We start from the raw sequence: 72,089 nt of genomic DNA, 5'->3' as shown, positions 1-72,089 counted from the left end.
CTCACTCCTTCACTGAAAAGCTTCCCATAACAAATCTGTACTTCCTAATGCCAGATTCTCTATTTTTCTGCTCATTACTATTTTCTTCCTATAATGTTTAATTAGCTGCATTCTTACTACCTGTCATTAATTGTACAGGAGATCAGCAAACGCAAAAGATTGCCCTTGAGTCCAAGTACAACGAACAGTGCCATGGGGGATGATCCCATCAAGCGGATTTTAATATACATATAGTGACTGATAACTTTTTTAATGCGAACTCTAAGATCCTAACACCTCCAGATTACCCTGTATTGAGAATGGGGCATTCAGTTGCTAAAAATAATATCCTAATTATTGATATTTTTAACATATCCGCTTTACCCGGCACTCATTAGAACAGTATAGAGTCCTTGCCTGCATCCCCCAGCTCTCACCTGCAAGGAGCTGCTGCAGGTCTTCCAGCTCCTTCTCCTTGGCCCTAAGCTCCTGGATAACAGGGACGACACGATGCAGTTCCCACCTCTTCATCCTGTCAGAGCCCGGAGCCTCCGCTAAGAACATTAGGTCTCCATTGGCGGCACCCCGCTTCTCCAGGCGCCTCAGATAATTCGTCCATGACTCGCTACAAGTTACTTTCTCCAAGCTCGACGCGCGACGTGTTTCACTGACTGGGCCCACATGGCTACTCAAGGGCCTGCGCCCTGCTATAACCAAACGCAAACCATCTGAATTCAGTTTCCCCGCAAAGTTTCGGGGAGACCTTAGGGCACTACAGAACACACACCGTACAGCGGTCACCAGCATGACAGCTCACATCTCGCGAGATCGCACCCAACCTACTAAAAACGCTACAAGCGTGGCGCCATATTGAGAAGGTCAAAACATTTGCAGCACAGCGACGGGCAATGACACAAACTTACTGTGATTGGCTGATGGTTCTCTGGTAGTCCTGAGCGGCGTTTAAGAAAACAGACTGTCGAGAAGAAGATACGCTCCTTGTGGTTTACCCACACCGGGTATACCTTGTGACAAACTGTCAATATGTCTTGCTCTGGCTCTTTCTTTACTTCCTGGAGGTTAGGTTTTCATGGCGACTGGTTATGCCTACTGAGGATGTTTAAAGGTGCTGTAAAAGAAACCTGCATGTCGTTTTCTCTTTAATGCTCATACCTAGGAACTTTTGGGCTCCAGCTACCTGGAGCCTACCCTTGTGGAACAGAATTCAGACACATTTTTCGGTTCCTTTTTGGCCCATTCACTTTCAGGCAATGAATTTCGTTCCCTGCCTATTTCGTTTGCCCAACATTTCAGGGGCATATTTTATTTGGGAATGAGATAAGCTGCCCGGTGCCCACATTCACTGTCATTCACTCACACTGTCACTCACTCTCTCACATAGTTTCCCTACCGTCTTTGCTGAGCATTTTCTTCCATATTCTCCGATGACATAACCTGGCAACTTCCGCCAAAATCGAATCGGTGAAGAGGATGTCACCGAAAGTGCCAACCAAGGGCAATATCGTGGCGCTTGTGCCCCAAAAATTTGCTATGCTCAGTGTAATGGTATTCGGATATAATCTCTATAGATAACCAAGTGTGGTTACTCAGTAAACCTAAGCTTCCTCAAGAGCAGATTTGCTGTTAAAGAGTGGCAGGCTTGGGATCCAGTGAGAGAGTAATGTCAGCTAAAGTAGGAAAATACCCTCTTAAAACCTAGACAGGTGTTTCACTGTCCAAAGAATGAAGGCTGATGGTTGCAAGGAAAAAAAAGTTTTCATAGAACTTCATAGAACAATCGTACATTTGATGGTACAAATCCTGCCTTTACAGCTATCCAATAAGGTGCATAGTGTGTACAAGCAGTTTGGCTAACCTCCACTGGACCTGACCAAAGTAAATGTAGACACCATACAATTGCCAAGTACTGTAAAATCTCGGGTATAATACGCACAATTTGCTCCTTTTTCAAGAGTCCTGAAACGGGTGGTGTGTATTATACCTGAGTATATTGAGTGTGAGTGTGTGAGATTGTAGAAAAAACATTTGAAACTATTACTAAATTCAGTCAGGTCCATTGAGTTGACACTTAAGGATGTATGTCCTTTTCAATGGGGATCGCCCTCACAAGTGTTTGGGGACAAAGATGGCACTATGGGACATGTTTCTGTAATGTCAGGGGGCAATTTTCACACCAAGCCCCTGTGTTTTTTTTATCAACGCCGCTGTGTAAAATGGTATGAATTAATGAAAAGTATTGTTAAATATAGTATGGATATGAAGGGGGGCGGTTAAGGGAAGGTATTTAGATGATAGGGAAATAAAGAATGGGTATAAAGATGATGACAAGTTATGTTAAAGAGCATGAAGATGGAGGATGATTGTGGCTCAATATGGGTTGATAATGTAAGGGTATAGAAATGGTGAGGAGGAATATGATGTTAGGTGATATGAAAATGATGATGGCCAGGGTCAGCTCTAGATTAACACATAAACATACATACAGCCACTCTAACACCATAAACATACATACATACATACATACATATACACATACCCACAAACACATACCTGCATACACACACAGTTTTACATAAAATTACAGATATATACACTTACATAAACATACACATACAGCTCTTAATTAAATGCTCTTATTTTTTTACCTTTAAAATTTCGTGTTGTCCAGGTTAAGTAGCTCATAAGGTGACCACAAGTTCTTATTGGCATTCCACAACCAATTATTTTGGGTTGGGCAGTTGGGTCGTTCACTGTGTTTGGTCGTCGATATTTCTGTAGGTGAACGACCAATAAAGTCGCTTGTACGGACATTTAACTGATAGAACAGGGAGACCAGTAGAATCTGCCGGGTAAGTTACAGCACCAGGAGCCTAAAAGTCTGTACGAGCGACCAACAGAGTCGCTCGTACAGACTTTTAAAACCCCAATGCTGCAACTTATCCGGCAGATCCCACTGGTCTCCCTGTTCTATCAGTTAAATGTCCGTACAAGCGACTTTATTGGTCGTTCGTACGGACATTTAACTGATAGAACAGGGAGACCAATGGCATCTGCCGGACAAGTTATGGCACCAGGAGCCTAAAAGTCTGTACGAGCGACCAACAGAGTCGCTTGTACAGACTTTTAAAACCCCAATGCAGCAACTTACCCGGCAGATCCCACTGGTCTCCCTGTTCTATCAGTTAATAAATGATAGAACAGGGAGACCAATGGTATCTGCCGGACAAGTTACGGCACCAGGAGTTTAACAGTCTGTACGAGCGACCCTATTGGTGGCCAGCAGGGGGCTCGTCTGCCATCAACCATTGGCAGACGAGCCCCCTGCTGACGACCAATAGAGTTGCTCATACGGACATTTAAACTCCTGGCGCCAGAGCTGCTGCAGTACGCGTTAACTCCGTATTACAAATAAACCAATCCCGTTCCCGGGATCAAAAAATACCCTTATTATAACCCCACCCTAAAACATGACTTTTATTAATATGTTTATTAAAAGGTATAACCAAAAACTCCGTATTAACCCCTTAACCGGAAAAAACGAACACGAAGAATGTCCAAGAATATTTGCCCGAAGAGAAGACAGAAACAGGCGAATATTTGCGGAATACGAAGATTGTTTTTTTTCACGAAGACGAACACGAAGAGCCCCCTCGTGCCCAAGTCTAGTTTCTATGATGTGACCCACCAATGTAAGTTTAATAATTATAAAGAAGGTTGGAAACCCCTGTGTGGATGAGGTATTGGCAAGAGTAGGGAGAGATTGAGGCGAGGTATAGTTCCGTCTGGGTGGGATTTAATGTAGGTAGGGCTACAGGTAAACCACGCCCACTAGCTTAGCATATTTCCCATTATGCAAAATATCTCAACTTTCCCACAAGATTTCCAAAACAGTAGAAGAAAAACCAATAGATTTGATGTCATTTTGTATCCCATCTTCATGACAATGACGGGAGGAAATGTTGGTCTCATTTACAAAGACACTTGGAGAATAATAAGCATTTTTTATTAGGTGAAGAACCAGATACAGAGGTTTTTTGTGGCTGTTGCAAAATTGCACGTGGTGCCCTCCGCAGCCTCTTCCTCCGAGTCCACGGCCTCCTCTGTGTCCTGCGGGCTCAAGACCTCAAGCCGTTCTTCCTTAGAAAAAACAGTCTGAAAATGGAAAGAAATGTGTCTTTTCTGCTTATCCAGGGAAAATATTCTGTATATCACCTTATTTTTTTAAAATGATATGAAATAATTATATAAACTAACAAGATCCCATTAAATGTGTTGACCTCAGAAAAGCGTACTCACCTTGTCTGACCCTGTCAGGGATATGATGTCATCGGATATGCACGTGGTGCCCTCCGCAGCCTTTACCTCTGAGTCCACGGCCTCCTGCAGGCTCAAGACCTTCAGCCATTCTTCCTTACAGAAAACAATCTGAAATGGAAAGAAATGTGACTTTTCTGCTTATTCTGGGAAAATATTCTGTATATCACCTTATTTTTTTAAATTATATAAAATAATGATATAAACTAACAATATCTCATTAAACGTGGTGACCTCAGAACAGCGTTCTCACCTCGTCTGGGATATGATGTCATTGGATATTTAAATAAAAAAATAAAATGGTTATTTTTAAGTATATAGTTATAAAAAAACCTCATCACATTGTGGAAGGGCTGAGAGGTGAGTAACCGGGTTTCAGCGGCTTCTAATCTGAACAATTACCTGGGAGACGAAAAACAAAACAAAAAAGTTTTTTTCCAAATATATAGAATAACAAAAATCTGATATCCTACGAGGAAGGGCTGAGAGGGGAGATTGTTCTCTTTCAACAAAAATCGTAACCGATAACCGGGAAACCTTTTAGAGGTTTCTAATCTGAACTCACCTCTTCCTCCGGCTCGGGGGGAACAGTTTTCTCGTTTGATCCAGATAACTGGGGAGAAAACAAAAGAAAATGTTGAATAAATATATTATTTGTCAGAAAACTTAACAAATATGTATATATTAGGAGGGGGAATTAAAGTATTAGCAGAGAACGAATCAGATCATAGCGGGCGGTGGATAAAGCGGCTTAATAACTAAATAATTCACTTACCCCGTAATTGCAGCTGCACCACGACTCGCACGGGGGAAACCAATTCCCCAAATCCATCCAAAACTGGAAACACAAAGTAATTTATCTAATTTACAATTTACTGACTTTTTTTGCCCAAACCCTCTTCTATCCCATGTCTGCCCCACTAATGTCCAAGACAATTCCACGTAAATGAAAACATTCAACGAGAGACCCAAATCTATATAAAATATTTTAACTTCCCTGGAGATACTCAGTGATGTGTAATGTATTTAATGCAAATATAAATGTTTTAACCTCTAGTAACCATTTTATATTATTAATTCACAGTAAATTAAGTTACCTTGCCAAAAGGCATCTTTCTTTTGCAGAAAAAGATATAAATTCAAGTGAATTCCCTGCTGTCGCAGAAAAGCCCAACAAACTCTCTGAAAATCCAACAGAGGTTCGTGCAGCAGACGGAACACTAAGTGTTCTCTGACATCATCAGGACATAGTGACATCACTGAGGCAAGCAGGCAGAAAACTGTCCTGTTGCCATGGGTGACACATAAACATATGGCTATAAACTGTAAAATGTAATTATTACAACCCAAACTACCCCCAATGCATATATAAATCTGTATAATTCTATGGATGATTTGTTGATAGGATTACATTTTATTCACAAACTAATAAAACAATGTATAATTAAGTGGAACTGTATTTGTCTCATATTTCTATTAATAACAAAAGGTAAGGAGTGAAAAAAAAAAATATTTTTCAGTTAAAATCAAGGATTTTGTCTTAAAATACCAAGGTTTTATTTGAAAGTATTTAATATTAACAAGAAAACAAAAAATAACAATGGATTTTTATACCAGTGGCGTTGGCAGGGGGGCATGGCCCTCTACATCATGGTGTGCCTGCCCCGTGTGCCCTAGTGTGACCACATGTCCCGGATGGCCCTTGATCCGTGGCGTCGGTAGCGGGCATCATGCTGTACCACCCGTGCTCTCCCCAGATGAAACGCCATCCTTTATTTGACACGGAGGAGAAAGAGGTACACCAAGTGGTCGCTCATGAATACGTTTTCAGCAACCACTCGGCGTCCGCAGGGCCGGCCTTTGGGGTGTGCGACCGCACAGGGCGCCACACTCCAGGGGGCGCCGCCGCCACCGTAGCGTACCGCACCCGGCACCCCTCCAGAGACGGACAGTAATGTCCGCCGCTGGAGGAGCAGGCTCGCAACAGAGCGGTATCGGAGGTCTTTAACAGACCTCCGGCTCCCTTGCGTGATTTTAAGCCGGTTCAAGGATCTCCCTTGAACCCGGCTTAACATCACTCAAGGGAGCCGGAGGTCTGTTAAAGACCTCTGATACCGCTCCCTTGTGATCCGCGCGGCAACAGCTGCTGTGCGCCGGGGTTTGTTGTCAGATCCCGGCGCACAACACTGAAGCCGCGCCCACCGCTGTCCGTGCCCTCTGACCCGGAAGAAGACAGAAGAACTGAAGAAGAAGAACGAAGAGGAGGAAAAGGAGCTGTAAGGAGAAAAGAGGAAAGGTAGGAAAGCTTTCAGTGAGAGTGGATAGGTATATGTGTGTGGATTAGTGTATATGTGTGGATTGGTATATATGTGTGGATTGGTATATATGTGTGGATTAGTGTATATGTGTGGATTGGTATATATGTGTGGATTGGTATATATGTGTGGATTGGTATACGTGTGGATTGGTATACGCGTGGATTGGTATACGTCTGGATTGGTATGTGTGTGTGGATTGGTATATATGTGTGGATTAGTATGTGTGGATTGGTAAGTGTGGATTGGTATATATGTGTGGATTAGTGTATACGTGTGGATTGGTATATACGTGTGGATTGGTATATACGTGTGGATTGGTATACGTGTGGATTGGTATACGTGTGGATTGGTATGCGTGTGGATTAGTATATGTGTGGATTGGTAAGTGTGTGAGAGTGATGGGTGTTATGCTGTACCATTTCCAATGTCTTTTTCATGATCTAATTATGCTCTAAAAGTACATCATAACTCCCATCATTCTATACTGTTCCATACAGTGGCAGAGCTGGGAGGCAGAGGCCTTGCACCCCCACCGCAGGACTCCTGAAAGGTAAGTGAACTTCAAAGAGGGAAAGGGTAGATAGTTAGGAGGGCGTATATAGGGAGAAGGGAGTGAGACAGGGGAAAGGGGGTAGATAGGGAGAAGGGAGTGAGAAGGGGTAGATACGGCAGAAGAGAGTGAGAAGGGGTAGATAGGGCAATCATACTCCTATCATGCCAAGTCTGCAAGTAAATCCTGTAATCTGGGTATGCCTGAGCATGATAGGAATGTGATTGCTGTTAATCATATATATATATGATATATATAGACTTGAAAACCGCAGTTGTTTGTGTGGTTATTTGGAAAGTCCCTGGAGTGCCGGTAACTATTTTTGGACTTTATATATATATATATATATATATATATACCGTATTTTTCGCTCTATAAGACGCACCTGCTGATAAGACGCACCTAGATTTTAGAGGAGAAAAAAAAGGAAAAAATATTTTGAGCTAAAAAATGGGCTAAAATATTTATTACAATAACTGAATAAGCTATGAACACAGTAAGACACACACAGTAAGACACACACAGACACAGTAAGACACACACAGACACAGTGAGACACACACACACACACAGTAAGACACACACACACACAGTAAGACACACACACACAAACACAGTAAGACACACACAGTAAGACCTCCCTCCCTAACCCCCCTTCTCAGTATCTCCCCTCTAACTCCCTAACCCCCCCTTCTCAGGATCTCCCCTCTAACTCCCTAACCCCCCCTTCTCAGGATCTCCCCCCCCCCGCCCCGGTCACTTACCTTAAACTCCTGTGTTGGAAGCGTGAGGCGTTTGTCTCGGGTGCCGGCGCTTCACTGCTGAGCGCCGGCGTCTGACGTCATATGCCGTCGCCCAGCGTAAAGCGCCGGCACCCGAGACAAACGCTTCCAACACAGGAGTTGAGGCGCTGAGGCAGGCGGCAGTGGCGGCGGCGGCGGCCGCCGCCAGCAAAGGATTCCTGTATATCTGTCAGGCAGGGGGGCCCGAGAGTTGCCGAGCGGTTGTCTTCAGCAACCGCTCGGCACCCCTTGGGCCCCCCTGACTGGCAGAAATCCAGGACTCCTCTGCTGGCGGCCGCCGCCGCCTGCCTCAGTTGCGACCCCGGATTTATCGGCGTATAACACGCAGGTAGGGTTTAAGCTCCGGATTTTAGTTAAAAAAGTGCGTGTTATACGCCGATAAATACGGTATATCGTTGCCCCCTCCCTCCCTGCCTGCATCTTCGCTCCATAAGACGCGGCTGATTTTTCATCCTACTTTGGGAGGAAAAAAACTGCGTCTTATGGAGCGAAAAATACGGTATATATATATATATATATATATATATATATATATATATAATATTATTTAATTGTTTTCTCCTATTTTGGTGTGTTACTTACTTTAAATAAAAGTGTTAGATTTTTTATGGTGTTGGGGGGGTCATATTCGGTTTTGGCCAGGTAAATGCTGCACTTTCGGTTTCAGTCCAGAATTCGTTTCGGTGCATCCCTACTACTAAGCCAGACAATTAAGTGGTAGGCCTAGACCTATGGCATAGTATATAGTGATTGGGGTTTTGTTACAAGTTTTGTTACAAGTTTTTATTCCTTTCTTTTTTTGGGATGGGGGGGCGCCAGAGGAGTAGTCCGCACAGGGCGCCAGAACACCTAAGGCCGGCTCTGGGCGTCCGTCACTCTCTTACGCGAGGCCTCTAGCATGGTCGCCGTGCCGGCACTCCCACCACAGGAGTTCTCCAAGATAAGTGAACTACAAAGATGTAGATAGTGAGAAGAGGGGGTGGAGAGGGTAGATAGAGAGAAGGGGTGTAAGTAAAGTTACTGGAAAATACAGCACCCCTGATGTCACCATTTTTTTATTTAATTTATATAAGAAAGATGTGAAGGGTGCATTATAGATTAAGTGTTTTTATTGTATACTGGGTATCCCAATCTTAAAACAACCATTAAGGTTCTGCACTTGTTTTAAATCAAAATGTAAAGGAATTGATTAATTCTGGGGTGAAAATGTGCAGAAGACCCTTTTCCAGCATATATTAGGCAAAGCTTTTAAGATGCCGTTACGATGATGTTACGAAGAATCCAGTTTAAATTCTGATGTATAATACTGTTTATATATATATATATATATATATAATATAGGTATATATATATAATATAGATATATATATATATACTTTTGAAAAGTTACTTGTTAATCTGGATGAAGCCTTTTTTTATTAGGAATAGTGTTTAAAGATCATAATTTATGTCGCTCCAATTTGTAACATTTCAAATTTGTAACGGATTGTTACTGTAGTTAGAAAAATGAGTTTGCAGTGTAAATTAAAAGGTCTTAAGTTGTGCAAATAAATTCATGCAAGTTTACCCTGTCATCAAGTAGGGCATTTTAATTGTAGAAACTATCAAAAGACATTAAATGGGTACAAAAGCCCCGCCAGGCTTATCCCTAGAAAATGTGGGCATCATAGTCCTATTCCACTTGTGATCCTCAGAAGAACTAACAAGTGAGATTATCTTCCAGCAGGTATGACAGGAAATCATTCCTGCCCCCTCACTTATTTCCTGCCATACTTCAAGTAGGAGCTTCATTCCTTAATTCCTCTTTTTTTTTTTCTTAGCTCCATAGGCAGACCCGTATCCCTACCTCCCCGCATGCTCTTGGTAGAACACTTGGGGGGGGGGGGGACAGCCATGTAGTGCCTTAACCAGTCTCCTGAGAGCTACCTAGACTCTGGGCGGTCTCCTACTTCCCACAGTCTGTCTTTGTGCTGAAATCTTTGGATGGGCTTTTAGGCCTTGGGAGTGTGCAGGCCTGCCTGTGGCTTGTTTTTCCCATCATCAGTTTTTGGATTGTCTGGAGGCCATGCATGCGCCCTGGAGATATCCAAATGCCATTTGAAGGGGAAGGAATTGTTTTACATATGTAAAGTATGTGAAGTTTCTTTAACCCCTTGATGACTATTGATGGTACGGGCATGTCATGCACTAACATCCAATTAGCGACAATTGATGTGCCAGGACCGCCACGGATTTCAACGTGTGCAGAAAGCGATCTACAATTGTCTTTGTATCACTGGAACTAAGGAGCTAAATCCCAACCTCTAAAAAACAGCACCACGCCCATAGCCCTCCTCCACCTATGCATTCCAAAATTCTGACATCCTCCAAATCCAGATTCATCCATCAGACTTCCAGATAATGAAGTGTGATTCATCACCCCGGAGACCAGTATCAATATGCTTTAGATATCTCTAGCTTGGCATTGTGTATAGTGATCTTAATTTTGCGTGCAGCTACTTGTGCCATGGTAAGCCGTTTCATGAAGCTCCTGATGCACAGTGCTTGTGCAGATGTTGCTTCCAGAGGCAGTTTGGAACTCTGTGGCATTTCACATCACAATAATAGCACTTACAGTGGACAGGGACAAGGATGGTATGCCATGACTTTTTAAGTCAGTGAGCTCTCAGTACAACCCATTCTACGGGTAATGTTTGTCTATGGAGATGGCAGCCTGTTGACATCCACCTGCTGCCCCCACTAGACACCAGTGAGTCTGGAGCACAGGGGACAAGTAGGGGGGGAGTGGCATATCAGGGGGTATAAGGCATATTTGGTGGGCAGAGTAGCATATCAGGTGTGAGGACGGAGGAATGGTGACATCCGATATGCAGAGAAGAAACCACAGGAGAGAGTCTGTTAGCTAAATGCAGCTAGTACAAGATGCAACATAGTAGCGGTGGTCAGGAATGTAGCCAAGGTCAGGATAACAGAGAGCAGCGAAGTCAAAATTAGAAGCCAGAGTCAGGAAATCGGAAATGCCAAGGGTCGGGTAACGGAGGGCAGCGGAGTCAAGGTATAAGCTAGGCTCGGTACACATGATAATAGTAAGAGGTAATACATGCACAGGGTAGATCAAACAGGAACAATCACTGAGCACTGAGCATAGCTGGATTTTTAAACTTGCCGCCTGGAAGAAGCCTCGCCCCCAACCGTGAAGTCATCCGCGCTTGTTCCGCGGCGTCTCCATTCGGGGAAGCATAAAGTTTGTTGAGAGCGCGCGCGCCTAGCGGCAGACATGCTGGCAGAGGTTTTTTAGGTAATAAAACTTAGTTTGAGAAATATTATGTTTGGGTTCTTGTAAAATATAGCTTTTATTATTATGTCAGTAAAATAGGAAGGTGTTTAGAGAAATGTCATTGTGATACAATGACACATGTTAATGTCAATTTTATGGGTTTTTTCTGCTGTTTACCCTGAATAAACAAACTAAATGCAGCAGGGACATGGGCACTCTAATAGGGGCTCAGGCTGTAGGGCACAGGGACCCAGCAATAGACAATCAGACAGGGGCTCACCCTGTAAGCAGATTCTCACAGGAAGGAGGAATAAAGTAGCAGCAATGCTGGATGAAAAACATGTCTAACAGAGAAAACTCTGGTAATTACAGAACCAAAATGGCATCCAAATCACAAAAATCGCAAGATCCGAATGCCCCAACCAAGATGTCCGCCTCTAGCTGAAAAAATGCTAGCGAAGGGACACCAAGATGGCTGTCTTAAGAATCAGCTATAGAGAAACCAAGATGGCGGCCCAACCAATATGACCGCTGTGAGATTCAAGATGGCAGCAACTCTTGTGAGATGCAAGACTTCAGCCGCAACCAAGATGGCGGCCGGAGAAAGAAGAAACGTGCCGCTGCCGCTCAGAAGCGAAGGGAAGTCCCGGGGAAGAAACAACAAAGAAGTAGGAGGCCAAAAGTACTGAAACAAAGGGGAAAAAGGCGAAACAGGGAGGGAGGGGGAGAGGAAGGTAGGGCACAAAGACCCACGGGGATGAAAGCAGGGAGCAACAAACCCACCGATGGTAAATAGGGGAACGATTATAAAGTCAATATCAATACGAATATATAATATATATATATCAGAGGAGATATATGAATAGAAAAAGGTCTGACCTGTAGCTACGATGAGCAGCAAAGAAAGAGGAACAGGGTGAATGTCTGAGGGTTTATATACCACTGGTTTCTTGTTTTTATTGGTTGTTTCTGCACTCTACGTTAACTTTTTTGCTGCTGTTGGTGAAAATAAAGGGAGATATGCAAAATAGGAAGCCTCCTGTCTTGCCTTAAAATTGCTTTGCTATTTGCGGTACAACCAACTCCACCACTAACAACATACACAAACACTATTCCACTTTTCCTGTACCAATACTTGCCAAAATGCTTGCCTGGTGCCTACATGGTGCATGAAGATGAGTCTTTGGGTGCAAACAGGTGGTAGTTGTAAGGGCAGGCTATTAATTAGTCCACGGCCAATAGACCATGCCGGGTGGGAAAAGTCTCTACTATTGTACAGAAGGTGTATAGGTCCTGGTAAATAATTCAGCAATTTTCCCAAGTTTGTTTCTGCACCCCCTTGCATGAAGTCACAATTATAGCATCAAAGGGTGAAATGGCATGCCTGTAGCAACATAATCTCACTTTTTGCCCAGCTCTAGTAAAACAGGGACATTTATATAATTTCAGATCAAATCAGTACCTCTTTATTATAGTTTATTTGCATTACATTTTCATCAATGTGTGACGGGAAGGACTAAGTATTAAGCATACTCTATGCTAAATTTGCATATATATATTTGTTATAAATATGTACATATTTCTTTACTTTCCATTATATAAGTTTAAAAATAAAATTACATTTTTATGTTTTGGTTGAAGAAATGGCTTATTTTATTCATTGTTTTTAAACTCGTTAAATTCTTCTTTCATTTCAGTCGTAATATGCAAAATTACATTTCCTTTTATCTCTAAATATCTTTCCTGTATTGCTCTTCTTATTGCTTTATTGGTTTTTCATGCCTGGTTATAATAACACAGTTACTTTGGTTTTAGTTTAAGCAAATCTCTATTCTCTTTATATCTTTTCCTCTGTTATTGCCATATGTCCTTATTTTTTTCGTTTGAATTCTTTTTCTGTTTCAGTGCTCTTCTTAATTACTTGAATTATTCTTCTGGGTCTATTTATACTTCTGCTTGGTTTGGTTTGTCTATAGCAAGAGTATCCCAGAAAAAAGACATTGACAGCAGATATCGGCCAGGTTAGGCCAGGGAGACCACCAGGAGGATAATAAGCCCTTGGGAGAGACATGGACCCCACCATATTGCAGTCAATGTTGGGTCTATCTCAGTACAGTAGATAATGGGCACAAACTATTTATGTAAATAAATCACTAAAAGAGTGACTAGCTTGCACATTTTACACAGTATCTCTTTGTTCTTATGGGTAATTTGTCTATATATATATATATAGGTTCAACAACGAGTTCCATAAAAAACTATGATGGTAGATAAAGGGCTAAGTGCACCCTAGAAGATCCCCAGATCCTCGAAAAAGTGGACATGGGAAGATAATAATGAGACTTTTAAGAGAGGTACAGAGTTCAGTCAATGTTTTTTTATTATTATTATTATTTTATACAACACTATTCATAATGCATAGGTCCTTTAACTCCCTTTGCACAAGACTTCTTTGTGCACAAGTGGAACCTAGCGAAGTAAAACATTTTGAGAACTACTATGGCCCTTCCCACCTGATTAATGTGACTCCTCTGGCAACATTCTGAACTGTTTCACATGGTCATTTGATTCATCAATGTCCTCAATGTCCATGAATTTGAGAAGGATACCAGTTTGTGTGATGACATTACTGCACATATCCCCCATCGCAGTTGAGACCGCTGCGACACCTCTACTTACGCCACTGAAGAAGTTTTGAGTGGTACAACTGTTGGTTTATATACAGAAAATGCCACACATTGGCAGGTCTATTTACTACACAGCAAGTGCATTCAAGTTGTCAAAATTGTGAGTTTGCAGTAGTTAACTTGTACAATTTGGGCTTAAGTCCAACTTGCAAATTCACTATTAATAATGATCATTTGGAATTGCAGAAATTAACTTGTCACATACATTCAACTGCAAGCGAGTCGAGTTCATGGGAGTTGAGAAAAGCAAAAATATACTTCAGCCCACCCTCCAACAATGACCTGCTCCTCGCATCTTCACTCATCACCTCCTCCCATGCCCGCCTACAGGACTTCTCTCACGCAGCACCAACCCTCTGGAACTCTCTTCCCCGTGCTGTCCGACTCTCACCAACTCTACCCTCCTTCAAACGCTCCCTAAAAACTTTTCTCTTCAGGGAAGCCTACCACTGACATAAACATCAAAACTTCTCTCTCACCCACTTACAACCCTTATCTTGCCCCACATTAACGTCATTCGCTACCACGCAGTCCTCACCTCCTGTTTCTTACCCCTTATCCACCTAGATTGTAAGTTCCTGCGGGAACAGGGCCCGCCTTTTCACCTTGTACAGCGCTGCGGAATCTGTTGGCGCTTTAGAAATAAAGAATAATAATAATAATGATATTTTCCAGAATAGTTAATACTGAAACCAGTAGATGGTGCTGTTTCGTCATGAATGGGATTATGTAATTTTGAAATACCGTATTTGCTCCATTATAAGACGACCCTGATTATAAGACGACCCCCCCAAATCTGAATATTAATTTATGAAAAAAAGAAAAAGCCCGAATATAAGATGACCCTATAGGAAAAAAGTTTTACCAGTAAATGTTAAGTCATGTAAACTATGTGAACAATTGTTTGCTAATAAAAGCTACGATTGAGAAAAATATTTTGTTTTTATTTCCTTTTTTTTTTAACCTGCCCCCCTCCCAGTTATGCACAGCTGCCCCCAGGCTTGCCACTCTGCCCCAGAAATGCCTTATACCCCATATATGCCACTGTGCCCCATGATATGCCTTTTAACCTTCATACTAAATAAGGTTTCAAAAGAAGGCTTTATTTGTCATGAAAGAAAGAACATATCATTTATGTAGGCAACCTAAATAATTGGGTGAAATTACAGTTAAACAAACAAATACCAAAAGTGCTTGAATTGTTCTTTTCTTACATATAAGCAATGTAAAACACCCTACATCTATAAGGAATTAAAAACGTATGACGAAGCAATACAAACTTCCATGACATTAGAAAGTATCAGCATAGCTTCAAAAAAAGACAGATTTTTTTTCCCGATAATACTTTTTATACAGTAGATGGTGCTGTTTTGCCATGAATGGAATTATATCATTTTGCAATATTATCTGTTTGACGAAAACATGTCTACATGTATATGAAACATTGATTTGTTGACAAGCAAAAACAAAACAACAACCAGTGGGTTTCACTCTGCCCTTAGATACATTTTCTTCACAAATCGGAAAGTTGTTTTTTTTACTGTGATCAAAGAATTATGCAGCACAGGGTATTTGGCTTTAGGTTGCATAAAGTTAGAATGCACCCTATGGTTGCCTTCAAAAATAATGTCTTTAGGTTATTTATAACAAAAAAATATATACTGGGAATAACAATCATTAACTAAGCAAATATTTAAAGCACTCTCAATTATTGTGAAATTCAATAGAATGCACTAATCAGATTCATGTATTTATAGCTACTAGGAATACAAATTATCACCAGACAGTGGTTGGAACCTTTGGGGAAAGATGTCACGAATGGAGATGGAAAAATTCAGATACACTATGGGGTTAAGACTTGGCATTGCGCATAGTGATCTTCAGCTTATGTGTAGCTGCTCGGCCTTAGAAACCCGTTTCATGAGGCTCCTGACGCATAGAGCGTGTACTGATGTTGTTTCCAGAGGTAGTTTGGAACTCTGTAGTGAGTGATGCGTCAGATGACAGGCAATTTTTACACGCTATGCACTTGGTGGCCCCGTTCTGTGACTGTGTGTGGTCTTTTGCTTCGTGACTGAACTGTCCTGGACACTTCCACTTCACAAGCACTTACAGGGGCAGATCTGGCAGAGCAGAAATTTAACAAATTGACTCGTGGCAAAGGAGGCATCCTAAGACAGTGCCACATTTAAGGTCAATGACCTCTCCAGCAAGACCAATTCTGTTTGATTTTATATACCTGTTAGCTATGTGTGTGGCTGAAACACCTATCTCAACAATTAGGAGGGGTGTCCACATACTTTTGGTCATATAGTGTGCATCAGTTGAGCTAAACACAAAGGCTCTATAGAGAACTGGTTCCCAGCAAGGATTTGCCAGTCAAATACACACTACACACATCTGGTAAACAGTAAAGGAGAAGAGAAGAACCAGTCAGTTAACAAACACAGATACTGGTCTTGGCATATCTTTTCTGGTTAACGCCTGCTTATTGTACTCTGCATTTTACTAAATACATAAAGGCAGTTATGAATAGATATGAGCTCTTTTAATGCAAACATAATTTACATACTGTGTATGCAAATCTATTGTAGTTAGAAACATTACGCTAGTGAGCATTAAAATAAAACATACTGTTGTGCTACTACGCAGTTCAGTTAATTGAAATTAGGATGTTTACAGGCAAAGAAACATAGAAATTGTCCCACTGCTAGCCAACTGTATACTAAGTTACCACTTGGGTATTCTGCACATTCACTGTAACTTTCAATTTTTATTAGCATTCAAATAAAAAATGTCATGTTTTCCATAGCATATTTAGCTCAAATTAAATGATTCATAAGAAGTATTTTCATTTTTTTTTCTTTCAAGAGGGATGTTTTCTGAAGACTGTGGATCATTATGCTTCATTCTACTGCTCTCATAGTCTTTCCACTTTGCCCCCACACATTCTTATATTTCTCACTACTCATTTACTATAGCTCTTTAACTTCTCCCTTAATCTTCCCTCAGCCTTTTACCCCCACCACCCCTTTACCTTCTTTCATTCACTGAGAATTTTAGTATTGTGTCCTAAACAAAATGAGCTCCTCTCCTATGCCAAGAATTGAATCAATGACTTAATACATTATAATTCTTGAACATTTATCTGTTACAAAGTTGAGTTTTCATGCCAGAGATGTTATTTCTTGCCTTAGACCCTGCAGCCAATTGGAGTATGCACGAGTGCCTGAGAAGGAGATCAGCCTCAGTACATGATGTCTCAACATTTTGTAGCAAGATTGCCTGACATCCTTTAGTGAGTTCTGATGTCCCAGGGCCATGTCATGATTTGATCATCTTAAAACCTCATGGTACAGAAGGAAATAAAAAGCAGAACTAATGATTCTTAATATATTGAAGTGGGGCTGATGAGTATATAATAGCTAAAATAAAACTGCAGTCTTTGAACTGCTCACTTTTTTTTCAACATTTTATCCTTAGTAATAATACAGAATTGGGAGGGCTATACACCAATGTCAAGTCAATTGAACTCATCAGAAAAACAACTGTAGCTTAGGAACTCATTAGCACCTGTTGCTGTCAAGTTGCAGTCAAGTGAAAGTCAAGTTGTGGCATGCAAGTACATTGCGTTGAATAATGTTAGCTGAGTTAACCTTTAAATTTGACTGACAATCTCAGCTTTAATGAATGGACCACACAATGTCCAGGATCACATTATTTTAGTTATAAAGCAGGATTTAGGTGGTAAAATAGTCCATCCTTCATAATGCTATCTTCAGGGGAGGTATACAATTGGATTTAGATACTATGCATGGTCAAAGATCTGTTGCGCATGAATGATAGATTTATGGTTTACCTTTAGGCTTTATATTTTTAGGCAAGATGAGGACATATATATCTTATATATAGTGTGACCACAACAAGAACTCTTATTGTCCATCATTTCCATGATAAATTTCATCATTTAAAGGAGAAGTAAGGATTTTTCGTCAGTATTGTTTCCGGCTCCTGGGTTATATTCCCATGCCTGGGAGATCACTTACTGAAATAAGAATTGGCATTTTTATTTGTAAATTCTAAATATTTTAAATTATGCATGTAAAATACAAATGTTAACCCTTCAAATCAGAAACCATTTTTATAAGTGTACATTATAGCATGAAATGTTATGCATCTTAAAGAAAACCAAATCTTGGATACACTATAAAAGTAAACTTTAACAGAAGTAATTTTTTTGTCAATAAATCTGTATAATATAGCTTACATTTCAGATATATTGATCAAATCTTGCTTTGATTGCTATTGATTGAAACAAAACTTTATATTACTAATAAAGGCTTACAAAGTACTTTGTCACCTACATAAATTAGGATCTAAGTGCTTTAGTTTGCTAAACAAAAAAGCTCGATTTAAAAAAAAAAGCCCATTAACGTTTGTATGGCTTTTTCTATAGCTAAAACAGCACAGCCATTATTTCTACCAACTACTTGCATCGCGTGGCTAAAGACTATTCAGATATGGACACAGTTTGTCAACGGTGTTTAGAAATTGAAATGTAGTATGGGAGATTTCCCTAAAATGTACATCACAGTTATTTTGATACTAGGTAGCCTACCCCCTCCGTATAAAGTTACCAAAGAGTAGGTTGGGTGGGAGGGTGTAGTAAGTCTCAATTAACTCACTTAATACTATATTCTTCCTCCGTATTTACTTTATTTACAAGTTAGTATAAGCACATAGTAACATCAGTTTTATTGCTGTGGAGCTCTTTAATACCCACAGACCTGGCAAACATTTAGACTCCTAAAACGTAGGTTACCAAGAGATAAAAAAGGGTTCCAAAAGGAGACTGTTCTGCCAAAACAGGGAACCTTTGGGTGCATTACATATGGCCCCGGGCATTTGCTAGATGCCTGTTGTGTGCTTTCTACCCCAGTATACAGATCCCGCTTGTATAAAAGTGGCAAGGGAACCAGTAAACTAGTTCTGCATATTGTTTCCTGATTAATGGAATCAAAGTTTGAAGTTTGGTCCTAAAAGGTTAATTTCCCCTGTGTTAGCCCAATTTATGGTAGCAACTTCAACTGGAGACTAATTTTCTCTCGGGCTAATACAGCTTCTGACTTTATAAGAAATAGCATCTCTTACTATGCTAAAGGATTGCATATATTTGATGGCTATTCTCAGTGTGTTCATATTTCCAGATGCACTAAATAAATCATCATTGGGTCTATGATGCTCTTTTAGGAGCTCGGAATGTTTGGTGAGTATGACTGTATCACGGTCTTCTTCAGTCCTAAAAGTCACAGCAGGAGAAATTGTGTGTGGTACATATTGTTCTTCTAGACGCCTTACACAATTACACGAGTTGCTATGAACAGGCTAAAACAGATTTTTATCCTGGGAATCATTTTCGCTGTAGTGCTTTTGATTTGGATTTGCACGTGATCACCTGGCTGTAAAAACTAATTAATACAAGGAAAATAAATGCATAATCATGAATACCTTGAAATTAATTATTCAGACCATTTTTTTAGATTAAGGGAAAATAACCTGATATAATAGGTTGGTAGCATTATAATCAAATTGTGTACAAATGTATTATAATTGGTACAGCACTCTGGCTGAAAGTGGATATAATAAAAAATACTGGATTGTTGAATGTTTTAAATGGCCTGCAGTCTCATAATATGTTGGTGTATTTCTGAAACAATAATTATAGTATCCGCTTTGCAGATGATTATGCAAATGATAGTGGCGACCTAATTACAGTTTTATTCATTCACTGAGGCAGCATATTATGCACGTTACCCATATATTATAAATGTAATCTCTTACCTCCTGGGGTAAAATTATTGGTTGCATTGAACCAATGAGGTACCATGCCTCTGCTTCAGGAGAGCTTGGGGTGCAAACTGGTCTGGCAGTAACCTCGTCAGACAAAGCTCTAAGGTCCCTAGAGTTAATCAGAATATTAATGAAACAAGTATGGCCATAATAACAAGGAGATCCATAGAAAGCTAAATCAAGTGTAACATAATAGGAAATCAAAAGTAAAAAGGCATAGACTATAATAACCTTATCGAACATAAATGTATAAAAAGGGTAAGGCTGTCATTCATGATCCAACCCAAGGGGTAGGTATAAATCCCACAATTATGAATATGTGCATGTAGTTGGGAGCCAAATAATGGTTGGACTAGTCCAATCCCATACACTCAGTAAAGTGAAATAAGGCATTTGAAAAGCAAAAGCATAATAAACAAAATTAGGTTAGATTAAGGGAATTCCCGTTGAATAACGAGTTGGGCGTAGTAGGTCAGTATAATTTCTTTTTAGAGGAATTGATCATCTCACAGACCGAGCATATTGCAGGAGACCAATACCTGAGACTGTTATGGCAACATTTCTATCTTAAAATAATTTATTACAGCGAGGGCAGGAAAGCTCTGGAATGCCTACATAGAGATGTGGTTATATAGATAATGTGAATGCTTACAGAGATGGATTCACTTTTGGCAAGGGGAGGTATTCATCAGCCTATGGAAGTCATGGTTAATTTTTTACTTTCTAAAGCATTAGAAGGTATTATCTTAAATAGATTTTCCTTGCCTTTAACCAGATTAACATACATGGGGATGTCTTGGTAAGGACAGACTTGATGTCTTTTGTCAAGCTCATTAACCATTATCTAGGTCTATAGTAGATGGCAACTTGTCACCTTCCCTGGAGTCCCAATGTCCACTACACATAAACATTACCAAAACAGGGAAAATGTATAAAGATAACACCACTCAATGAGAAAAAGAGAAATGTTGTGTTTCGGTCTGATCCTCGATGTGCAAAACACCCTAGGTCATGAATGGGTTAATAATAGTCTTATGAAATAAAATAGCCTTCGTAATTGTTTTTAACGTACTGTATATAAATGCCCATTTATATTTAGTTATGTTGTCTTGTATGCTAAACAAAAACATTTAGTATATCTGTCAGTTTATTCTTTCCTCTAAATGTTTCATTATATAAAATCAATTCAAAAACTTAAGAAACATATTCAATTTCTATGGCAACACTTTATCAGTGCCCATTTGTAGTATGAGACGTTTTCCTGTCAAAAATATTAAGATATTTTGCCAAATTAAATAATTGTTTGGGGCCTTGAATCATTGAACCATGATGCAGCAATTAATTAGGAAATGTTAAATCCAGCAGTCAAGAGCACCTTCAATCAGGGCCGTAACTAGAAACCACCGGGCCCTGATGCAAAAATTCACTCTGGGTTACCCCAACTTGAACAGCTAGTCTGTGCCTTTTTTGCCCACACTTACTCATACTCACTAACACACACTCCATCTCACCCCACACAATTACACATCCATGCTCACACACACAGGTACACATCCATGCTCACACACAAAACCATACATCCATGTTCACACACAATTACACATCCATACTCACACATACACACAATTACACATCCATGTTCACACACAAAAGTACACATCCATGCTCACACACACAAAAGTACACATTCATGCTCACACACAATTACACATCCATGCTCACACACAAAAGTACACATCTATGCTCACACACAAAAGTACACGTTCCATGCTCACACATACATACATACACACATCCATGCTCATACACACACATACACAAAGTACACATCCATGCTCACACACATAAGTACACATCCATGCACATACACACACACACATATATATATATACTTATATATATAGTGACAAATCCTGTAGCATGAGGGCCATAAAATGCCACAGTTAGGGGTCTTATGCACAGTCCTCTAGGGCAATCAAGCTCAGGAACACCAACTTGCAGCAAAACAGTGCTTTATTTAATTTTTTTCAATTCTCCGTTTCTTGAAAGTAGAACATGACAGTACACAATACCATAGCAATAGTAAGGCACAGGTAAGATAGGTACAAGGCACAACGATAAAAGAGTAGCCAGCAATGCAAATGTAAACCTGAGAGGTCATAACATCAGAGTACAAAACAGCACAGGTACAAAATGCTCACACAAAAAAAAAAAACAGGTCAAGTACGTGTCATATACATGTTGTAGTGAGACATAAATATGTAGTAATCGGAGACTTAAACAGTGGTAAGGAAAGTACCCAGAGAAAGCGAGGAGTTGGAAGAGAGTCGAAGACCTGGCTGCAATGAAGCCTCGTCAGGGGTCCTGGGTACAGCAAGTACATAAGTAAAACAAAAAGAACCAAACCAGACCATGTGTGGCGTGTAATCAAAGGGATAAGAAAAAAAAAACAAAACAAAATGGCACGGGAGCAATGACCCGATGTAGAGGAGAGGCACGTCCAAAGACTTAAATCAGAGGCGGGCCTGGGCGATCAGCTAGAGAAGAAATATAAGAACGCCAATGAAACCACTTAAGTTCCACCGTATGGTCCTGACCTTTAGAGGCACCCGAGAGGACTTCCATATGGTAGATAAATTCCACTCGGCGGAACCAGGCAGAAATAGAGGGGGGAACTACGGACTTCCAGGAGCGAGGAAGAGTGGTGAGCGCAGCATTAATCAAATGGAATTTTATGGAGCCCTTGTAGGTATGGTACGGGACCGAATTGTAATGTAAAAGTATAGAAGCCGGCGTGGCCAGGAACGTGGGATCCGACACCTCCCAAATAACCTCAGCCACCTTAGTCCAAAAGAGCTGAATAGCGGGGCATTCCCACCAGATGTGGAAAAGGGAGCCGGGGTGAGAGTGACAACGCCAGCAAATCGGGGGAATTTGAGGGAGAAACCTATTTAAATCAAGAGGCACCTTGTACCATCGGGTAACCACTTTAAAGAGGGTTTCCTGCACTCTGCTAGACACGGTCCCCTTGTGCACAATCATAAGCATCCCCTCCCAGTCCTCCAAAGAGAAGGATAACCCCAGATCATGTTCCCATAGGCTAAAATAATAGGGTTTGGTAGTGGTCGCCGGGGTAAGTTGGAGGGCATACAAGACAGAGAGCAAATGTGGAGGCTCCAGTGTCTCAAGACACAATTGCTCAAAAGCAGTAGGAGGGCGGGTACCTCCCGCCAGGGCCCCAGCGGAGGAGAGGAAGTGTTTAAGCTGGTGGTAGAAGAAAAGAGTCAGGAAAGAATTAGACGCAGTCCCCGTCAGTTCCGTTAAGGGCTTAAGGTCCGGGCCGCGTGTCACGTGACACACACGTAAAATGGAGACGTCAGCAAGTGTAAAGGGCGTCATGCGCGCGAGATTGTGACCCGGAGCGAAGTCAGGATGCCCGGAAATGGGGAACATGGGGGAAGGGTCCGACACAAGACCTCCCGCCCGCACAGCATGCCCAAGGGCTTTAAAGGTGGGACCAATCAGGGGATGGGGGGCATGAGTGATACAGCGCTGTGGGCTACTGATCCAAGGAAGAACAGCAATCGGGCAGGATAAAGCGGCATCCTCAACGGACACCCAGAGGCGACTCGCACCAACGGACCACTCCACCACGCGGCGGAGATGAGCAGCCCGCCAATAAAGTTCCAAATTGGGGAGGCCTAACCCACCCAGTGTCTTAGGTCTCGTCAGGTAAGAGAAAGAGAGTCGGGGCGGTTTACCTTTCCAAATATAACGGAGAAATGCACCATGACATTTACGGAAAAAGGAACGAGGAAGGAAGATAGGTAGCGTCTGGAAAAGATACAGGAAGCGGGGGAGAATGTTCATTTTTAGTACCCCCACCCTCCCAAACCAGGACACATGAGGGAAGGCCCATCTGTGCAGGTCAGCAAGGAGGGAGCCCAGGAGAGGGTCAAAGTTGAGAGCCTTGATCTTAGACAAATCAGCAGGGAGAAGAACTCCAAGGTATTTAATGCAGTCATCTTTCCAGCGAAAGGGCATAGAGGTTCGAATATGGTGGGAAAGTTCCGGCGGCAAGCGAAACCCCATCACCTCGGACTTAGATAAATTAATTTTGTAAATTGATATAGAACAGAAATGGTCGAGGATCGATAGCAGCGTGGGGAGAGATCGACCAGGGTCAGAAAGCGTCACCAGGACATCATCGGCAAACAAGGAGATCACATGGGAGCGACCAGCGACATCTATACCCTTGATGTCCGGGTGAGCACGGACCGCCACCGCAAGGGGCTCGACCACCAGGAGAAAAGGGGGGGAGAGGGGACACCCCTGTCGCGTGCCGTTGGAGAGAGCGACCCGGTCGGACTGGATGCTGTTAACTGTAACCCGAGCGGTTGGTGAGGAATATAGGGCACGTATACACGTCAGGAATCTAGAGCCCAGGCCAATACCCTCCAGGACTCGGAACAAAAAGGGCGAAGAGACCCGATCAAACGCCTTTTCGGCGTCCATCGAGGCCAATCCCAGAGGAGTTCCAGAATGGTGGGCGTGCGCCAACAAATCAATAACCTTAATCGTGTTGTCGCGTGCCTCTCTCCCCGGCACAAACCCCACCTGATCCGTATGAATCAGGCCAGGTAGAAGGGGGCGAAGGCGGTTGGTGAGCACCTTAGTGAACATCTTAACATCGACGTTGATCAACGAAATTGGCCGGTAACTGCTACAGAGGTCCAAATTTTTATCTGGCTTAGGGATCACGACAATGCTAGCATCTAGTGCCCGGGGGTCAAAGGGCTCACCTCTGGCGATAGCGTTGAAGTGGGTCACCAAGTGCGGGCCCAAGAGCGGGAGAAACTTCTTATAATAGACGGCAGTGAAGCCATCTGGACCCGGGCTCTTACCAGGGGGGGAATTTTTAACTACGAACTCAATTTCCGACAGAGTAATCGGATCCTCAAGAGCCGCACTATCCTCTGCAGTGAGAACCCTGTTAAGGTGCACAGATAAAAAGTCGGTTGTGGCTGCATGAACATCCAAGCCAGCGCGAGGGTCAGAGGGGAGGTTATAAAGAGAAGAATAATGCTGCTGAAAGCACTCAGCAATTTTGTGGGAGTGGAAGTGCAGTTTGTTTCAGCGATCTCGGATCTTAGTCAGGTAGCCCTGGGCCCGTTTCGCCCTCAGGGCCCTAGCCAATAGCTTGCCCGGCTTGTCCCCCAGCTCATAGAAGAGGTGCCTCGTTAGCAGAAAATTACGCTTAATGCACGTGTCCAACAGAGTGGGAATAATCCCGCTCATCGGGGTGTAAGGTCCTCCAAGCGTCTATGAGTTGGTTAAATTTAAGGTGTTTGAGGACTGCGAATAATGGAGTACGGAAGATGCGACCTACCAGAGGAAGTATCCACCAGAGGGTCAAACACCATATTAAAGTCCCCGCCCAGAACCGTAATCCCCTCGTGGAAGTCTGTCAATTTGTTAAGTATCGAGATGATGTAGCGACCCTGCGACCTGTTAGGGGCATATAGATTTGCCAGGGTAATCTTTTGGGAGCCAATATAGCCTTTCACAAATATACAGCGCCCCTCATCGTCCGTCCACTCATCTAAGAGCTGAAATCGGACCACTTTATGTATAAGGAGAGCCACCCCTTTAGTTTTCGAAGAGGCGGAGCTGGAAAAGAAGGAATGGGAAAAGTGTCTATCCAAGAGTCTACGTTCATCGACCCGTTTAAAATGGGTCTCCTAAATTAAAGTTATGTGAGAGTGAGAGTAACGAAGAAAGGAGCAAAGTTTGGAACGTTGCTCCGGTTTATTTAAGCCCCGGATATTAAGTGTTACAAAATGTAAGTGTTCAGAAGACATAGCTGGATCTGACGGTGCAAAAATTAGGATAATAAGCCACCACAGGTCAAACAAACCAAGAACAGAAAACAATACAATACAACAATAAAAGAAACACATGTGTGAGATGGAAAACATGAAGTGGAGATAGGCCACAGTGTAACACAGTGTAACCTATCGTAACCTATCGTATCCATAGAAGGACAGGGGAGCTCGGGGGGGGGGGAGGCCCACGCGGGAGGCCAGAGAAAAGACAAGCAAGAAAGAAGAGAAAGAGAAAGGAGCAGGAAAGAACAAAGATAGAGAAGAAGGCATCAGCTTCACCGTCCGAGAAAGCAGAGAAGGGAAAGATCCCAGCCAACCATAAGGGGAGAGAGAGAGGGACGAGCATCCCTTGCAACCCTGAGAGGAGATGCGTAAGGCGCCGAAGGAGGTAGGGGACACACACACACGGAAAAGGAGCCGTGAGAACGGCAAGAGAGAAAAAGGAAAACACAGAGAGCAATAAGGAGAAATGGCGATAGACCCCGGCACGGAGAGACGTAAAACTTCATGAGGTGAGGACCCCAGCGCGACCGAGATCGCAACCCACACAGCAGAAGTAAATAGGCAGGGCCACCAGGTAGCCAACCAGATGTGTATGTGCGTTATGTGTATGTGGAGGAAAGGGATATTGAGCATAAGCGGTTACCATGGAGGGAGCCGCCTCCCAGAACGGCAATGTATAAATGTGTGTTGGGTAGTATGAATACGAAATACGGAGAAACATAAAAGCCGACGCGCAACGTAAAAACGATGGAAAAACAGAAAATAAAAACCTAAAAAACGCAACACTCCGGCTCGTAGAGAGGTATAACGCCGTGAGGCGAGGGCCAGAACGCGACCACTGCAACATCACGAAATAGACAGGGCCACCGGGTAGCCAGTTATATACATGTGCGTGTCGAACGTATGGGGAGTAATGGGAGAGTGAGATGAGCGGTCATCAGGGAGGGGACCGTCGTCAAAAACGGCAATGCGTGACCGGTAACAATGCAGCATGCGGAGCGCGGAATAAACATAAAAGCCGACGCACAACATAAAAACTTCGAAAAACAGAAAAACGCAATACCCGATCGAGGGCGAAAGTCCCAGTCCATGATACCTTGTGAGCAGGCACAGAGTGTCTGTAGAGACGACAGCTGGAGATGGTCGGAGTGCCGTTGGGGGAAAGTCCTAAACAGTCACAGGCGAGGCAGTCCCCAGGTGAAGAGTATGGCACCTCCGATGGTGGTGGGAAAAAAAAACCAACGTTCAGCTAGTAGTAGCTTGAGCCGCAGGGATACGGCGGGACCTCTTCCTTCGGTTGGAGTGTGGTGTCCAGGAGGTAGCCAGGTCCAGCAAGGGTGGTAGAAGAGCGGGAGCTTCCTCCCAATCAGGAACCTCCACAGCAGGTAAGTGCAGCTCCTCCATGTCAAAATGAATGGGTGCTTCATCCGGCAGCTTGAGGAGTGAGTTGAATATTGACTGCAGCGTCTGACGCAGCTTCTCAGGGGGAACCGACTCAGGTAAGCCGCGTATGCGGAGATTATTCCTCCTACCACGGTTATCAAGGTCCTCCATCTGTCGTCTGAGTTGTTGAATGGAGTCCTTGTGAGCGTGTAGAGTGGACGAATGTGAATCAATGTGTGCACAAGCAGCCGTGTGGTTCTCCTCCAGCGACAGCATGCGGTCGCCCAGCTGCTTTAAGTCGTGTTTGATGACCACGAGGTCGGCCCGGACGCCTTGAAGGGCCTGGTCCAGCGACGTGTCAATCACGGCCACCAAGTCCGCCTTCGTCGGAAGCGCCTTAAGAGTCTCCTGCCACGATGGACCAGCCGCCAGCGAAGGTGGGTAGCTCGAGTCCTGGTCACGGAGGCCGTCATCCGAGCATTCGCTGACTTGACTGGCGGGAGACGGCGCCATCTTGGGCTCTAGGCCTTGGGAGCCGTGGTCGGGTGGGCCTTGAAAATAGGACCGGACAGAAGGATTGGGCGGTCTGTCCTACGTCCCAGAGGGTCTGGGGGTGCTCCCCGCACGATTAGTTTTCCCCATCGGCTGGGTCTGGCGGATTAAACAAGCATAAAAGTCGGACGGTGAGCAGAGCTAGTAGCTTAAGCGGCCATCTTCGTTGAGCGCTAACTCCGCCCCCCAACAGTGCTTTATTTTTAACTGTTGAAACAAAATCCTCCAAAACAAAACCATAAAAAGAAACAACCTAGCTCCCAATTGGAGCCCTGTCTTACTATACTATGTTGATCCAGACTGACCAGCCTAATCACCCACTAACTTGACCTCCCAGCCAGACCCAGCTAAGCCAGGCTCTGGAAAACCTCCCCCAGACAACACACAAAGGTCCAGGTAGGTAATGCCTCACTTGGCACAGGGATGGTCTTCTTCACGGCCTCTCCTTGCCCTGGGAGCACAGGGAAACTTCCTCTTCCCACAACAGTCTCTTTGATCATCAAGCGCCAGGGGTTTTTAATGCCCAGCACCTGTGTCTGATGCAGGCCCCGTAGGAATCCCGGATCAGATCCTGCAGACCTCTAGGCTCTTGAAAAAGCCAGCATGGTTTTTCCACAGAATGGGGGAACGGAGCATTGGCCCATATGTATGATATGCATAACACCTGTACCCAAATGCCAAACTAATCTCCCTGGGGTTTACGCGATGTTGTCATTGGAGGAGTGGAAGAGGACTCCAGTGGCAAACACTTAGGGGTATAGTCACTTTTGTTGCCAAGGTTTAGACTTAAATGGCTGTGTGTTGAGTTATTTTGATGGGAAAACCACACTCACTACTTTACATTGTAGCAGAGCGTCATTTCTTCAATGTTGTCACATGAAAAGATATCAAACAATATTTACAAAAATGTGAGGGGTGTACTCACTTTTGTGAGATACTATATATATACCTATAAACACATATACATACATCCCACCTTCCCTCCGCCCCCGCTTACCTCTCATTGCTCCTGTAGCTTTCCATCTAGCTGCTCGAGCACACTGTATGGGCAGCCTCCCCTCCCGATACGCTCCTGTCTCCCTGTGCCAGTTCAAAATTGTTTAGAAAGCACCACACCTATCCAGGTCTGAAGGGCCCTTTCTAAACAATTTTAAGCCGTATGAGGAGTCAGGAAGAAGGGGTCGCAGGGGTGGTACCGGGCCCCCTAAAGGCACGGGCCTGGTTGCAACTGGGACCGCTGTGACCCCTGTAGTTATGCCAGTGCCTTCAATGTTAAACAAAATACATTATGGAAACTTTTATGTATACGTATGCCAGAAAGAAAATGCACACATTGTCTGTAACACTCAAAACGTAAGAAGTTTAAAGAAATATACTTTATTATTTTATAAAAGGTGCAAAAATGTTTCTTAAGCATAACACTTTTTCAGAACTCAATATAATAGGGACTATATATTTTTATGCTTGGTTCACATCTTAATTGATTTTACTACAGTAGTGACATATTCACTTTTACAGCGCAACAAATTACATCCATTTGTGATAACATGACATGAAATTGTGTTAACGTTACACTGCTGAAATTATTAGCAGCAATATATATATATATAGTTATTTTAATGCATAATGCATTTACATATTTTAAATATTATACCCATTTCATTCCTCCACACTACATTGAAAGGGAAATATAGTTTATACTCTATTTCCATTAAAATCCAAGGTTACTCCCATTTTAACAGATTGAGAGACATAATCCTTTAGAAGAAGAAAAAAATAATGGAATTAGGCAAAATATTACATATTATTTGGTTTTACAGATGGATGTTTTTGTATATCTGAAGAGAATTTTATATGCCAGATGCTAGAGTGACACAATTTCTGAGCAATAAGCGTTGACTTTGTAATATATAGACAGTTTGCACCATTTCTAAATGTGCAGATTACGATACAATATGTATATATTTTTTATAGTTTATAGATTTGTTCACATGGGCATCTATTGTTAGGAACACAGCTGTGGATATCTTCAATGGCTAAACAATATTTGAGTGAAACTTTAAAGTTTCATATGTGAATTGTGCAAAAAGTTTACAATGTAAACTCGTAAGCACAATACAAATATATAAGGCCTGACCTGGCATAAAAAAACAGGCCCTGGCATTTAATGTACAGCTGCCCATGGGTCAACAGACTACATACTTAGAAAGTAGGCCGAGTCCCAGAGGCCTACTCTCCTGTGGCCTGCCCAGACCTACAAGAATAAATATTTAAAGAATGCACATGCAAACTTCCAATTAAATGTTTAGATAGAATAGATACAAAAAATACAATTTTGGGTCTTTACACTTAGCCATTATCACTAATATCCAATTCAATTTCATATAAGGTTTCATAGTAATGTGACAAAGGAGGAAATATCCAGCATTAACCATTAGGCCTTTACAATTTCTTGCAACTCTGCTAACACGATGTATAGATAATGTCAAAACTTTACAAATATTCTGTTTAGTTTGTTTATTCAATAGTTTGTATATTTAGAGCACTTTCACTAAGATGAGTGCAAATGTGGTCTCTAGAAGAAGAAGACCACTTGTCATGCCAACAGAGAAGACAGTCTAATTGCATCAATGTAGCATCTTTGGCAGGCCTGGAACTTTAATACATGACTTTCATAGTGCGGAGACATCAATATAGGCACAGTGCAAAAGCAGATGGCTGTTACCTAGCACCATCTGGGTTTGAGTACCCCATTTAGTTGTAAATGAGATTGTTGTCCTCAATTTTCAAATAAAACACACATGCTTTAATTTAGACGTTACATGACATACAGATGTAACATGGACACAAGGGGTGCCTTCCACATTTTCAGTATAAATCTTAGTGCATTTCTGAGGCATGTGGAATAAAAGTGACAGTATTGACTTTTTACAAATTACACTCTCTACAAATTATTCTGCTGGCCTGTCCAGCCTCACGAATGAGGGTCTTTGGATTTCTTTAATTGACATGCAATAGATTAGCCATCAATTGCATTTCCTTTATAAAGCATCAAACTTTAATTTTAGAAACTAAATGTTAACTGCTGAAATCAAGGAAGAAATTGCTGAAGACAAGGACAAACATCTGCATTTATTGAAAATATAGAGGACAACTAGTATCTCATATAGAAAGGTGCAGTCACACGTAAAAAAATTGCAATAAAATTAAATCGTCAAATGTAGAGGAAACTAAAGAGGGTTTTAAGTTATCACTCGATTTTTTATTTACAATTCCTCCATAAATTTATACATCTCTAATATGTTTTCACTTGGTTGTTATTTTTACTGCTAACTAAATTACCCTTACATAGTAAGTGTTAACCTAAATACTAGCCTTATATAGTAAGGCTAAGTTGTAAGTTGTTAGTGCTCAAATATTAAAAACAATATATATATATACAGAGCTTATACACATATATGGAAACCATGAATCTTCAACACCCCACTGATACCAACTAGCACTGGTTTAAATAGCATTAACCCCTTAATGACAAAGCCCGTACATGTACGGGCTCAAAATGCATTGTTTTCAATGGGTTTAAGGACCGCCCATTGTCCTTAAGGGGTTAAACACCAGCTACCTTCTAGTATTTATAAACAGGCCTTCCATCACTTTTTTTTGCTTATCCGTGAAACCAGCATCAAAATAATAATTCCTAATATAAGCTTAATAGTAAATTTACAAATATATTAAGTTTAACTGCACCTTTATCTTATCTATTCAAAAACAAATCTGTCACTTTGGACATATTTACTAAAGTGTGAAACAGCTAACATAAAATGTGCATTTTATAAAAAGTGAAAAAGCATCCGGTACAAGCACAACCCATGCAATTTTATATTTTTTAACTGGCAGAAGCAGTATTTACTGCTGCTTAATAAATACATTTGTCATGCATTCAAAGCTTTACAACTCCATTGGGAAAGATATGGAAACTATCTAGAACGTGACAAATCATTAATATGATCGTAAAGTCAATAATGGAGCATCAAACTGAGAGTAAACGCTATGTCTTTTTATCAGGGACATACGATTTTGCTTACATTTCCTCTTAGTGGGAATGTATAGACAATAAAATTTCCAGATGTCCCCTATCACAGCACAGGAGAGCTAAAGATTCTCTCAAAACTTGGTCACGTAAATTATGAGATCCTTTGCAAAGGCTGATGTATCACTTAGCAAACAAAAAAATCTTCTTTACAACAGCTCAAAAATTGAACAGGAACAATGTCAGGTTATCCACCATACATTTTCTAATGTCCTTATAGATTGATATACAACCTGTACTGTGTTATTGCGCTTCAAGCACCATAACATCTAAAATTACACATAAAATAGACACAATTCATACAATTTAATGTAGGAAAAGATTTCCTACTACAGCTTAGTACCTGTAGGTATTTGAACCATAAAATTGAAATATCTTTTAAGAAAGATAATTTATCTATTGTTCTTTTGGAAAAAAATAAAAAAGTAATTTTTTGCTACGTACATATATATCTTTATCGATAAAAGTTACACTGTTCTTCATATGGCAGCTTGTGTAACCAATATGAATAGCATAATGTTATAGCACAGTAACATTTTCTGATGAGGAGGTTTTATGAAAAAAATGATTGTAATAAATATTTTTATTTTGAATTTTATATACAACTTTATAAATAATAATTTCTTAAAAGTGTTGAATACAGCAGCATATTCAACAATGTCAGTGTAAACAGGATCTATTTTCTATCAAGAATTTTTTATGTTTTTTTTTTTTTATTCTATTCTGTCAAACACACAAGTAAAATATTTGCATAGGGAGCAGAGAATAGCCCTTAAAATCCATTTATCCTGAATTCTGTACAAATTACAAACGTATAACATCATATAACATGTTTTCTTTTATGTAAAATCATGCAAAAGGGGAAACAATTGCAGTTAAAATGTTACTTATTCTGTAAATGTGGCAAATAATAAGAAAAAAGACAGACTAAAAATAGAGGTAGTAACAAGTAAATAACAAGAACTTGTAAAATAAAATAAGGCCAGGTTTGCCACTCAGAAGTCATGCAATAAAAGGTGTATACAAGCCTTTCGGTGACTATGGTTGACATCAGAGCTTAAGAATGTGCTAATAGCTGAAATATTTGCCATTATTAAGAATGAATGTCAAAATCAAATGCCAGAAATCAGGCATCAGTATTGTAAAACCACAAAAGTAGACGTAAAAGCAGGATTACCTGTTTGACGTCTCTGTATTCTGTTTAATCAATAAATGAAGTTGGGTTAAAACACTGGTCTCCGCAATTCCTTGATTTTCCAAGGAAATCCATATTTAGGTTAAAAATGGAGAACTTTGATATTTATTGTCATACAACATTTTTGTAAAACTTAAAAAATCAAGCACTCAAAGCATATCTCATTCATTAATATGAATTTAAAAAGATAGATGCCTCTGCAAAATGTTTTAGATGCTACATATAGTTAAACATTTACATGTGATTTACTATTGAAATATTAAAGAATCAAGTTCTTTTTCTTTCTTTCTTTCTTTCTTTCTTTCTTTCTTTCTTTCTTTCTTTCTGTCTTTCTTTGTTAATACCTTATGTTAGACAACACTGTTATAACTGGATGGCCAGGTTTACTAAATCTGTTGATGTGACATCTAAAGTGTACATAAATATGATTTTTTTTTAATTACAATAAACAATGTCAGCTCAAAGATTTGGTCATCCAAACAGAGATCCTTTAAAATGGTTTGTGCTTCTTTGACACTGTAAACTCTGTAACAAAAAAAGGTGTTAACAGTGTGAACATCAGTGAATATCCACTATATATATATATATATATATATATATATATATATATATATATATAAATCACACCTTCCACTGTATATGCCATCTTAAAAAACACTGTTTCAATTAAAATTGGAATTCGCTTAAATGATCAACTTAGGAAATCCAAACTTGGAAAGCCACCAAGCCTGGTTTGTGTTCATTATTTCAGTTTAACACTGTATTGCACGTAATGTGAATATATAGTTTATGTAAGTGGTTATATTGCAAAATGTGTGTGTGGTGAATATTGGGACAGTTCCTGCCCTTGTACATGCAATATGAGAACACAAGGAGCCTGTTCAATGTCCACCAATCATGTCATTGAAATTTTACAGTTAAATGAACTGTGTGTTTGACAATGTGGCAATTCCAGTGTTGATTCTTTTTCAAACTTAAACTCAAGAATGAAAGACCTTGGGAGAATGGAGACAAGACCAGAAGAGTTTGTTTAATTCTTCACAGTAGCCTGAGTAGTGCATGTCTGGAGTTCTCCAGGAACTCAGTGTTCGGTGTTATTAAACTACATTTTTGTTCTAGTAAACAAACAAAAATAGTATGTTATCCAAATGTTTCAGCTAAGATTCAGTGGTTGAGACTTCTGTACTTTCAAGAAGAGACTTGTAAACTTGTGAGTTCAAAAACCTTGGGAAAGAGTCTCTGTGCATCAAGGTGTAAATCTGAAGTTGTGCATCTTCATACATGTGAGGGGTTGGATCCAGCAAATTCCTGTTAATTACTTCCCGGACTCTAGAGTCGAGACTGACCTAGAGATAGTAAAAATAACCATCAAAACTTCACTTGTTTTATTGCTATATAACATAAACAGCAAAATGTATAGTAAACTTTACAAATCAATAAATCTATTTACAAAATTTACAATTGTTGCCTGGGCAACAAAATGCCTCACAGCTACAGTATTATACTAGATCATATGACACATTAGCGAATGGACCCGTTATAGTGTCAACTCCATCAATGCATTGGACTGGGATTCTTGTTGTTCTTTTCACTACAGCTTTTTTAATTCTTACTTGCTTGTCACAAGTCTTATATTAGGGGGCCTGAGGGTTGATCTTTACAGTGAACATTACCTTGTTTTGGAAAGCTCAATTAAATTGTAATAAAAAAAAATCCTAAATTGCACAATATATTCGTAGTTAATGATTATTCACACATAAAAAAAACAAAATTAGGTTTACTGTGACAAATCTCATGACAGTTGTACAGCATGGGACACCGATGACACCATAAGGTGTTCTGAGGCATTATAATGACTCAATAAATATATACAATAACATATCACCAAACAGCAGTATCGGCAGATATGGACAGTGTTCCCAATACATAGTAGTTGGTATTTGAGAAGTAACTCTTTAGTTGAAATAATAATTAAGACAGGTATGTTGCCGCAGAGAGGATATAAATAAATCTTGAAAAGTCTGTCACATATTCTGAAATTCAATTGAATCAGATACTTAAGTTAAATGCTATATATATATATATATATATATATATATACTGTATATTTATATATTTATATAATTTAATTGGACACAACATATGTTGATCGTTGTTATGCAGAACTGTACCTCTTTTGGTGAAAGTATAGAGATGTAATCTTCATAAATATTTCTAGCCTTTTCTTCAACTACTTTTTTGTTTTGTTCATTCTTTAAATCTTCACATGCAAGCCAGAAAAGGAGATTTTCTTCACTATATTCTGTGCGTAAGAATTCTCGGAAAAAATTTCTTCCTGCAGGACTTCTCATCATCTTGTCAAAGTTGTGAGACCAAGATAGAATTTCTTCTTCATTTGGAGTTTGGCTGAAAATCAGTCATTTATTTATTAACAAAGTTTTCAGGTATACATTTAACCATATCAGTTTCAGAGTAATACTGCTTGCTTTTATGCACTAAGCTGTAACTCTTTGTAAGTTATCCGTTTTTAACTATTTCATTTAAATGAATGCTTTTCTCATTTACATTAGAGTCTACAAACAGTGATTGGGCCTACATTTTCCTTATAAATATAAATGTGATTCCCAAGACCTGTTGATTTTAAAATAGTTTCTTCAAACAGTCTGATCTCAGAATGTTGGCTGCCTTGCTATGTGAGGTTAAACTGTAATTTGGTTGAATGCCAAAACAAAGATGCGCTTTACCTTCCCAAGCACATGAGGGATTCCCAGATTTAGAAGCTGTGGGAATGTTTTTCAATCCAAAAATGCCTTAAGTGTGTCTTTTTTACATTCCAGGCAACATGTACCAGACTGAACTCTCTTGTTTTAGATGCAAAGGGAACATTTAAATGAAGTGAAGAGGTAAAGTGAAATGATTGTGCATTACTGTGAGAAGACAGGAAATTTAAATGTCAGCTATTATGACTTTTCTGAAAGGAATGCATACATGGAATTATTTCCTTAAGGATTATGGGCAGATTCTAGCCAAAGCAAGTTGTAAAAGAAACAGATAGCCAGTTGGGGTACATTGTAAATCCAGTTGTGAATGGGCTGAATAGTACACAGGTTAGCCCATGCCTATCCAATGGAGGGGCTCAGAGATGTTGCGTAGGAGATGAGGGTATGTGCTAATAGCTTCAGTCTAATGTTGCTCGGTGGGAAGGTTGGTACACTGACAATGTATGAATGCCTGAACTTCTGTTCAGCAGTGTTAGTGCTAAGGCTATTGGAAGGACCTGTCAGCATAACTGGCACCTTCAGAGTCCACAAAGAGCCTGCTGTTGTTTTCACAGGGCCGTATCTTAACAAGGCAGAAGGGGGCAGCTGCCTGAGGTGCTGCAAGTTGTGAGGTCTACTTGAGCAGCCAGAGAGCAATGCCCCTGCACCAACCAACGTAAAACAAATGTGGCCATATTCAGTCATTTAAAATTTTGTGAAGCATGCAAACTGCAGCTTTCTATAACTAAACTAGGCTCTCATAATCCTAAACCATTGATTGAATTTTATTTTGACAACAGCTAGATAGTTACTAATCTCCTAATACTGGTTTCAAATAACTTCCCAGGTTCTGAATTGATATTTAAAAAGCCACTCAGGTCATCAGAACATATTATTCTTGCTCAAATACAGGCAATCAGAATTACAGGTAACCGGAAAACTGAATTTTAGATGGAAGATTTAAAATGTGTATGACTTTATTAAGGGACATATTATCGGTTACTGGAAAAATAATGTAATCATTTGTCACTTAAATACAATTATTAATGCATCCTGCAGGTACTACTTATAGCTGGTTAATGTATGCTCACACATAGTGAGGTTGGTGCCGTTTCCATATGTAATGCAAATATGTGGACATGTGTGTACAATGACATCCCAAGTGTCCCTCTCTTGGACGCTAATCCCTCCTCCTTTCTTTCCTCCCATGGTGTCCATCTTTTCTAGATGCAGACAATGTCTGGTGAGTGTCACTATATTACAGTGTTCTACAGTCACCAAGTTTACAATATTATTTATAAAAAAACACATGAATTGTATTTACCAATGTGTAAATTCTTCTTCTACTTAATTTACACAAACGAACATTTCAAATTGTGATGTCCCTTGAAAGCCAGACGAGCTGTAAAATCAGTTGAGGTCTGTAGCTTTGCACATGATAGAACCACTTCATTTTATAGCAATTAGAAGGTAAATTAGCCACTTACCATTCTTCTTCAACCTGTATGTTTTCCAATTTGGTTGTATGTGCTGATCGTCCTTCCCCTCTCTCTTCATTCCTAACAGTGAGGCTGCAATGTAGTACAACACTTTATTTTGTCTAGAACAAGTTAAGCAATTCAAACATCATTAATAAATAACCCTGCTACTGTTGTTACTGCCAATTTTAGCCAGATTACATAGAGATTATTTAAGGAGGTGTCATAGTTGTGAAATATAATACGCATGACAGTCCACTGTTGTCAAAATGGATGCTTGCTGGCCATGTGTGGTAGTCAATTGTTTTTATGCAAATCTAACCCTGCCTGAAAAAACAACCCAAAATACTTTTATGTCGCATAACATGTCCTCGTGGCCACACAAAATAGAACTGCATATGGCCATCTATAAAGTTGCCCGAGATGTTTTTCAGATAAGTGGGAAGAATAATATATTATAGTGACAATATTATCAACACAGGGTACCATCCAAACCTTTAACACCTTCAATACTGAGGGTGCTCTAAGTTTTTTTTGCCATTTTTACCATATGCTGGTTTAATCAAGATTCCTTTTTTCCTATTCAATGTAGCTATGCAGACATACTTTTTTCAGGACAACTATAGAAGCAATTTCGTTTAAGATTTCTTCTGCACACATTTTTTTTACATCCAATTTTTCTTGTACTGCTAGGGCAATAGGATGGTGGGGCACTTTGTGGTGACTACAATCAAGTTGGAAAGGTCTGTAGACGGACTTATTTCAGTTTCAGAAGGTTGAGCAGAGACAGCAGATAAGTTGTCAGATGACTCCTGGCATACCAGTCCCAAGTAGGCTTAAGCCTTCTTGCCTGGAGTCAGAAATACAATTAGACACATGCAGCAGAAGTACTAGCGAACATCCTGGCTGTAGTAGTGGTAAAATATTCTCCACCCCACATACCAAAGTGAGGCGCAATTTTATTTACTACCAACTCAGAGAGAGATCATGTTCTAGTGAAGCACTTAATAAAACAACTAGCAGTGCCACAACAGCCACTGGTGCCACCGCTACCGTAACCAATGTTAGCACTGTCCTCAGACGAAAGATGGGCAGGCTCTGCCAGATGATATCAGCAGATCTACTGTATGTTTGGGCCCGAAGACAATGAGGAAGAGAATGGAAGGTCAACCCTTGCAGCACAAGTGGGTGTTACTCCACCTTGTGGATGACCTGGATTTTAATTACGGGGCAGAAGATGAGGAGTCAAGTGACACACCTTCCAATAATTTTTCTGTTAGATAGCTTGCTCCTTGCACTGGCACCATAATCAACAACATCACCACCATCACTAATGCTCTCATTGAAGAAGAAAAAGAAAGAGTACTGCTATTATCTTACTTGGTGTACAATGTCATAGTAAAGTGTAGGATCATTTTGTGTGGGAGATGGGCGCACTGCAAGATGCAAATTGTGTACAGTAATTCTGGGGTGAATCTTAGGGAAAGTCAGTCCTGTACAGTTTAGCTGATGTTGTCTAACAGTGCCTGCTTTGCCACTGCTCAATTTCCTTCTTTACTCTGAAAGCTCAATTATCTTAATATTTTACATTTTGGGGGAAATGTATTCCTGTACAATCCTGTATTATCTGAATATGTCTGTCTGCCAGTGCCTGTCTGGGGCCCTGCTACTGCTGCTGTTCTACTGTCTCACTCTGAGTTTCTAATATTAGGGGAAAATTCAGTCCTGTACCATGGGGGTGGGCCTGCCTCAGGGGCGGGCTGGGCCAGGGGGCAGGGGGGCAATTGCGCCGGGATTTGAAGCCACGCCCACCATCTTCCGCACCGGAAGGACAGGACACAGAAGAAGAGGAAGAACGAAGAGGAGGAGGAAAAGTGACAGTGACAGAAGAAAGGTAGGACAAGATTCAGGGAGAGTGGATAGTGTGTGAGAGTGATGGGTGTTATGCTGAATGTTTGTGAATGAGGGTTTCAGATAGCATGGATGTGTAAGTGTTGGGTGATAGCATGGCAAAGGGAGGCTGTAATCACATTCCTTTCATGCCCAGATTTCAGCATATACTGGCTGCCTAGGCATGATAGGAGTGGGATAGCTGTTATCAAATTTTTTTTTTGGTCCAACTTTGGTGTGTTAACAACACTTTTATTGAACAGAATAATTATATATATATATATATATATATATATATTGCAAACAGCAATCACACTCCTATCATGCTAAGTCAGCCAGCACATGCTAGAACCTGGGCATGATAGGATTGTGATTGCTGTTAATTATATATATATATATATATATATATATATATATATATATATATATATAAATTAATTAATATTGTTGTTGATTTTTTTTTTGTCTAATTTTGGTGAGTTACTTTTAATAAAGTATTTTAAAAGTTTTTTGTTTTTTTGGGGGGGGTTTTGGCCAAGTGAATGCTGAATTTTCAGTTTAGGTCCAGAATTTTCATTTTGGTGCATCCCTACTATATACTAAGCCAGTCACTGACGTGGTAGGCCTACACCACATCAATGTTTGGCTTAGTATATAGTGATAGGAGTTGTAGTGCAGTATTGTCAGCGTCTGGCTCAATGTATAGTGATAGGCACGCATTGACGTCAATGTGTGCCTCAGTATATAATAGTTATGCTGTACCCCTGTCAATGTTTGCCTAACTATAGAAACTATGCAGTTTTAAAGTGTGTGTGGGGGGTGCTACATACAGTATATGCCACAGGTGCCAAATACTCTTGGTACGCCCCTGCATCATGCGGCAGTCAGACCCAATGGCTGTGCCTCAGCTCTTTGTCCCACGTCTTCAAAGGGGTGGGATGAAGAGCTGAGGCACAGCCATTGGACGGTGTGGTGCGTGCACGCCGGCCGCTTTGATTTCATTAGGCGCCGGTGGAGTGACTGCCGCACGACAGCCGCTTTCAATGTCGCTCGCAGCCGCTTTGGTGGCGCAATGGGCCAGTTGACTAGACTTGCCTCCCAGGCCTTGGGCTGCCAGCCCTCCCCTGGCCTGTCTGTCCGCCAGTGCCTGTCCCGCCTCTACTACTGCAGCTTAATCTTCTTCCATACTCTGAGGAATAAATTATTCTCCTTTTTTCTAATGTTGGGGGAATTTAGTCCGATAGCATATGGCTGGATGTGTCTGCCTGCCGAAGCCTGCCTCTGCAGCAACTCAATTTCCTTACTTAATCTGAGGGATCAGTTCTTTACATTTTTTTCAAATTTGGGGGGAAATTCAATACTGGGGGGCTGGATGTGTCTGTCTTCCAGTGCCTATCCAGTGGCCTACTACTGCTGTTTTATCACCTTCCTTAGGGATCAATTCATCAAAATGGTCCAAATTTTGGAGAAATTCAGTCCCATAGCATGCTGCTGGATGTGTGTATCCATTGGTGTAGCGCTGCTGTTTCTGGTGGTCCAACAATACAAAATAGAGTCTGGATCTCTTCCTAAACCTTGAGAGTCTGCTGTTGTAAATGAAAGTTGAGTCCAGGAAGTGGCAGGGACCTCTTCCTTTGAAAATAACTCTGAATTTACTTTTTTTTATTTAAAATGTCCCCTGAATTTCATCTGAACTGAATTATTGGAAAACAAAATTTGTTGTCTGAAAACAAATGCAACAAAAAATGAAACATTTTGTCTGAATCGATTTTGCTTGCTGTGTACATGTCATTTCATAATGAAGGTGGTTACTTCCAGATATTACTTCCTATTTTTTAACCAAGGCTTTCTCATAAATAAAATATGAAATAATAATGAAGAAAATAATTTGCCAGAAAGGAAACTAGACATCTTTCAGGAAGCCACAAGACATGAGCAAACATATTTACAGTAGATAGTTTTTCTAACTGTTTGGCATTAACTTTTTTATGGAAGCAGGTGGTAAATCCTGCTGTATTTTTGCATAGGAAAAAGGGGGGTTATGGCAAAAACTAATTGTCAATATACAGACTATGCATGATCTGCAATTCACAGGTGCCTTTCTAGAAGACATTAAAAGTTAACTTATGTCTCAATTTGATGTCTTAATTTAACACGGTCTTACTAATGACCTTTAATAAAAGAAAGGAAGACATATTTCTGTATTCCCTCATTGTATTCTTTAATTAAGAACAGAGAATGCACTGGTTGGTGCTGGATGGTCCCTAAAAGGTCAATTTCAAAAACTTTCCAAATATGGAATACCAAGAAAGCTATTTAATTACCACACACAGCACTTTCAAGGAGGGTGAAAGGGGGGCAGCAATAGCCCCCTTTGTTAATAGGAGGTCCATGGTGGTTTTTAAAAAAAATGATTTATTTAATATTGAAATGTAAATGTTTTTATCTATATTACTGGGTGGCGGGTTGGACTTCTGACATGCTCTTATCTACAATTGGCAAATTTAAAGTCACCTGCACTTGCACAACTTGTGTATAACTGAATTTGCGAACAGTTTTGCAAGTATTAGCATGCAAGGGCATATGACTAAAGTTGAACCTTGTCACTCAAGTTCAACTGGCCACTTGACGGAGCAACCCCTAAAACACATCTCTCAAGAAACACCATGGGAAGTGTGCTTTAGCTAGGGATATCTCTTTGTCAGCAAGACAAAATGGCAACTTGGGTCAGCAAGCAAACATAGCCTTGCATCAAGGAAACTATTCGGCATCCAGGCCACTTAAGTATGTAGCTGCATTTGCTATCAAGCAAGCACATCTACCATGCAGGGTGGTAAAAAAGTGAGGACTTGACCATTCTGTCCTTTAATTCTCCCTTAAGCAATTCAGTAAAAGCCTTCAGTACTCTACAGCGTATGTTCATTCAGTCATTCCTAGCTTGGTTGGGCAGGCACTATAACACAGGGCCTTGTGTTAGCTCTCCTATAATAATAATTAGTGCTGTAGGGAAACTCTTTGTAAATACAGTGGTAGACCTGTCTCTTTTTGGTTTGTATTGTCTGACAGGGAATGCTATCGCAGAAGATCCTGATTCCTCCATCAAGGCACATAAAAAGCTAACTTAAAGCATGTTCAGGTCATTGGCTTATTCACTTGCTGTCATCCATGGCTACATCTAAAATGCAATACTTGGATTATTTATATGATAAAAGTGCTATTTTTGTCAACATACTGAAACTACACATTATTTCATTGTAAAGCACTACGTTTTTACTCTTAAAATCATATGTCAGTATCGTATTGACCATATCCCTCTGACACTTAAGGTTGGTCATCTATATCAACTAATAGAGCTGGTGTTTTTTTCCTTGAATCAAAAAAGGTTGCTCACAAGAAAGAAATGTGGGGCATTATCTAAGATGAATGGAAACAGAACAAAGGGCTCATCAAAAGACATGTCTATTGAAATTACATAATTGCTTTGATAAGCATTTATGAAGCATTTGGAAAGTTAACAATGGCTGCTAGTTCACACATTTAGTAGGAAAAGGATTTTATTTCTGTGTAGTGAGAAATACCTGTCAAAAGCACATACATAATCTTCCAACAGAGTACATCAAAGCAAAGGTATGGGTACATGACCTACGGTGGCATGGACATTCTGTTGGAACTTTTTTCTATGATCTAGTGATTTCCAACAGCCAATATATGGGTGCTATTTTATATGAAGAGATAGAGATTACATTTAGGAACTTCTCCTGAAATTCCCCAAGAAATTCTTAGAATTAATGGGTGTATGGGAACATTCTATTAATATGCCCAGTAAGTCCTCACTCAGGCCAGGAGGCCTGATTCATGGACATACAGACCAATAAGGAAGACACTATAGTTAAAGGTCCATAACAGTGACTCTATTGGGCGCCGACAGGGGCCTCCTCTAGCATCAATCAATTGGTTGATGCCAGGGGAGGCCCCTGCAGGTGACCAATAGAGTTGCTCACACAAACCTTTAACTCCTTGTGCGATCCTACGGATTCCTGCACCTGTTAACCCCTGTGATGCAGCGTAGACAAGGTAGACTAGAGGGGGAAGGGACCAGGGAAATTAGTTAGGAGATATTAACGAAGATGAACACAAAGATTCTTCGTGTTGTGTGTCTTCATGTACATTTTTCTGCCGCCATGTCCATTTCTTCGGTATTGAGGCTGAACAACGAAAATGTACCCTTCATGTTCGTTTTCATGTTCGCCCGAATACGAATGAACAAGTCTATTTATTAATACAGACAGTTTTTGTTAGGGGACAAGGTTAGCACTAGGAAGCTGTTTCTTCAGACAACGTTGACACTGATAAGCTGGGGGACAATGTTGGCACTGGAAAGCTGTTTTTTGGGGTCAAGTTGGCACTGAGGCACTGTTAGGGGACAATATTGGCACCGAGAAACTGTTTTTGGGACAAGGTTGGCACTGACAAGCTGATTTGTGGGACAAAGTTGGCACTGATAAGCTGTTAGGGGACAAGGTTGGCAATGGAAATCTTTTTATTAAGACAAAAGTGGCACCGATAAGTTGTTAGGGGACAAGGGTGCCACTGGGAAGATTTTTTTGGGTCAAGCTGGCACTGAGGCACTGTTAGAGGACAATATTGGCACTGAGAAACTGTTTTTGGGACAAGGTTGCCACTGACAAGCTGTTAGAGGACAAGGTAGGCACTGGAAAGCTGTTTATTGAGACAAAGTTGGCACCGATAAGTTGTTAGGGGAGAAGGGTGCCACTGGGAAGATTTTTTTGGGACAAAGTTGGCACTGATAAGCTGTTAGGAGACAAGGTTGGAAATGGAAAGCTGTTATTTCTATGACAAGGTTGGCAATGGGAAGCTGTTTTTGGGATAAGGTTGGCAATAGGAAGCTGTTTTTTTGGGAGAGGGCTGGCACTGGGAATCAGAAGATTGTTGTAAACTGCTGGCTATAAGCACAACTGGTTACTGTCTGGACCAAACTGGGATAGTTGGCGACTATGAGCGTACTATACTCTTGTATAACAGTTGTCTTACTTTTCTTTATTTACCTGTATAGGTACCAAATAGACTGCAAGACATACCATGAGCAGCTGCAACAACAGCACCAACAAAAGCAACAAGTGTTCGGCCTTTGGTTTCCACCAGGAGCTTGAGACACAACAGAGGTTTCTTCATTCTGTGACTGCTGCCTCTTTCTCATTTCAGCAACTTCGCCAGAGGCTAGGAAATGACATCAGAAAGAAACAGTTAATCAAACCAATAGTAGAAATAAGGACAATGATGGCAAGGTTGTCATGAAAAAGATTACTTGTATATTAATATCAATCCAGCAGTGACAAACCCTGCAAGTTGTATAATGTATAATGTAACAGAGAAGTGGAAACACACATTTGTGGTGACAATAACCTTGCATTGGATGTACTTTCCATTATAAAGGTTATGAGGTTATGATATCACTGTCTTAACTGCACCTTATTACATTTTTACAAACTTAAGCACTTTATATTTATTCAGATTTCATTGCTATTTATACTTCAAGAAATTGTCTCAAAATTGCACTTTATTTTTGATGTGAACGGAGAATCTACCTCATTAGAACTTCATAAACCGCAATATTTGCACACATCAAGTGTGCAATTTCCCTTAATTTTTTTATTTATTATTTTGAGATTAAAGTATCTTTTTTTATTTATTTAAATGCTATTTTATTGATTTCTATTCTATTATTGTATGTATTTTGCCTTTTATACTCCTTCTAGTTTTACACAAGCGCTCCACTTTTTTGGTTTTAATATGTTTTCTTTTTCACTTATATACATTTTCTGTTGGACTTAACTTTTATGTAAATTCACGCAAGAAACTGTATAATTGCAGAAGTACAGTGCTATGTTAATAGTTATCTATTTAAAGATATAAAATGTTGTCAGCCTAAACAGTTCCACAGAACATATTGTTTGTTCCAAAAAAGGCTTTATTTATAGGTACACATATATGTGTGTGTATATTTTAATGAATATTCAGCATATGGCCACACTACTGTGTAATGTTATCAGATTTATATTGCCATTATAATTGGCAAGGTCTTTATTTCCCACACAGACTTCACCCACATATTAATTCTAAGCACAAAACAAACTATTGTGTCATCAAAGCAGCATGTTTCATATGCTGGAATGAACTCAATGAGTTAGTTATTTAAAAAAAAAAAATTTTCACAAAAGCATCCAAAAGTCATTTTAAACTGTCTGTGTTTTTTTTGTTAATTTTTAATGTAAAATTCCACTACATAAAAGCATTAGGAAGGGTCAACCCCATTGAGATGATTGAGGAAATTACCCTGTATTATGTGTTATGCGGAGTAAGCCTATGAGACGCCCAATAGAGTAATGCTTTCAAAATAAATTGTGATGTGTATTAAAGAGCTAACACAATCTATAGTTTATCTATGAGAAATAGGTGGACTATTTCCTATGTTCCCCATTTATTTTAATATTAAAACAAAGCATGCAGTTATTTTTTGAAATTACAACTTTCTATTGATTGAAATCTGTTATGACTTTTCAAAACTATATCACTAAATAAAATTGTGAATCCCTCGTGGTACATTGCTAAACAAAAACCAAGAACAAAAGTCTCAGTAAGGGCAATAATTTACACTTCAATGGAACTACTACAAAAGTATAATAAAACCTATTTTTGGCTTGATAATATTAGCAGCTATCTTAAATACTTGGTCTAGTGTGTTTCAGAATCTGATTTATTGCGTTACTTTTACAGTTAGAAGAGACTCTGCGAGAGTCAGATTCATCTGCCCCTTTTTCTTTCTTTATGTCTCTAGGAGTACATAATGCTTGATGGTTATCATTATACCTGGGAACTCTCCAGGGTTTAGCCTGGAGACTCCGCGAGACGCACCGCTTCTCAGGGTCAACACCCAAATCCTCCGGGGTGCAGGAGCGGGGTCCTGACATGCCCCATTCCCTGCCCATTTTCCCCTTAAATGCGGGTGTGCTCCGCTACGTCAGCGGGAACAATCACTGACGTCAGCGGTCCTGGCTTCGCCCTGCAAACGTAGGCTCCTGGTAGCCGGAGCCCAAAATCTCCCAGGTATGGTTTTTCAGTGTTCACCAGCACTAACAATAACAGTAAAAATATGTATAGAAAGTATGTTTACATGTACAGTATATAGCTATCAATAGGTCACAAAGTCTCATAAAAAGAACACGGGCGTTAAAACATAAAAACCTGCAAACTTCACCCAGTTGTATGCTAATTGCAAGGCAATAACAAATTTATGTGGAGGAACTGCTTTTCAACAAGCTTTAATAAATGTTATTTAAATATACGCTAGTATTTTTTTCAAGACCTATAATGGAATGCATTCTTAAATTACAGTAAGTAAATAATGGTTGTTTATGCTAAATATCTTTAATTATAACAGTGTTAGTAAAAAGTCACAGCTGTACATTGAATTTCTGTGTACACGTATTAAATGATTGGCCTTTCCTATTCCAAAGGTTTATTTTATTTTATAATAGTATTTGTTAAAATGCTTTATATGAAAATGTGTCAAATTACACACCGTCAAGTAACCTATTATTGTCAAAGGAACTTGGCACGAATAGTTTAAATTCAGTAGTCACGACTTCCTCAGGTGGTAAACATCGGTATTTGAATTAATCATCCATGTTAGCTGGTGAACTGTGCCTTTTCATAGAATTAAAAGTGCTTTTGCCAGTGTATAAGAATTTGTATTGACAAACTATTACGTTTCTGTTGTCAGATTTACCATTTTAGGAGTTTACAATAGGCTGTTCTGTGGTTAATCTTCTGAATCCATCTAGCCACTAGGAATATGAATACCTAAATTACTAATCAAACAAACGGATTTATTCATCAAGAAGATGAGTGGTGGGTTGTGTTAAAGGGTTGTGAATGTGGACAATCCAAAATGATAAATGACAGCTCAGAAAATGAACATTACTACCCTTCAAACAAGCCATATTATTTCTCTAAAAAAGCAAAATATCCTGAATAATATTTAAAGCAAGACTGTGTAAGTGTGCTGGTTAGTCCATCAACTACTTACATACATTTTTTTATTGTTGTAGTTATGTAAATTAAATTTACTGATGAAGACTTTCAGTACATTCTTCGTGTTCGTTTTTTTCTTCATTTTTTTTTTTATAAGAGGTTAACGCCGCAGCTTTGGCGCCAGGATTTTAAAGTTCTGTGCAAGCAACTCTATCGGTCGCCGGCAGGGGCCTCCTCTGCCATCAACCAATGAAGGGCAGCTGCTCTTCATTGGTTGATGTCAGACGAGCCCCCTGCTGGCGACCAATAGAGTCTCTCGTACAGACCTTTAACTCCTGGCGGCGGATCTTGGAAGAATCAGAAGATGCTCTGCATTGGCAGAAAACAGTGGGACCCTGGTAAACCCATCTACTGGCCAAGGGACTTAACTATTCACGAAAACACAGAAACTGGGGCGCACAAAAATGGGACAGATGATCTGGATTTACAAGTCAAAATCTGAAATTTTTGGCTGTAACAGAAGGAAGTCTGTTGCCAAAAGGATTCAGAACAGCACATAAATGAGTGTTTGGAGGCAACAATGAAGCATGGTGGAGGTCCCTTGCAAGTTTGGGGCTTAATTTCAGCAAATGGAATTGTGGATTTAGTCAGAATACAGATACTTCATGCAATATACTCAGCAAAGCATCTGATTTATTTATTCTGCAGCATGGCAACGATCCCGTCATATAGGCAAAATCATTAAGAACTCTCTTCAGGGTTAAGAACAAGGAGTCCTAGAAGTGATGGTATGGTCTGGTCTGGAGTCTGTCTGGGATTACATGAAGAGAGATAAGCAAATGAGGCTGCCTAAATCCACAGAAGAAATGTGGTTAGTTCTCCAAGATATTTGGAACAACCTGCCTGTCGAGTTTCTTAAAAACCTGTGTGCAAGTGTGCCTAGAAGAATTGATGTTTTAAAGGCATAGGGTGGGCACACCATATATTGATTTGATCTAGATTGTGACTGTCTATTTTTGAAAGCATTCTTAATTCACAGAGTTTTTTTCATGCCTGTCTTACACTTTTGCAAAGTACTGTATATATATATATATATATATATATATATATATATTGTGCCATGCACTATTTTTGCTGTTACATGATATCTCTTTATGATAAGAAATGCACCTCACCACATTCAGTCTGGCTGGATCCAATGTCAGAGACAAATCCATTACAAGTAACGGAATTTCAATCTTTCCATATAATTAACTGATTACAGATTGGGAAGTATCAAGAGGAACAAAATCACATGGACTTTATTCTATTATTAGAACTATATCCTAACTACTATCTATAGCACTTTGTGTTACTCATGAGACAAGAATGTCCTTTCATCCAGAGTGTTTCCTACAGGATCATGTGTATGAGTCAGCGGTTTGTTAAGTATTAATTGTAAAAAAAAGAGTGAAATGATTGTTGGTTTATATATCTTGCATAACATGTGAACTGTACAGTTAATTTGAGTCTGAATTACACTTGTATTCAAACTGTTTTAATTTCCTTGTGAAAAATGTAAATATAAAAAGTGATGTATTTATATCTTACATTCTTAGAATAATTCATAGAATAACAGAAACATAGAATCTGACGGCAGCTAAAACCATTTGACTCATCTGCCCATTTTTCCTGATGTAAGGACTCAAACCCTAATCAGTCCTTTGTTTGGTCACATAGTGAGGATTGCTTTATGCTTGTCCCATACATGTTTAAATCCCCCCATTGTATTATCCTCCACCACTTCTGCTGGGAGACTGTTCCATTTATCTACCACTCTCTCAGTAAAGAAAAAAATCCTTACATAACATCTAAACATCTCTAGTTTTAGACTATGATCTCTTGTTCTATCATAATTCCTCTATTCAAATAAGCTTCCTTCCTGTACTTTGTTAAATGCTTTTAAGTATTTAGATGTTTATATTACATCTCCCCTCTATTCTTTTCTCCAAGGTATACATATTAAGCAGGGGTGTAACTAGAAACCACAGGGCCCTGGTGCAAAAATGGCCTCAGACCCCCCAACTTCACCAAACATGTCTCATAGTGCCACTTTTGCCCTAAACAGCCTGTCAGCGCCACCTTTGTACCAAACAGCTAACCAGTGCCATCCTAACCCCCAAACAGACTGTCTGTGCCATCTTTGTCCCAGCTTGTTAGTACCCCTAAACAGCATATCTGTGCCACCTTTGCCCCAAACAGCTGGTCCGTGCCATCATTGGCCTCAAACAGCTGGTCTGTGCCAATATTCCCTCCACACAGCTCATCTGTGCCTTCTTTGCCCCTTGCACTCTGGCACACATATGTAAACACACTTACACAAATTACACACTCATACTCACTGACACACAAATTCGCTCTCACATTACTCATGCTAACACACGCCATCTTACTACAATTACATATACATCCTTACACACACCCTTTACACATCCATACTCACACACACCCTTTACACATCCATGCTCTCACACACACTTACACATCCATACTCACACACACACTTACACATCCATGCTCTCACACACACTTACACATCCATGCTCACAGACACACACAGACACATCCATGCTCACACACAGACTTACACATCTAGGCTCACACACTTACACATCCCTACTCACACACACAATTACACATCCATGCTTACACACACTTATGCATGCACATTCATGCTCACATACATACATGACCGCCCGGCCTTGCTTATCTCTCACCGCTCCTGCAGCTTTCTCTTCGTTTCACCTTGACGTAATGTCATATTGCAAACATTTTCCTATCTCCCTGTGCCGGTTCAAGTTAAGAAAGGGCACTGATATTAAGATCCCTTAGTCTTTTGCTGATAATTGTTATGCTGCAGATTGATAACTTACAATTTTTGTAGCTCTCCTCTGTCAATATCCTTCTGGAGATGGGGTCTTCTGATTGGTACACAATACTCTAAGTGAGGCCTGACCAGAGATCTGTAAAGTGGCTGAACCACCTCCCTCTTCCTTCTTCTATTGTCCCAATTTATTACATTGCTTGCTTACCTTTAAGTCATCAGAATTAGTTACTCCTATCTCCCTCTCTTCCATTGTCACCGACAGAACTGTCTCTAGTGCTATGTTCCTAACAGACTTAGTAATGCCGTGAACATCTTTGCAAATGAACACCCATAATAGCATGTTAGTTTACAGTTATTTTACATGAAACCAAGAGGATTGTTAAACACAGACATTGAAGGTCGTAGAAGAGAACACAGACAAAAAACCTGCACACTGAAGGTTAATTTTAAGGACCTATGTATCTGTAGAGAACCAGTACCCAACACTCATGAAATATGAATATGCACACATCATAAATGTAATGTAATGAATATTTAATGACTTTATGACCCACTATAGCTGAGTAGTGTTATAGGGGCTCATTCCTAATTTATACTGCAGAAACCAGTCTACATTTATTCAAATAGCTGTACATGATAAACAATATTTGAATAACAGAAATGAGCTCTTAAAAATATCTTTGAAGTCAGGCTCCGATGAGATAAAGATAAAGATTTTAAACTCAATACTGTACAAAGTATCGGAGGATAGTATTTAAAAAAAATAAAAATTGAAAAGTGGAGTAGCAAAAAATTCGACACGAGAGTTCCATAGAATAAGCGTCTATTCTCAAAGCATCTTGAGTTGAGTGCAGCTGGTAGCTGAGTTGCTAAAGCTACTCAATTAACTTCCTAGAAATGGGGTGACTTGTTTACTCATTTCTACCCAAGGAAGTTTGAGTTAAACTCAATCACATGGTACCTGACACAGGTAACCAAAAACTTTAAAATCTTAACCCAACAGCACCTGACTCAGTTTGCCTTTTGAAATATTTTTTATGCTGCTGAACCTCAGTAACTTAACTGACTACTCAAATTGTCCATCCCCTGCATATCCCAATATTTAGTTGCTTGGATGCATAGGATATCATATCTGTCTCATATGAGGCTCTTCCATTTTACCAGATCACAACTGTTTCACTATAGGATTACTGTTCTCTTTCACAAGACTATCTCTGTGCCACTAGAGTGCTACTTACCACCAGACACCCTGAACCGAAGACTTAACATGTCTGCATTGTCAAATCTTGATCTGGAGTCACTTAAGTGTGCTACCAAACATTATACGCCTGCCATATTACCGTAAGTAGCTAATAATGTTGATAGTATCTAATCTATTCATCTCACAAGGGTGATTTTGTCAAACAAAAGGTTGCGTGGTTCCCACACTATGCGGCATTGGGCTTATGTCCAGGGCTGATAAATACTAAATATGTATGTGTGAATCTCTTGTTGGGTCACAGGGAAAGCAGTGTGAGAATGAAAATATATAGTTTAAAGGCAGTGGTTCATACAGAACTCTTCAAAGGATAACTTAGTATCATACAAGCACATTTGGACCTATATGTCTTTTAATGAGAACTGAACAATCTTAAATGCCAAATATAATGATCCCCTAGACACCACTTAAGTCTGCTGCCTTTTTGTATGGGGGTAGATAAACGGCTTTTGGCAAGCTCATGGCTTCACTCACTGTCTGTTTTATATCTTTTTCATTTACAAGCCATTCGTGTTAAAATGAATAATATACAGTATATCTGCATACTGCAATAAAAGCAGTATTATTGATTAGAAGCTATTTTAAATGGTCATTAGAGATTGATAACATCAATGACCCTAAATGGATGGACTATTTGTAAGCACTTCCTATTACTGTAATATCATAATTGGCAATGCACCAATATCCCACTGTGGTGACTTTATGATCTGCAATGTACTAAACATTCAAATATTTATGTGTTACTTTAGGATTAAAAGCCAATTAACAGTGTCATATTTCCAAGCCTGTCCCACGCCTCACTGGACCCCAAAGACGTGTCAAAGAAATCTGTAAATGCCTTATTTACCGGCTTTGTAGTATTGTAAAAAAAAAGAATAGCACAGAAATGTTAGACACCAGCACTAACAATAACATCCTGTGATATATGGTACTCAGGAACTCTCAAGATTTCCCTTGGTTTTACAAATGGTTCCTGGGAAGAAGCATTTAACTCTCTTGACCTCCTGGCCTGTTTTCCATTCTGCTGCTTTCCACTTCCACTCTCTTTCGTCTGCTTCCAGCAATCTGCTGCCCACAAATACACACCCTGCACTAGGTGCGGCTGTACAATTAACACAATTAATGAATGATTTACAATCACAAGTTTGTCCTAAAAACCCATTAAAGATATAAGTAATTTGTGTCATCCTCAAAATGTTTCTCCCCTTCAATCCCTTTAGACCAATGAGGGCCCTAATCAGCTGATAAACTGCTTATGATGTAGCGCCACTTCTGCCTTGTACAGAGCCTTTTAGGAAAAACAGTAATGTGAGCCACTAACCTAAAAATGTTTGCAGATATGTCCAAAATGCCATTGTTAGTTAAGGGTATATTCCATAGGACATTTTTTGAAACATGAGATATAACGTCCTTTATATGATAATGTAGTTTTGTAGTTGGTTTTATTTTGCTCCAATAAACTCCATTTAACAGCAGACCAGGATTCTGCCATTGTAGGTCATAGATCAGATTGTATTGTCATATGATATTGTGGATGATGTTCCCTGCTCAAACATCTGATCTACGCCCAGAATAAGGAAGCCATTCTGCCTCAAAATGGCTCCCCGGTGCACCACTCATCAACAAAATCACTATTCTGCTCAATCATTCCAGCCTCCATAGAGTCCTGAAGTCAGCACTGAGCATCCTTCTGAGGTGGAGTGCAGGGATATGACTGCACAGAGTATGGTGGATGCAGAGGTGAGTCCCAGGGGAGACTGGGGGCCAGGTTGACTGGATTCATGGATCAGGCCTGCATTTATGGCAATGCTAATAAGGCCCTGCTTATCCAATGAAATTATTTGATCCACAGATGTTTATCAATATGATGATAAGTCAGGATGTCGTTCTGGTAGATCAGAGCTAGAATATGCAGCAATCTGCAAACATTATACATATAAAAACTAGATTTGTTTGCAAACAGAAAAAAACCCATATATATTTGAAAACTTGTTTTCGATGCGATCCCAATATTTACTCCTTCATTAAAATAGACAAAGTATGTCACAAAATTGTGGCAGTTGACACTGAATTACGTACTATTATGTCCTGTCGCTTTAACCATCAATAGGGTTAAATCCAGTGCATAGGAGGTCAGGACATTTATGGCTTCAAACTGAGTGATCAAATGTGACTCAAAATACCAAATTTGAAAGCATTACAACTTGGAAGAAAAACCTGTTATATCTGCCCTATAACTTCCAAAATAAATGAATAGGCATGTGAGGTGTATCCAAACTCAAGACATGTATATGAATATATTCTGGGTATTTACTTTTCGTTTGCATTAGCTGTGTACTGGCTGTGTACAATTTATAAAAAAACCCACTTCATTATTTTTTTCATAATATGGGCTAATGCAACTGCCCTATTTTATATAAATCTATGTAGGCCATGGTAAATGCTATAAACCCTATTTCAATAGAAAGCAAAAAACTAAAAGTAGTTTAACAGACATCTGGTTAATTAAATATTAATACACGTAAAAACATACATCAAGTGTCCCTAACCAGTTACTTAAAAAAAAAAAATTCTTAAGAGACAAATGTTTTTAAAGTTTACCTGTTGGAACCAAAACAGAAGAACTGGTGAAAGGTACTATGCAAACATGCTAACTGAATTTAAAAGATAATATTTACATTTTCATGGAACACCAATGAAAGCATGGAGCTTTGTTAAGCAAACACTGAAGTGAAGAGGCAGCTAATTGTGCTTACACAATACACATGTGTACGTAATTCCACGTACACAGTGGAAATGGTGATGTCTTTGGTAAAATCCAAATAGTTGAGAAAAATGTCAAAATACTTTTTTTTTTAAATGGGCAAACTGGACAATAAATTATCTGGCATCATGGGAGGACAGGTGGAATTTGGGTCCCAAAGAATGACTGTCCCTGGGGAGGTATGCATAGGAAGTCTTGGGAGTTCTTCTTGTCATACTACATAATAAATAAATTGTAGACTGACAGTGATTAAGTACTTTGCACTTTATTTTATACAGTATAAATCTAGAATAAGTGGTAATCAACATATTGTACAATGGGTTCTAGTGCATCATGTGATTTCTTGCAGTAATGTACACATCCTTTTTTTTAGTTTCCCATGTCGCTTAGTTAATAAGATCAAAGTCTGCAAACACCACATTTGGTCAGTTTGCACCAATACAAAATCTTCAAATAGCATATCGAACATACACATCAAGAGAGATGACGGATGTAAAGCATAAGGGTTTTATCCTGTGGTCAGATTTTTATGCTGTTAAATTTATTACAAGATTTGGGACAATGCCAAATAGTGACAGAGAAGGCAATTTTATTTGTTGAGAGTCTGGAAACATATACTGTATATATTTATCTATTCTTATTTTAAGAACTGCATGAATTACTGGTTAAAGGGACAGTATCATCAAAAAGTACAGTATCCTATTGGTACATAATATTGATAAAATTATTATTTATGTAGTCTAATTTTAAATCTAATTATCAACTAATTAATAAGTAATCTATAAATGAACAATGTAATATAATAATTAAATGTAATTGTATTCCAAACTGCTTGGTTTGTTTATATCTCTTTTGCATGCTCAGAAAAGTCCCTGAATGTTAGCTAGAATATTTTAAAGATACATTTGAGTTATATTTAATGAGCTATGCTTGGCAAAAGTAAAAGTGTAGCAACTAAAAAGAACATTCCTCCAGTGATAGCAATGGTGATTGCTCAGATTTTACTAATTTGCACCAGGACTGCTGGTTTTATATAACACTAATGTTGTCTATGAATCTACTGCTTGATTGAGATACAATCATAAAATGAGACTTAGTTGTAGGTTTTAGGAAAACAGAAGCAGGCACAGGTCACATGTTTGGTTAAATAGCAGGTACAAAAAGAGGAATATAATGTTAAAACAAAAAGCTGGCGATATGAAAGGCTGGAGCATTGTTGCACAGAAGGTAGAACTGCTGTGAAATATAACCAATTGGTTATATTAAATAATAATACTTATTTACTCCACATAATATTTTTGACTCCACAGCCACACTCAAATTTCTGTCCTCCTAGATATGCCCCGGTCCACTCTAAGTGCTCTTATTTCCAAGTAGAAACATCTAAGGGTAACAGCAGCTCAGCCATGAAGCAGTAGACCACACACACTTACAGAACAGGACCACTGAGTTCTGAAGCATATAGTGCCCAAAAATTGTCTGTCCTCTGTAGCATCACTCACAATAGAGTTCTAAACTGAACTCATCAGTTCTAAGCTGAAAGCAACATCAGAACAAGCTTCTTGAAATGGATTTCCATGGCCGAGCAGCTGCACACAAGCCAAAGATCACTATGCACAATGCCAAGTGATTGGCTGGAGTGGTGTAAATCATACCATCACTGGAGCAATGAATCATGCATCTGGAAGTCTGATGGACTAATCTGGGTTTGGCAGATACAAGGAGAATGTTACCTAGAAGAATGCATACGTACCAGAATGCACAGTGCCTACTATAAAGTTTGCTGGAGAAAGGATAATGGCCTGGGAATGTTTTTGAGGGTTTGGGCTAGGCCACTTAGCTCCAGTGAAGCGTGATCTTTATACTACTTTAGACAATCGTATTCTCCCAAACTATCAGTTTGGGTAAGGCTTTTTCCTGTTCCATCATGACTATGATCTTCTGCACAAAGCAAAGTCCATAAAGACCTTCACAGTTCTGGAGGAACCTGAGTGGCCTTCACAGAACTCTGACCTTAACCATACTGAAAATCTTTGGGATAAATTGGAACGCTAATTGTGACCTGGGCCTTCTTGTACAACATCAGTGAACAGGAACACATTCATACAGACAAACTCCAAAACCTTGTGAAGAGGCTTCCAAGAAGAATGGAAGCTGTTACAGCTGCAAAGGATGGGGGGCTCCATATTAATGCCCACAGTTTTGGAATGGCATGTCCAACAAGCTCATATAGATGTGATGCTCACGTGTCCACATACTTTTGTTCATATAATCTATCTGTTCCATCGTTCTAATGTGTTAGCTTCCCAATATAAAACAGCCTCCTCATTCATCTTTGAAATGTGTCTAAAAATGTATCCCTTAGTGTTGGGGAAACAACAGTCACCCTGATGTAAAACAGTCAGCCTGATGTGAGACTGGCAATATTTTCATCTGGGAGATCTTAGAAGACTTCCATTTCCAAGCACCAATTAATTTTTCATGGGTTACTTGTTTCATTAAGTCCAACTAAAGTGTGTGTGTGTTTAGAAATGAATCCTATTTACTCTTCGCTTCCTGTTTGTCAGTTTCTTAGTCTTTGTGAGGAAGCTCATAATCTCCCCTGACACATATCTGTCTTCTTCTTCTGCTGCTCACCTATTAGAGCATTGCTATGGACACAGGTTACTGGGATATCACTTTATAAAATAGTGTCTAGGTCCTTAGATACAATCTGACTATAGGGGGGTGTGGGAATGTATCTGATTACAGATAAGAGCACCAGTACAAAGAGGTGAAGGAAGGGGTAAAATGCAGCTTTGGTTCGTTCAAAATATTGGGGTTTTGGGACTGAGTTTCCACCTTTTGGTCAACGCTAGAAATGCAGTATATTCAAATTCTTAACTGAAAATAATTTGGTATTGAAATCAACTATATGATACAATTCCTGAAAATGTTGGAATGTGACACAGAGTTATAATATGCTGGTCAAAACCTACAAATAGTTTTGGTACAATAAGTTTTGAGTACATATATGTTGAAGTTCCCCTGAACTCTTGGATTAAAGGTATTTATATAGCATGTCAGGTTTTACTAGAAGTGCAATTATCAGTTATATTATTGTTCATCCCCAGAGAGACAAAGAGGATAACTGGCCAACTGTCAAGGGGATGAAACAGTCCACTCCCTGTCGGCAGTAATTTAAGAAAATACACCAAGGGTAGGTTGAGCCAAGTGGCAATTGCTTGTACAGTGTGCAAGCAGCCATGAGAAAGCTACAGGCAAGGTAAAGCATGTGAGGTGTAATACAGGTATGTGATAGAGAGGAGTGACTAAGATATAAAGTATTAATGAGGTATGGCATGCGGTAATAAGTGATTCATAGAGTTAGGTGAGATGGAGTAAGTATGTTTTAGTGTGAGTGTGTATATGTGTGTTAGAGTGTGTGTAAGCGTGTGTGTGTAATAATGTGAAAAAGAGACAGCAGTAAAAAAAAAGGCAAGAGCATAGTAGGGAATGTTTTGCTGAAATACTTTTTACGGTGTTTTTTTTTTTATTATACTCTACACTCAAAAATATATGGTGCAGGTATATTATTTGGTCATAGAAATATTACTTACAAATTCACTTAAAAATACATATAATGTAAATATGGCATATTTCCTAAAACAATCTGTTCTATTCATTTGATGGGATTTATTATATGGACAAAACACTAGGTGGCATTGTGTATCTCACTTTCATTCCAGAAGCCTATAGGATATTATTTTCAAAAATATTCATCATACATTGTAGAGACTGATACAGTAAGAAAATTTTAACATGCATGGGGTAGGCATAAAGCCATCCTGACTTAAAGACATGGCCAAGGACAGATTAAAAGGCCACATTATAAGAGGAACACATATTACAGAATACTAAGGATAGCAAGCAGATAAAATAACAACGCAATAAATGGTTGTTAGTCCTAATGACTCAGTTACTCCAGCTGTTTGGGGACTCAACGGAAATATGGAATAGCAGGTAAGTAATCAATTCTGCCTTTGGAATGGCTATACAGATGTATTTGGTTTATTCACTAAACTTTGAGATTCTAGGTATGTTGCAGTGAATTGGAATAGTCCACCTTTCTGCATTATGAATGCTTACACAGTTTTCTTGTAGCACCTTAACATTGGCTATGCATTTTGAAACGCAAACACAGAATCTTTGCAAAATAAACTTGCCAGGGTTGGTCCTTCATAATGCATAGAAATAAGCAATGAGTCACCTGTTTAGTAAATAAAGCCCACAATGGATATAGCTATGAAAACTAGAATGGTGTTTTAGAATTACTATGTATAATCTGAAGTAGAGCAATACAAATTGTACAATACAAAATACAAATACAACATAATAATTATTTGACAGGAATTTGAAAGAAATATGTTGCCTAAATAGGGTTTTGTAAAGGCAATAGTAAATATATATATATATATATCCGATGTATGTAACAGGACCCTGAAATAAAGGAAATGGTCTTAAGGAAGGAAGTGGTCCCACATTTCTACTAATTTATTACTTATAAAACTAATGTATATGCCATAACTGGAACTTTATTGGTCTCAGCATAAATCAGGCTTTTTTCTTAAATGAATCTAAATTTCAGGGTGCAACCCATAACAATATATCGGATCATGATATAGAGTCATTCTTCACATTGAAAACAAGAAAAGCACATAGGATATAAGCAGGATTAACAAGAACCATAAAAGCTATCTGATTACCAGAGTTTGTAATAAAGGCATAAGACCATTTCCATCAGAACAAACCAACTCCAGTAATCAGTGGAAACTTTTCATCTTCTCAAATACCATGTTTTTGTCCCCACTGACTAATATTGACATTGCAAACCTCTTCATCAGCTTTGGAAAAAAGGGTCCAAAAGCACATGTATACCTAACACAAAATACGCATTATGAAGAATCCTTTTTAAAAACATCTGTATCTTTCGGGAGCCTGTGGACACTAAGGAATGAGAAAGGAGGAAGCTCTTTGTGTTTCCCCTGCTCTGTACATGCCAGGACAAGCAAGACGATGTTCTTGAGCCTGAATCAAGCCATCATTGCATTGTCAGCCTCTACCACATAGCCCACAGTCCTTTGCGAGCTCTGACAAACACAAGACATTATAAGTAGAATAGAGCTCCCAAAAACACATAGGCATTCTTGGACATCCAATAATGTATAGTCATTCTAAGGTCTTCCATCTAACCAGATGTGACAAGGAAGATGCATATATAGTATCTCTAAAGCAATTCTCTTTTAGAAAACCTATTATTTGGGAAGATAAGTTTCTGGTGTCAATATAAAAAAAACATAATAGACACCTAAAATCCAATATGAGAAAGCAGTGTTTGTTGTTTTTAAAGTTTGCATTATTGCTGCATTTTTTTTAATTTTATTTTAGTTATTCTTTGTTCTCAAATAATAAATATTTAATTATTTATCGGACATTCCCATGTAAGCTGATTTATGTACTTTAATGCTAGTCTTTCACAACATCGGTTAAGTGTCTAAAAAAGAATTTAATAACAGCGGTGCTTTTTGTCAGATTTATTTTACTATAATTAAGACAATAATTTCATAAAACAAAAAAATCAACATTCTGTATTGAAACTATGCTGTAAATTGAATCTTTTGAATATTCTGCTACCTCGTGATTATTTTGGTATGATGTCAAATGAAGCACTGAATTAAACTTCTTAGTGGAACTAAGCAATGCGAAGCTTTTTATTCATCAAACAAGTTAGCCATTGCCATAACCACAGGAAACCAGAGAGTAATTTAAATGCCTTTGTAATTTAATAAGTACTTTTGATGAGTGTTAACTTTTACACTAGTATTATTATTTATTGTTTAATATAGCACCTTCAAATTCAAGTAGTATATAACATAACAAGTTGACTTGCAGAGACATAAGGTGAGGAGGGCCCTGCTCAAACAAGCTTACAGTCTAGAGGGTAGACTGACATATCTCTAAATGTACGGATCAAACACATCTTCTACAGGCATAATACAGATTACTATCTTTCTTCACCATATGTTTGGTGGGTGACTTTAAAAGCATTCCACGCATGGGCCTGCATTAATTATCGTTACCTGGAAGAACTGATGCTGAGTACTGTTTAACATGTATTCAAATCAGGATAACTATGTTGGAAGCTGTGGCAACAAATATAAGAAAGGCAAACTAAAGTTGTTTTTTTATGTGTAGAAAATGATCAATGGAATAATTAAAGGACAATACTTTAATATGGGAAGTTCCTATGTATTGCCACTAGATTTTATGAAGGCCAATCCAGGTAAGCTTCTTCTGTTCTTGTTAAATCCTATTGAATGCTTTATATAGGTATCAGCTTGTATCAAACATAGTATTTTAAATGTTGCTATTCTCAGAATCACTCTTCATATCTTACCTCATAGGGATTTAACACTTTTTTTTTTTAATAAACTCAAACTCTTTACTATTGCTCTAATCCTTGGCATCACTAGGTGTCTAAAAGTGACTTGGCTGAGCAAGAAAATCAGCTGGGAGAAATAACAAAAAAACATCGGTCTTTTGTAGACAATGCAAGTCATTGTAGACTAATAATGCACACACTTTTACAAGAAGGGTAATAAAAACTAATGAAACAATCCTGTCATCCAGTCAATCACTTCTATCTAGAAGCTCACACGTGTTTATCATAAGCATTTTCATCATTGACTGCCCTTGTCCTGCCACCTGCTGGGTACAGAAAGTCGTTTGGCACTGTGCAATTTTACAGACATGGAGCAAGAGAAAGCTTTGTGGATCTGATTCAGCCATCAGTCGGATTGGGGACATCAATTTTTATTTAAATAAAATTATTTAACAAATGGGAGTTGATGGCTGCTTTAACAATGGTTAAGATGGCTACCTACAGCCGAGGAGCTTATTAGTCTTCTAGACTGCAGAAAAAAAATCTACGCAATCACTGCAAGAGATGGTAAATGGTTGGCCCTCTAGGCCTTTTTTTGCCAAAAAGTACTAGGGATGATGTTTCTACTCCTGTTCTCACAGCCCTGAGCATTCAATAACTCCCATAGTTGGCTTCTCAGCTTACTCCAGTCTAGGGCTGCAACAACTAATCGATAAAATCGATAATAATCGATAATGAAATTTGTTGCCGACGAATTTCATTATCGATTAGTTGAATCGATTATTATCGATTATAAAATGAGGGTTTTTTCAGAGCAAACGCTCTGAAAAATACCCCTCATTATATAATCCGTTTAGTCTGACTCACAGCAGCAGCTCCTACTTACCAGCCCCTCCCTGTAATCACTGTGACAACTTGCCCCGCCCCCTTCCTTCTCCCAGAAGGCCAGAACCACATGGCTGTGACACTCATCTAACTGTAAGTATAAAATTAATATTTGGGCTGCTGAAAGTTAGGGTAAGTGGGAGTTAATTTAGGGGCAGTTATGGTTAATGGGGTGTTTAGGGTTAATTTAGGGGAAGTTATGGTTAATGGGGTGTTTAGGGGCAGCTATGGTTAATGGGGTGTTTAGGGTTAATTTAGGAGCAGCTGTGGTTAATGGGGTGTTTGGGGTTAATTTGAGGCAGTTGTGGTTAATGGTATGTTTAAGGTTAATTTAGGGGCTGTTGTGGTTGACAGGGTCTTTAGGGTTAATTTAGGGGATGCTGTGGTTAATGGGGTGTTTAGGGTTAATTTAGGGGCAGTTATGGTTAATGGGGTGTTTAGGGTTAATTTAGGGGCAGTTATGGTTAATGGGGTGTTTAGGGTTAATTTAGGGTAGTTGTTTTGATGGGGTATTTAGAGTTAATTTAGGGGTAGTTATGGTTAATGGGGTGTTTAGGGTTAATTTAATGATGAGGACTGAGGGTTAATTTGATTAATTTAATAAAGTTAACTTAAGGTGCAGTTAGAGATAAAGGGGGCCAAACTAAGGGGAATCTAAATCCTGGGGCAGTGAAGATTAACCCAGTACTTATTTAAAAAAGTATGATGTCAGTGTGATGTGAACGGGTCTGTGACTCTATGAGGGCACCATGAGATATCTGGGGGGTATAAGGCATATCAGGGGAGGACGGAGAGACATATCCGGGGGTATAAGGCATATACGGTATATAAGGCATATGTGGGGAGGGCAGTGTGGCATGTCTGGGGAGGACGGAGTGGTGTATCAGGGTGTATAAGGCATATCTGGGGCCACAGTGGCATATCTGGGGGTAGACTGGAGTGGCATATGTGGGGAGGGCAGCGTGGCATGTCTGGGAGGTAGTGTGGCATGTCTGGGGAGGATGGAGTGGTGTATCAGGGGGTATAAGGCGTATCAGGCACAGTGGCATATGTGGGGGTGGAGTGGCATATGTGGGAGGCAGCGTGCAGTGGCATATGTGGGATGCAGCGTGGAATGGCATATGTGGGAGGCAGTGTGGAGTGGCATATGTGGGAGGCAGTGTGGAATGGTATATGTGGGAGGCAGCGTGGAATGGTATATGTGGGAGGCAGCGTAGCATATGTGGGAGGCAGAGTGGAGTGGTATATGTGGGAGGCAGCGTGGAGTGGCACATGTGGGAGGCAGCGTGGCATATGTGGGAGGCAGCATGGCATATGTGGGAGGCAGCGTGGAGTGGCATATGTGGGAGGCAGCGTGGAGTGGCATATGTGGGAGGCAGCGTGGCGTGGCATATGTGGGAGGCAGCGTGGAGTGGTATATGTGGGAGGCAGCGTGGAGTGGTATATGTGGGGGGCAGCGTGGAGTGGAATATGTGGGAGGCAGCGTGGAGTGGCATATGTGGGAGGCAGCGTGGAGTGGCATATGTGGGAGGCAGCGTGGCGTGGCATATGTGGGAGGCAGCGTGGCAAGCCTGGGCTCAAACGTGCATAAATTGGGGGGGTCTGGTTGGGAAATAAAGACAAGAAATGTATTTTATCAAAGTTTTTTTTTATTCTGATGTTTGTATTTAACAATTTGTTTATTAAATTATTTTAAATAAATGAAAAATTTACATTCATTTTTTTATCCGATTAATCGATTAATCGAAAAAATAATCGGCCAACTAATCGATTATGAAAATAATCGTTAGTTGCAGCCCTACTCCAGTCTCATCAGCAGCAACTTCACTCTGTGGAGAGTCTGATGAATACTTTTGTGTGTGGTGTGGAACTGCCACATAGTATTGTGTTCAAGAGAATAAATGAGAGGTTCCTCGACAGTGTTGTGGTAGGGGTAGTGGATAGTGTTGGGTGAGGAATCAAAGAGACAAAGAAACAGCAAAAGAGAGGGAGAGAGAGAGGAAAGAAAAAAAGAGAGAACAAATGGAAGGAAGGTAATGAGAGAAAGGGAAATTGGGAGAAAGATTAAACACTTAGGAGGAAAGAGTAGAAAGAGGGAAAGAGGAGAAGGAGAGGGGCAGAGAGGAAGTTGCTGAAACATGGAATGGCCATTATAGGCTTGGCCATATTAGCTGCACCATTCATGAACCAAAACGATACAGATATATACCTACTAATTACTTTCAAAATTCTTGTACAAACCAAATTAAAATACAATGCATATAGAATTCTACGATTAAGGTATATTATTTTGACATTAAAAACATTTGTTTTTTTTCTATTATTTTTTGCATCGTCCAAGGGATTACATCTTTAATGACATTAGATTAAGCCTAAAAGCCCTGGGATCATGCATGAGATTAAAAATCCTCTAAAATGGATACATTTGCTTCTAAAAGCTATAACATTTGTTTATGAGTAACCAAAACAATGTTAAGAACGCAGCAACATGTATGACTATATTTATACTTTGCACAAAAACAGCAGTTTTAACTGAGCTACTTCCAAATTTAAAATGACCGTACAAGTGCTTAAGTGCCAAACATTTTTCAAGTAACATATAATGGATCTTGGTGAGAACTGGAAAGTCTAGACTTCCAACCAAGAAAGCATACAGTATGGAATATATGCGCTGCAAGGACCTCACTGGTTTGGATTAAGGAGCCAACCAAGAAGTTAAGAGCCAGCTTTTTTTTTTTCTTCCCCAGTCACGGTTTTATTTTCATATATTACCCAACTTGGCGCCCGGGGTTTGTCAAGCCTTGCCATACTCTAACATACATTTACACATCATACAGTAACAGACATATCTAATGCTCACAAACACTCACACACTACAGTAACACACACATGCTAACAGTTTACACTCATGTACACACACGCTAAAAAAAATACACTAATACACACACTCTAACACTATATGCTGATATACACACTTATGCTAATGCAATGCTGTAACATAAACACCATACATGCTAGCACCACACTTTTATACTCATGGACACACATGCATTGTCTAACACTATATATATATATACACACTCCAACACTATGGATATATATGCCCTGAATTTGGCTCTACAACTCAGTAGACATACTGTTACACACACACTGACACTAGCACTATATATATGTATATATATATATAGCACACTGATACTACAGTACAGACACTCACCGACTGACTACAGCACTATACATATACACACTGACTATAACACTAGAGTATACACACACTTACAGACTGACTCCAGCAATATACATTTACACATTGACTCTAACAGTACAGTATACAAACACACACTGATAACAGCACTATACATATACACACACACACTTACATACACTACTCCTCCTCTCACTTGTCACCCAGCACACTATGCCTTCCTACGGGTGCGCAGTGAAGCAAGGGACGCGATGCACCCAGCCAGGGCCCGGCCCTACCATGGAGCAGAGTGGGGCAATTGCCCCAGGCAGTACTTTGCCACCCGAAGTGCCTTTTTGTTTTTTTTTGAAGCGGAGGAGAGAGAGGGGCGCCGAGTGGTTTTAGCTTTTAAAGTTGTCAGTACCCGCTCGGCGCCCCTCTCTCTCCTCTGCGAGCCCTCTAGCTCGGTCTTGTTGCCAGCTTGTAATGCTGAGCGCTGGAATATGACCGCGGCAGAGCAGGGAGACTCGCCGCAGGACTGCTGAAAGGTAATTGAAGTACAAAAGGGGGGATAGGGTAGATAATAGGGAGGGAGGGAGGTAGAGGAAGGGTAGATAATGACCACTGGCGTCGGCAGGGGGTGGGTGCTTCATTTTAAACTTCTCCCCAGGCGGCATTATGTCTTGGGCCGGCCCTGCACCCAGCCTGCATTGCGTCTCACGGCACCCACTACCCTGGATTCATGAGGGCAGCCCGACAAAACCCATGTTTTTTCGTGCCCTGACAATGTGTATTTAATTTAACTAAAGGAGGCCATAAAATATATTTCTTAATTATGGCATGCAGATTTAATTTTATCTATGTAGTTCATTCACTAAAGTGTTTTGCCAAAAGGGACTTGCACTACACCAGTTACTAACTTCACTAAGCATTATTAAGGGTGCTTTTCCTGCTTAAACCACTTAAACCATAATCAGACCTTAGGGGTCTCATCTCATTTTAGATCCAGGATGCCTATCCCATGTATGTTTATAGTTCCTTAATGTGTTAACCTCTACCAATTTTGCTGGGGGGGGCTGTTCCACTTATCTACCAACTTTTCAGTAGTACCAGTTCCACAAAAAAATGCAGTGTCCTGATCACTCCTCCTCAACAAACATCTTCTGTTGGTTATAAATAAATAAACGATTTGATTGAAAGAAAAAACACATTATCTCATAAATGGTGTATTCTGCCTTAGACCAACTAGGCCTAGGGAGGCTGTATATTGAGGCAGATCATTCAACTGCGCCACTAATCATTGATCATTGATCTCCCTTACAACCGCTCCAGTCACACTAAGGAGGTCCATGCAGTAGAAAAAAATGGACGGGGTGTACTTCAATACGTCTGTTACTGGCTGCAAGCTAATTTTGTATCCACCTGCTACAAGTCACAAGTAATACACTATGGTTCTACTATTATTCTTATTGCAGTAGAATGTGGCTTCTAGTAGGGACCAGATAGCAAAGTGAGGCACCAGAGGGAACCCTTAACTAAATAACCCAATACTGTTTTGTGCAATATGACTTGTGTATACCTAAAAATATGCAGCATGGTTTCCTACATATTCTCCAAAATTTCAGGCTAGTCAACAGGTTAAGTGGTTGACCCTTCATAAAGCATTGGTTTGAGAGTTGACACCATAAGTCTTCTGCAAGCTCCCCATGCACTACCCGCTTGAGTGAATAAATCCCTCTGTCTCCGTCATATTTGGCTCTACAATATGTAAGCAGGGTTGTAACGCTAGTTATTTTGTTACAATAAAAATCAAATCATTGCAAAACTCACTGTTTAATAATAATATATAGCTACACTTTTAATTCTAACATCAACATCATGTAATAGTGGGTTTTGTTCAAGTTCATAATTTGTAAAGGAATACACCAGATTTCTAGAAGTCTGTGCAAACAATATTAAGGCAATTTCATTGTTATAAAGTGAAAGCATATCTAGGACTAGCAATATTGTCTCAAACAAGGTCAGGATGTGGCCCCACTCCCCCCCCCATGCTCCTGATCTACAATGTTTTTTGTAGTCAGTGGTGCAACACAAACGTGGGGGTTAATAGCAAAACATAATCACAATTATTCTCATTTTTTTCCTAACAAAAATGATTGCCATGCTGTGATAATTGACGGTGTAAGTTCACAACCTATTGTTAGAACACAATTCTCGCCGCAATATGCTCACAGTGTTAAAATACTCATTTTACGCTGAAGCCCCTTTTAGCTTTAAATTTAACGGGTTTCACCCTTTTACTTCCTTTCTATAATTGCGTAGGCAAAACATACAAAATATTGTATTTATTCTTGGACTTTTAAGCAAAGGGTGGCTTTAATTACTGTTACTTTGTGGTCCTAGGCTACAACTCCTATCAGCCTCTTTAAGAGGAAGCATAGCCACCGCTGGTAGACAATAATGCCCTCTGCTGCTTCTTCATCCTAAAACCATATCAAAATGCTTGTTATGGGTTAACAAAATACAGCCAATTTTCCTACGACGATTCTGCATACATGAAGACAAATACGGTTGGGGTTTGTAATTAGTAAACATCTATCAATATTTACACAGCGTATACACAATGTGCAATGATCACACAGGGATTTGCCAACACAGGCAACTAGATCCAGTGGGTGTTCCTCCACTTTAATTGCTTACTTTAAAGCAATGCAACAGAGAATCCTTAAATGCTATGCATCACCCCCCCACCCCCGACTCCCTGTAACACACTAGGAAATCGACAATGACCTTAATTCACCGTGAGATGGGAGCCTATACAGATGATTGATCATCCTGCATTACAATATTTGTTATTCACATCAACGAGATGGCTGGATCCACTACTTCGAATCTCGAGATTTTAATATTTCCAGGAGGGCCCTTTATACCTTATGTACCCGTTTGTCTTGGTGTGACAATTCGAGTTTTGTCATACCCTTTGAATGAATGTATTGTAAGCGCTGTGTAAATTGTTGGCGCTATATAAAGATAATAATAACCAATTCATTTTCTGAATAACATGGAATTTCACGTAGATATTTTTGACGCTTAATCCGTCTTCTCTCCTTTTCCTTCTAATCAACCTCCAAAGCCTTCAGCTCTCATGTTTTTGATAAGGTTCTTTTTGTTGTTTTTTTTTTTTTTTTATCTCCTCTCTTTTTTCCTATCTGTATCCTATATCTTTCTAGCTCCCTCCCATATCTGTTGCGGCTGCCACTATCCAATCTACCCTTCATCCCTATGTAGCTGCTGCTGCTGGTGGTGGTGTGATGGCCAGCAGTGCAAATCCAGTTACTGCAACACCAGGCAAATGCACAATCCAGATGTCAGGCGGAATAAACAATAATATGGTAGAAAAAGAAAAAGGAAAAAAAAATCTGCCAGTCAAGGAGGGTAAAATAACCTGGGTACCTACACACAATGATCAAAATAAAAACACATGATACAAAAAAACCCCAAAAAAACTGCATGATCAGAACGACTTCCACCAGCCATTATTTACCTAAATGCATGAGACCCTGAAAGCAGTTTTTTTTTTTCTCTTTGCAGATTTCATTATTTTATTCACCCCGATCGTCTAGGGTGCCTCCTTCTTTGGGGTAAAAGCAGACATTTTTGGGTTGTTGTGTGAAGAAATGAACATAGGTAAAAAAGATGGAAAGCAAGCATGATGGGGGGTAGCAGAGGAGGAGGTATACGGGGGAGTGGTGGGGGTGCAGCTGCAGCTTCACTCTTACCCACTCGCTTTGGACGGGGGCTGCTGCTGCTGCCTGGGAAGGAGCTGTCCGGGACAGGCTTGTGCTGCTCTCTAGCCGAGGTGTATAGCTGCCATCCGCCTAACTTCAGCACCCAACCGGCAGTTATAGAAGGAAAGAGAGAAAGAGAGTGAAGCATAGAAGATAGAGGGAGGGAGTGATAGATTGCGAGAGAGAAGGCAAGGGAGGGGAGGAAAGAGAGCCAGGGAGAATCTGCGCATGCGCAGCCGAGCAGCAGGGGAGCAGCAGAACATCATTTGGTAGAATGTTACAACCATTTCCACACATACTTCCCCATTCAAAGGGCTTCTTCTGCAGTGTGGCTGCGGGATCGGTGCGAGGCTTCCTGGTGTTTGCTAGCCGAAAGTGGGAGGACTTCATTTCTATAGTCTAGCCAGCCTCTCGGCTTCGAAAGCCCGTTCCTATCACAGCCTTGCGGGTCCCTTTATAACTCAATTTCTCCTGTGTGTGGCTGGGGCTTACAATACACACTGCTCCTGTCTGCTTTAAACATAAATAAGCAAATGCATCATTTACAAGCCCCTAGAATAAGTCTATTATTTTCTGTTATAGAAATATTCAACCAGTGTGTTAACTAAAGTGATATATATATATATATATATATATATACTGTATACATATATATATATAGCTATCATACAGTGTGGAGCAGCTGTGATTATTTAGGGTATGATGAAAATATACCAATTTAAGTATCCCTCTTCCTCCATTTCGATTGGGAAGTGTGCAGTATATATATATATATATCCTACCATCTGCGTACTACAAGGGAACACTGAAATCTGAAGCTGGGGTGGTTATAGAAATGTTAAGTTTATAATGTGGGGCAAGAATAGTCTTTTAGGTTGAGGAAGCCCACAAAAATTCTAGTATGATGAGATTTGCTTACACATTTAACAAACACAGTGTTTCAACATCTTCATGGAAAAATGAGCTGCGTGCTGCAAACCCCATTTACACTAAAAGCATTAACATATCAGTTTCAATTTTTTTTCATTAACTGGACCCTTCTATTGTGCATAGACTATATGGACAAAAGTATTGGGACACCTGACCATTACACCAAGAGACTTTTGTGAAGGAGGCATACCAAGACATTTTGGACGATGCTATGCTCCCAATTTTGTGGTAGACAGTTTGGGGAAGGTTCTTTTCTATTCCAGCAGGACTGTGCCCCAGTGCACAAAGGAAGGTCCATAAAGACATGGTTGGATGATTTTGTTGCAGAAGAACTTGACTGGCCCCACAGACCCCTGACCTCAACCCCATCGAACATCTTTGGGATGAACTGGAACAGAGATTGTGAGCCAGGCCTTCTCCAACATCAGTGCCTGACTTCACAAATGATCTACTGGATGAATGGGCAAATAATTCCCACAGAAACACTGCAGAATTTTGTGGAAAGCCTCCCCAAAAGAGTAAGAGAGTGTACAACTTTCTTTTGGCCTGATGCAAAGTTTTGTGTTAGTTCTACTAATGCTGGCAAGTTTACAGTTTGAACCCTTATGCTAGAAAATAAGGCATTGGAAGTACATATACAATAGACCAGGTGGCAAACGTAAGCAATCGGGAAAGTGAATACATTGCGTTGGGAAGTGGAACAGCATTTGATTTAGTGAAATAAGGTAGAAAACATTAATGCATTTCTGACCCTTTTAAGGTTTGCAAATATGTGGCGTTTAGTATGGAAAGCTTTAAAAAATTTCTCATAGCCAGTTAACCACACAAGGATCTATTCACTAAAGGGATCCAGCAAGAAGGGCTGAGCTGGTGGTGTATAGTGTATGATTTAAATGGATGGGGTAACTTTGGAGAAAACTCACTGCACTGACTATACGTTATCCAGGGTAATTCAAACGCCTACTGCAGCAGAAGCTCACAGGTGTTCCTTCTTTATAATGTATAGGGAAGTAAACCACAACTCTCCGGTAAACTCTCCTACTGACTCTCCATTTTAGTAAATAAAACCCACAGGGGTCTAAGCTAATGAGTTCTGAGTTCATAATTGGAAGAAAACTCACCAGGGTCTATGACATTTCTCAATCTCATTATTCAACAAGCACAATGTGAAAGCAGTTATAAAAGGATCCCCTTGTATTGTCACCTACCACTGATAGAGATGCTTTGCTCTGTATCATGTACCATGACATGAAGAGATTGTACTGAATTCCATGGTACTCTTGGTGTCCTAGAGCAATGTATAATAGCATGCTTGAGGTGGGGATATTTTTACTAAGTTTCAGAGCAGGGGGGGGGGTTAAAAAAACCAATTCACACATTTCCACCAAAGGTCCCAACTGAGAAGTTCCATTTCTGAGACCCTAACCCTAGATTGCACCTTGCATTTGCCCAGTCAAATTGTGATTTTGCAGATCCAATAAATTACCTATTCAGGAAATGTTTGTTTTGGGGAATCTGGAAGAATTGCAATGCAATATACATATCCAATAAAACAAAAAGTAGAAAAACAGTTCATCATGTTGAGCACAAACGTTTTCCATGCACCTTTAGTAGCTGCAGAGTTAGGAAAAAAATCTCCATTCTTATTCTCCACATTTATTACTCTTCCTACTCCATACCCCCAACCCCTTACCTGCCCACAGGGTACTATCCCTACTCCATGTGAAACTAGGCCTTCTCAACCTGTAAAGGTTGTGTGATGAATCTTCCTCTCTTATGCATCATTCTGGATGTTTCTTTATTTTGCAGTGATGACCACACTTGCCACCAGCTCCAGGCTAAAAAAAATGGTTCAATACTTACTAAAAGCTGACAGGTTATTCTGCATCCTGAATGTGGGGTATTCGTGTAATTGGGGAATATTGGGGCACAAAAGGTGTGCAAAAATGCATAGTTCTTATTACTTGCCACATACTTTAGAAGAGGTAGGTAGGAAAATGGATGCTATCAGCCCACTGCTGATTGCCAAGGGAACCCTGATCTTCATGGTAGTGCCCCTTTAATGCATGACCTCCAGACACCCATCTGCTTAGGTCAGGAAGAGTGGCTTCTGCCCTTAGTTACTGGGGGACGAACCTGTGAGGCAGGTTGCCAGGACCGATTCTCCAGATCATACTCCTAGTCAATGAGGTATTCCAAACAACCTCTCCAAACACGAGAATCCAATATTGCGTTGACCTCAAATTCTTTAGACCCTTCTATGAAGACAGGGTCTACAGTGGGAGGTTGGCAGAAAGAAAGCCAGTCAGTCCATGGTTTTAGCTGAAAAACATGGAAAACTGGGTGCAATTTATGCTTTGATGGAAGTGCCAGTCAAATGGCTGCAGAACCAACTAAAGCTTGGATAGTAAAAGGTCCAATGTAAGGAGGAGCTTGCTTTTCACAGTGGAGAGCCAGACCTTGCAAAAAGCACTTAAATAACTTTCCTCCACAATGTATCCTGGCTCAAAAAAGTCTCAGATTTCGGATTACTGTTGCCGTCAGACTAGTCCTATTGACAATGGTCTAGGTCCAGAATACGAGGAAAATTTCCTCTGCACAAGGGAACCAACTATTGTCGAGACATAACATATATATCACATACAAGGAATGCTGCAGCACAGATCTTAATCATCATAATCATCTATATCAAGGCAGAATGTATACTGTCAATATTAAAAACGGTACAAACTTGTTGATTAACAAGAATGTATATAAGGAATTTATAGAACAATAATCCATTTTAGAAGTCTATTGACCTGCTCCTGGCCTAAAATATGTAAAAAAAACTGAGGAAAGGGTTACCCATCAGATCAGTACTTTGAGACCTAGAATTTAACATGAATATTTGTAAAACATTTTTTGTCT

General features: G+C 39.8%; 2 protein-coding genes across 2 annotated transcripts in view; both read right to left on the bottom strand.

Moving 5' to 3' along the window:
- The window catches only part of LOC149289869 (peptide chain release factor 1-like, mitochondrial), a 15,698-nt gene extending 14,912 nt beyond the window's left edge, over positions 1-786 (bottom strand). Inside the window, exon 1 of the mRNA XM_089490134.1 lies at positions 417-786. Coding sequence (XP_089346260.1) covers positions 417-786 — 370 coding nt within the window. The remainder of the gene's footprint in view (positions 1-416) is intronic.
- Positions 787-34,064: 33,278 nt separating this feature from the next.
- LOC149289868 (regulator of G protein signaling 17-like) lies at positions 34,065-44,252 on the bottom strand. The gene is made up of 4 exons (XM_089490120.1): positions 44,134-44,252; positions 37,154-37,237; positions 35,079-35,313; positions 34,065-34,253 (listed from the first exon to the last, which is right to left on the bottom strand). The coding sequence occupies exons 1-4, from the start codon at positions 44,250-44,252 to the stop codon at positions 34,065-34,067; spliced, it is 627 nt and encodes a 208-aa protein (XP_089346246.1).
- Between the last annotated feature and the right edge of the window lie 27,837 nt (positions 44,253-72,089).

The sequence above is a fragment of the Sceloporus occidentalis genome, unplaced genomic scaffold (assembly GCF_023333645.1).
Source record: "Sceloporus occidentalis isolate IW3139 unplaced genomic scaffold, rSceOcc1.0.p SCAF_42, whole genome shotgun sequence".
NCBI lineage: Eukaryota > Metazoa > Chordata > Lepidosauria > Squamata > Phrynosomatidae > Sceloporus > Sceloporus occidentalis.
This window is presented reverse-complemented; position numbering and strand designations above follow the sequence as displayed.

What these genes read in the sequence shown, in the direction of transcription:
- LOC149289868 (XM_089490120.1), bottom strand. Translation starts at nt 44,252, where the DNA reads ATGAGAAAGAGGCAGCAGTCACAGAATGAAGAAACCTCTGTTGTGTCT. An exon ending in TGTTGTTGCAGCTGCTCATG is followed by an intron (nt 37,238 to 44,133) that starts GTATGTCTTGCA and finishes ACTACATTGCAG; the next exon opens with CCTCACTGTTAGGAATGAAG. An exon ending in CTATACTTTCACCAAAAGAG is followed by an intron (nt 34,254 to 35,078) that starts GTACAGTTCTGC and finishes TACTATCTCTAG; the next exon opens with GTCAGTCTCGACTCTAGAGT.